The sequence below is a fragment of the Stylophora pistillata genome, chromosome 10 (genome assembly GCF_964205215.1).
Source record: "Stylophora pistillata chromosome 10, jaStyPist1.2, whole genome shotgun sequence".
In the NCBI taxonomy this organism is placed as follows: domain Eukaryota; kingdom Metazoa; phylum Cnidaria; class Anthozoa; order Scleractinia; family Pocilloporidae; genus Stylophora; species Stylophora pistillata.
Window position 1 is genome coordinate 20,873,211 of NC_142528.1, and position 71,599 is coordinate 20,944,809.

General features: G+C 39.0%; 6 protein-coding genes and 1 long non-coding RNA gene across 8 annotated transcripts; 2 read left to right on the forward strand and 5 right to left on the reverse strand.

Moving 5' to 3' along the window:
• Positions 1-9,347: 9,347 nt before the first annotated feature.
• LOC148722197 (uncharacterized) lies at positions 9,348-11,874 on the forward strand. Its single transcript, XR_015992161.1, has 3 exons — positions 9,348-9,549; positions 10,787-10,855; positions 11,616-11,874. It is a non-coding gene; the product is annotated as an uncharacterized LOC148722197 (long non-coding RNA).
• Positions 11,875-20,343: 8,469 nt separating this feature from the next.
• Positions 20,344-23,371, reverse strand: LOC111325990 (QRFP-like peptide receptor). The gene is made up of 3 exons (XM_022929906.2): positions 23,047-23,371; positions 22,183-22,558; positions 20,344-21,078 (listed from the first exon to the last, which is right to left on the reverse strand). Exons 2-3 carry the CDS (start codon positions 22,506-22,508, stop codon positions 20,424-20,426), a joined length of 981 nt encoding a protein of 326 aa, XP_022785641.2. The 5' UTR covers positions 22,509-22,558; positions 23,047-23,371; the 3' UTR covers positions 20,344-20,423.
• A 1,147-nt stretch (positions 23,372-24,518) lies between these two features.
• On the forward strand, positions 24,519-26,785 carry LOC148722198 (QRFP-like peptide receptor). Its single transcript, XM_088736471.1, has one exon. The coding sequence runs from the start codon at positions 24,705-24,707 to the stop codon at positions 25,653-25,655; it is 951 nt and encodes a 316-aa protein (XP_088592597.1). The 5' UTR covers positions 24,519-24,704; the 3' UTR covers positions 25,656-26,785.
• A 533-nt stretch (positions 26,786-27,318) lies between these two features.
• Positions 27,319-36,193, reverse strand: LOC111326036 (uncharacterized). The gene is made up of 3 exons (XM_022929963.2): positions 35,686-36,193; positions 32,925-33,064; positions 27,319-31,764 (listed from the first exon to the last, which is right to left on the reverse strand). The coding sequence occupies exons 1-3, from the start codon at positions 36,155-36,157 to the stop codon at positions 27,664-27,666; spliced, it is 4,713 nt and encodes a 1,570-aa protein (XP_022785698.2). The 5' UTR covers positions 36,158-36,193; the 3' UTR covers positions 27,319-27,663.
• An 835-nt stretch (positions 36,194-37,028) lies between these two features.
• On the reverse strand, positions 37,029-39,817 carry LOC111326041 (pyroglutamylated RF-amide peptide receptor-like). The gene has a single exon (XM_022929970.2). It carries the CDS (start codon positions 39,659-39,661, stop codon positions 38,729-38,731), a length of 933 nt encoding a protein of 310 aa, XP_022785705.1. The 5' UTR covers positions 39,662-39,817; the 3' UTR covers positions 37,029-38,728.
• Positions 39,818-40,218: 401 nt separating this feature from the next.
• Positions 40,219-51,274, reverse strand: LOC111326037 (uncharacterized). Of its 2 annotated transcripts, none has more exons than XM_022929965.2 (8): positions 50,965-51,274; positions 48,820-48,979; positions 48,164-48,370; positions 47,063-47,303; positions 45,445-45,616; positions 44,141-44,198; positions 42,730-42,900; positions 40,219-42,331 (listed from the first exon to the last, which is right to left on the reverse strand). In XM_022929965.2, the coding sequence occupies exons 1-8, from the start codon at positions 51,231-51,233 to the stop codon at positions 42,020-42,022; spliced, it is 1,590 nt and encodes a 529-aa protein (XP_022785700.2). In that variant the 5' UTR covers positions 51,234-51,274; the 3' UTR covers positions 40,219-42,019. The 2 variants fall into 2 exon arrangements, with proteins under 2 accessions (XP_022785700.2, XP_022785699.2); XM_022929964.2 differs by having other exon boundaries at positions 44,141-44,300.
• On the reverse strand, positions 48,989-50,957 carry LOC111326042 (uncharacterized). The gene is made up of 2 exons (XM_022929971.2): positions 49,412-50,957; positions 48,989-49,323 (listed from the first exon to the last, which is right to left on the reverse strand). The coding sequence occupies exons 1-2, from the start codon at positions 49,748-49,750 to the stop codon at positions 49,063-49,065; spliced, it is 600 nt and encodes a 199-aa protein (XP_022785706.1). The 5' UTR covers positions 49,751-50,957; the 3' UTR covers positions 48,989-49,062.
• Positions 51,275-71,599: the final 20,325 nt, after the last annotated feature.

A 71,599-nucleotide genomic window follows, 5' to 3' on the forward strand; every position in this document is an offset into this window, starting at 1 on the left:
AGAATAACGCTTGTTTAGTGATGTTTACAAAGGAAGTGGAAATCGAACAAATTGTGAATTGTTTGCTGCGCTAAGGCTCGACAAAGATTATTATATAGGCGATTGACTGAGGGCGCTGAAAATATGCAATATTTGAGACCGTCCAACATGATCGGTTCATTTATAATTTATCTTGAATTAAGCCTTTACTGACAGCAGTTGATAGTAGATCTCTATTACATGTCTTTAGTACGTTTGGTTGTGCCTGTTCACGAGATAACTTGTTGATAAAACTGCAAGGATATGAAATGAACAAATGTTTTCATATTTTGATTACGGACACCCGTTCTTAAAGGTACAGAAAATCAGAAGGGTGGAATGGCGAAAAATCAGTCTATAAAGGTAAAATTCTCATCCAAGCGAATAATTACCAAAATGAAAAGGCACCGCACGTCGGCGCAAAGTGAGTGTATGAATATTTTCACAACACAATAATTACCTGTATCACTTTATGCTAATAACACTTAAAAATCCAACCAGTCTTCAGACTCGCTGGAAAAGTATCTTACAGAACTAATCTCCTGCTTTGTCTGGATAACTATCGCTGTTTTTGAAAATTCTGAAGACGAGGGCGACAGAAGAACCAAGATCGCGCTTCGTAACTGGACGGCCAGCCTAAGTCAGCAAACAGCACACAACTCCAAACAAAATGACTCCCCCTATACCGCTATTTGTTAAGACGTGGTTTTGGTATTCTTGGGTTTCAGGTGACGTCACAAGCTTTGCTGAAGTTAGTATCCGCCATGTTGGTGTCCCTCGGGTGTCAAATTTATGAGTAATTAGTCGATTTCTATAGTGAAGCCCTCTCTCTTATCGCCGTATTATTTCGCCAACTACATGAATATCCAGAAAGAAAAAAGCGACAAAAGTATCTGGCATTCATCTTAAAATATCCCAGTGCTCTCTGAGAATGCCGAAAGCTTAGAGAGTTGGAAGGAAAGATGTTTACAAAAGATCTCGGTCATCGTGGTTGACCCTGCAAGCGTAACAACCGAGAAGTTCAGTCCAAAATGCTTGCCTCTTGTGGAAGTGTCGGATTTGCTGAGTTACCTCGTTCTTGAGACCAGCTTCTACACCAAGAAGCAGTTGAAGGCGTTCAAGAGTCTAGAGGCGTTTAATCAAATGGTGTCGGGATTTGTAACCTCAGTTGCAGGCGAAGTAATCGCCGGCAAGTATGTCGTGAGAGCACGAGTTTGGCATTCCCAGCATAGGAATGATCCTTTTGTGAACATTTGGGTCATTTCCGAAAACAATGGGACTATTTTGTCAGCCCATTGCTTGGGATGCAAAGCTGGACTGGCTGAGTCATGCTCACGTATCGCGAGTGTTTTATTTTAAATAAGAGCAACTACTCGAATTAATGGCAAGCTCGCTGGGTGTCACAAAAACTCAGACACCGAAAACTCAGATCCCTCGAAGTGTTCTCCAAGCTTCCGAAGTGCTCCATAATTCGATAGTGCATAGCATAAAGCATGAACCAATTGTTTTATAACATAACCGGTGGAATAATGCAACAAATTCCACGCGAAAGACGGACAACAATATCAAGAGTGATTCTTCAGTGAAGCGAATCGTGACGGCGCTGATGCCGAGTCTTCTTTCCCGTTGTTTTTCTCTTTCTGCCTCATTTAAGAACTCTAGTCCAAGGGTTGCAAAATTGTCTTCGTTTTGGGACTGGTGGGCCGAGTCTCTGTTTGTATCCATTATTATCGCGAAATATTTAAGAATTTTAACAGAGCGACAACAAGGATCTGTGCGGCGAAGTACAAAAAAGTAAACAAATGTCCCTTTCGGCTCGTCAAAATCACGCCACATTTTAATACTTTGGTGTTGGAGCGAGCGCATTTGATCCAGTTAACTGTGAATGAAAAGCTCAAAATTAACGGGAAAAAAATGGAGGAAATCTAAGCAAAAGGAAGTCTTGTGTCACTCTAAAATGTTTTAATGCTCAACCATCGGACAATAATGCATAAAACCATCCCTTCTTTCTCACATGAACTCTTCGTTAGATACGGGTTGTTTACGCTCGAGGGACACCAATATGGCGGATAGTAACCGTTGCTAAGGTATTGGTCACGTGGGTGAAACCCAAGGATTAAAAACCCATTCAAAGGATCAAATATAACAAACAAGGAGAAGTTTCATGCATATTTTCCAACTTGAAACCACGCAAAAGGACGATGTCTTCAGCGAACTCAGTCTACAAACATATGGAGCGCTTGGCAGCCTAAAGTTGATGAGCACTGACCAGTTACTGTGACGTCACGAAAACGTATTTCCGCGGTGTCTCCCCACAAAATTGTTAAAGTAATTACGGTATCTCGCACGATGTGCACCAAGCGACTTGAGTATTTTATCAAGTTATATTTTTGTGGCTTTTATTTGTCAAAGCTTAAGAAAATTTAGAATACTTAAACCTTCATTGTCACTGGTGTGATCTTTATATTAAATGCATGATCAGTTGGTTGATAATTCTTATATATTATTTAGTGTGCTTCAGCTAGCACCCTTACTCTGGAGATACCTTACGAATATTAGACCCAGCATATGCAGTGACGCCTACTTCAATGAATAAGTTTGCCAAATACCATTTCAAAATAGTGTTACAGCTGTACTGTAGATAAATGCAAAACTCGGGAGATAATTCTACTTCCTCTAAGAACAAAATACATCGCGAAAACTAGACTATATTTACCCACTGAATGTGATAGGGTTCTGCCTGGATAGCAAAATAGTTGTCTTCAAGCTGAGAACAATTATCAGAATACTGATTTATTTAAAATGGAATAAAAGTCTTAGAGAGTATTCATTACCTTAATTTACCATTCTTCGAGGAAGAGATATGATAAAGTTACAAGACGTATATAAGAATATGTTTCATATGTTTGTTGTTGTTTAAAGTTACAAGAATAACTCAAAGTGCAACTGTTTCCACAAGGGTTAATCTGTAATGAAAAAAACACATTGAAAGGCTCTTTTTCACTTTAGTTGCAACTCATCAGAATATCTAGATAATATCACGGATTTGTTTATAGTTTATCGTGTCAAACCTTTTACGGCTATTGACGTACGTACATTCTTCATGGTAAGACCGGATATTTCTTTGCTCCACGCCTTTAAAACGTGCATGTAGTTTTCAGGACTGTCTACGAGGATATTGATTACCTTGGAATTCAAGCTGAACTTCAGAAAGCCTTATGGCTCTTCCTTCTCATTCGGAAACTTGAACTTCAGCTCTGTTAAAATAACGACTTGGCTGTTGATGATTTCATAGTTTTATTTGGTCAGATATCTAAAGACCTACCGAATTGTTTACATTCTTGACAGTAAGACCGGATATTTCTTTGCAGTCGTTGCGTAACTCGTCAAAGATTATCTAATTTAATTCTGATAGTTCAAAGGATTTACATTTCATTGTGGGGAGGATATTTTATCATCCGTCTGAAATGAGGAGAAGGGTTTGAGATTGAGGGAAGGGAGAAGGGGGGGTTGGAGTTCATGCGGCTGAAGGTGAAACACGATGTCAGCCTATCAGATAAATTCCTGTTGTATATAGTTTTTTTCTTCTTCGTCGCAAATTTTGTTCAAAATTACTATGTTAGATGAGGAGTATTGACGATGTATTCTATTATTCCTGTCCAGTATGGCAGAAGAACTCGTTCACGAGGATCTTTCTTTTAAAAAAGAAAATGACCAAGCAGTCATTATAAATGAAACCCTAACTTGGAGTGATCATGTTGATTACATCTCAACCAAAGTAAGTCAACGACTTGACATTCTCAGCAGGATCAAACATTTATTGCCAAAACACACCAGAGAACTTCACTACAAATAAATGATCTTGCCTCTCTTGGATTATAGTGACGTTGTGTTAGGAGACAAACACAACAAAACTCTAATGGCTAAAGTCCAGTCATTGCAAAACAAAGCTGCAAAATCAATCCTTGATAAAGCAAAACATTCCTCCGCAACAGAGGTAATTAACGAACTCGATTTGTTAGTTTTATCAGAAAGGCGACGGCAACACCGTCTTTCTTTTGTATAGAAACACATGCAGGGGCTGATTGACTGGGAATTTTAATTAATGTTCTCAAGGGATACCCACCCTTGTAACACTAGGCACAAAGACAACTTCTCGGCGCTAGTGGGGGCAACAAAGACTAACTTATCAAGCGATTTTCGAATAGAATGCTCTCCCATTATCTACAAGGAACTCAAATAGCCTTGATTTACTTAAGAAGCTTATATAAACTATTATTTTTTATTTAATATTTTGTCAACTCTATCTTAGGACTTCACTGTTACTGTATGCTCTTTTAACTTTTAACAAATTTTAAGCTACTATATATTTATAATTTCTACTCAGGACCAGCTTGAAAACCACCAAAGGGTATGGTTTCCTCCTGGCTAAAGATATTTATTTCTTTATTTCTTTATTGTTGTTTGTGTGGGGAATCACTGGTAATATGCAAAAATCTCGTTAGAGGTCAAGCGGATGCAATTCAAGATTTGCCATGGAAATGAAAGGCGTTGCCTATTCCCTTTACTCGTACACAAGCTTCTCAAGTCACAACCGCACCGTGTTCTGCAAACGCGGCATTTTTGTCTCACTTTACATCGCACTCACAAAAAAGGTTAGAGGAAGGGAAACAAAACCCCCACACAGTGAGTGGTTATGGCTATTGGTCATTTCCTGAGGAGAGGTTTAAGTGTATTGTTAAGGCCTCTCTGGTGGGTGTTCTTGAAGTGTTTTGACTGGTGGCGATTTCAACTGGATCCACAAGGTAACGTAGACAAACCATTCGCAATTACCCTTTAAAAAAGCCTTACAAAAGATAGAAAATCCTAAGAAATTGTGTTATATGCTTCTAAGATTGGCCTTTATGGTGCAAGTGATTGTTTAAAAATTACGCCATTTGAATTCGGTTTAGATTCATTGGGTTAAAACATGCTGAGATATCTTTCAACGTTCGTTGTGTTGTATATTGGCCTTCACGATGCGAGTGATTGTTTAAAAATTACACCGTTTGAATTCGGTTTCGATTCATTGGGCTAAAACATGGATGCTGAGATATCTTTCAACATTCGTCAGTGAAGCTATTGAGAGAGAAGGATTCAAAACTAAGAATAAAAACGATTGCTGCGAAGAATGTCCCTTTCTTCAGATTATCACTGGAAACAGTAAACAGTCTTGATTAGTGATATATATGCACAAAATATCCCATTCCAAGCTGAGCCAAACGAGTCAAGCAGAAAATTGAATCTAAGAGAGAAAGAAAAAGATATAATGAAACCCTTCTATACTCATCCAGATCAAAATACTTCCTTTTATATAGCTTGATCTTGATTGTTTGAGACTGAAAGTTCCTTGACGAACAACAGCTCTTCAATTTACATTTTACTAAAACATGTCACACTACAAACCAAAGATGGCGGCTGCTGAAAACCAAGTATGAAACTTTGCATATGTATGAACGGCAAGATATTTCTTAGTGTATCGAGGCTTTCGATGTTTGCTTTGGGGCACATCTCGCGTAGACCGCTTGACTTTCTTGCTAATTGGAGCCTTTTGGAAAGGGTGAGCGGGGTCCATGTAAAATCGATCTAGATAATTTCACGATGTGTTTCACTTTTGGCCGACATTTAAACACAATTTTCCACTGAAGTATTGAGCAAATCAAACTGCTTTTCTGGATGCCACAAGCAATACAACGTTCTAGATATATCTTTGTGTATCGAGGCTTTCGATGTTTGCTTTGGGGCACATCTCGCGTAGGCCGCTTGACTTTCTCACTAATGGGAGCCTTTTGGAAAGGGTGAGCGGGGTCCATGTAAAATCGATCTAGATAATTTCACGATGTGTTTCACTTTTGGCCGACATTTAAACACAATTTTCCACTTAAGTATTGAGAAAATCAAACTGCTTTTCTGGATGCCACAAGCAATACAACGTTCTAAATGTGAACGAGCGTTGCAACATTCCTCGAAATCTCTTTCCGACTGCTGATTTTCAGAACGACACTTCGGCTGTAACGTAAAACATGGACTGCTATCATTTAGTTTTTAATATTAAAAAAATACTTTCTGTCATAGCTTAAGTTACATGTGGTGTTGTCGTTATTGAACAAGAATAGAGTGGAAATCTTGTTTTCGGCTAGCTTATTGACTCTCAATAGAATATTGAGCTTGGGGCTGTTGTTGCTAATCATGACGAACATACGTTTTGGCGATCTCTTCATCTTTTATTGTTAGGTCGTACACAGACGGTCTAGAATTTTATTGGTGATTTAAATTTTTTTCCCTCTGTATATGAAATAAGTTTCACGGAGCAGGAATTTTTTTGAAAGGAATAGATTAAAGTTCGCAGTCGCTCTTGCTGAGGCTCAAAACAATCAAAAGTGAGGACATGACTATGGAAAATTCAAAGCCAGTTGAACTCAAATGGAAACGGTTTCTCAGACTGCATTCCGAACTATTCTAACTCGCAATGTTTGCAACACTCGTATTTATTCTGTACTAGCCTTTGGACCAAAACTTTCCCTATGTATTCCTGAACAGAAACAGAATCGCTGCCGAAACTCGAACGTCGAAGTCATTTATGATGTATCTGGGTGACATTGCGGAATCATTTGCAACAGGGTGAGTTAGTGTGACGGTCGTGATAATAATATCAATGAAAAATAAGATATGAGTGGATAACGATCGAGTGAACATTCTCAGAAAGCGTAAGAGCTACTGACCGTAAACAAAGAGAATCCGCCGACAGTTGCAAATTTCGTAGTTCATTTTAATTTCTCTAAAGGACCCTTTTAATGAAACCTTTTTCGAAAATTATATCAACAAGTTCTATCGCGCTTTTTTTCTCCGAAAAATCGAAAGGTTCAAAATACGCTTAAGTGGCTTTTGCCCCTCCCTTAAAGCAATGAAAAGTTATGCAACTTTGGCAACTTCGTACGCTACAACGCAACGTAATCCCGCTTCTAAATTTTGTGTGCTAGCAGATGGTCCTTTTCTCTCTTAGAAAATATTAATTTCTTGTTATGTTGTTATGTTTAAGTCTGAATAATGACCTGTTGAAATTAAGTACTTCGCGTCTCTTTCGCAGAGGTAGAGGTTAACTTCAATGGCCTATGGACAGGTCTGCCATATATACTAACAAATCATAATGTACGTCATCTTAAAGCTTTATCCTTGTATTTTAATTATTTCAATTCTCTATCTTGGCCCGCTATAAGCGGCACGTTCAGGTTTAAAAGAGTTTGGGCTATTTTGTCAGAAATGCAATGCGAACCGCTGAACAGCTGTCGCGACCCATTAAAGGCCTTTAAAAAGGTGTTGTATTATATATTTACAATACCAAAATGGATTTCATATTAAATTTTTATCCTTGTAGTTTAATTCCTCAAAGTTTCTTTCTTGGCCCGCGATAGGTGGCGCGTCCAGCTTTCAAAGAGTTCGGGCTAAAAAGTGAGAAAAAATGTATTGCGATCCGTTGAACAGCTGTCACGCAAGAGGTCAAGGCCAATCTTTCAGCTTGGCCAGGAATGTACCAAATACAAGACATCTTGCGTGACAGCCGTTCAACGAATCGCATTACATTTTTTGTCATTTTCGCCCGAACTCTTTGAAAGAGTGCCGCTTATAGCGGGCCAAGATAGAGAATTGGATGAATAAAAATACAAGAATAAAGCTCTAAGATGATGTATATTATGATTTTTAGGTATAAAGGGCAGACCTGTTCATAGGCCACTGAAGTTGACGGTTATTTTATCTCCACGAAAGGACGCGAAGTACTTTATTTCTCTCTTCAGGTTCGCAGACTCGGGTAAGCTAACAGGTTATAAAAAACCGACTTCTCTCTCTTACTGATTCTTCTGTACGGAGTTAATGTAAATCCCGAGTCGTGTTATTAAAATATATTTTATATACTTTGAAATGACTTTTTCAACGTAGCTATTTCAACAGAACTGATAAGTTATAGAATTCTTTGCCTTTGTCATTAAGAACTTTACCTGTGTTATTTCTTTCAAAGGATCATTAATTAAACGTTACAAAAAAGCTCTTATCGAAACGTTCGATCAGGACAATGTTTTTACTTGGAAGTCCTTGTGTCCTAAATGCTTTGCCACCAGGAATCTAATCGGTTTCCGCCAGTGTTGTTTCTAATTACTTATAAACTATTATACTTACGCATATTTTATATATTTTAGGAATTTGCATATTTTATATAAATATTTTTAAGACATATTAAATTAGTCTTGTATTACCAATATTTTTTTTTCCTTTGGACTTTCACCTAGTTGGAGCTTGCTCTGTTGTGATTGTTCCTCACTGAGCTTCTTGCTTTTCGCTTTTCGTTTTACTATTGAGCTTATTTATCCCTCATATTATTTTTTTTAACTCAGTGGAAGTTTGATAAATAAATCAATAAATATCTGTCATCAAAGGCAACGCCTATTTACTGAACGAAACACACTATTCAGACTTAAACGTAACAACATACCAAGAAATTAATTTTTTCCAAGAGATGTAAAGACCATCTGTTAGCACACAAAATTTAAAAGCGGGATTGCGTCGCGTTGTAGCGGACGAAGTTGCCGAAGCTGCATAATTTTTTATTGCTTTAAGGGGGGGACAACGGCCATTTAGGCGTATTTTGAACTTTTCGATATTTCAGAGAAAAAAAGTGCTATAGAACTTTTTGGTATAATTTTCGTAAAAGGTTCTTTAAAAGGGTCCTTCAGAAAAAATAAGACGAATTACGAAATTTTACAACTGTCGGCGGATTCTCGATATTTACGGTCAATGGCTCTTAAGTAGTCAAATTTTCCTCGCCATCAGCGAAATTAAACTTCCAAATTATCCGAGCGAAGGAAGTTCTATGAAATCTACTTACCTGACCGTCCATTTCATTTGAGTCCTTGCTGAAGATGACTCCATTTTTAAGACTATATTCATTCCGTTTCATGGCCGGTTTGAAAAAAAACATATCTACAGACAGCTTGATTGATTCCCGAATGGAACAATCATCCTTCTTACTCTTTCTATCAGTCGAACAGAGTAATTCGTAACAAGGGTGATGTATTCATCCGATAGGCTATCCTCGAAACTTTTACTTTTAATTTGTGACAGTCTCTTAGCCAGCCGAAAGATTTTAACTTCTCTAGGAATTTCTGAATAGTTAGAACAGAATGTTAATTTTCATTTTCATCGCGAAAATAAAGCTCCAACAGCGAAACACATGGCATGATTGTTAAGGACATTAGCCAGAAGGCTCATTTTTTGATTGATTATTGATTAGTTCACTAATTTCAGATAGCCACATAGTTACAATGCTTATCTGTTTTTCTGTATTTCTATTGGTTTTGTAATCGGACCTTTCAGCGTCACCGCGCGCATATAAAAGGCAATTTTAGCGTCCCTTTAATCAGTTCTTCGTAAGTTTTGAATAGCCTTGGTAAACTTTCGCCCTTTCGTTTTCTCAACCTCTGGCACAAGCGGGACCGATATGTGAGTACCTTTGTAACTTTGTTTTTCCCTCTCCAGTCTTTTCAGTGTTGGGCGACAATATACAAACAAATATTGCAATGATCTGTATAGATTTAAGATTCAAAGGCCAAATTCGTGCCAATTTGCGAGTCAGTGAACGCTCCTCATTTAGATAGAACAATGGGCTGTTTATCAGTCATTAAACTCTTTTAATTTGTTTCCAAACTTTTGTTCTGTTTCACTTGTATTTTTAATCTCGTTATAGACTTTAGAGCCCAGTATTTAACATGCGATTCTTTGATCATGTATTCCGCGGCTTTTCGTTAGATTGATAGAACTTCGTTGTATTGTTGTTTCAGTTTACGATCGATCGTTCGATAGATTGATTGACTGTCAGAATAATCGTTATTTTCGTCATTGTGGTTCGTGGTCGATTGCTTTTCAAGAATAAAGATTCGTGCAAACAGTCAACTTTGGGTTGTCATTTCGATCAGTAAAATAGTCCCAAACACCTCGTTAACCGCGTTTTGGAGCGACACGCCCTTGAACTTTAGAATTTAGATTTTGGTCGCCGTAAACGCTACAATGATATCGAAGCAGAAAATACAACGAAAGTTTATAAGAGGTCCAGTCGTTGGTCAAGCGGTCATAGTAATACGAACGTTCTGATTGAGTGAGACAGGGTGCTCTATTTATCAGACTACTGACATGATTATGTCTTATAGAATTAAAAAAAAAAAAGCAGTCATTCCAGACATTATCGGAGATATCCCACCAACTGATAAGGTTGTTACGGAGGTTTCTTTTTGCTAAATTGAACTACCAACTTTTCATTTATCAATGAAGATTTAGAAATGCAAAGACTAGCAAAAACTAACGATAAAAACCGACGTTTCGGTGTCATCATGACGCCATTGTCAAGGAGAAATAAAAAATAAAGTTTGTGGCAGGGTGTAACACTAAATTAGCATAAATATGTTACGAGCTAACATATTTATGCTAATTTAGTGTTACACCTTGCCACAAACTTTATTTTTTATTTCTCCTTGACAATGGCGTCATGATGACACCGAAACGTCGGTTTTTATGGTTAGTTTTTGCTAGTCTTTAACTTTTCATTTCTCAGTTAATGATTTGTAATGTGCTTGTTTTCGTAAATCTTGGAAAGCAGTTCAAAATTTACCAAATTTCTTAGATGTCTTAACTAATCGAGTCTCGCAGGAAAAAATCATTAAAATTGAATATATTTTCCTTCCAGATGGGGATTTGCACTTCCCTGTGCAGTGCACAGATGGAGATAGGTGGTTTGAGGCTCAAGAAATGCAAGGTCAGTACCCTAAGTTTACAAAAGCAACCAAGCCTGGGTAAATGACCGCCTCCCGGTTAGCTCAATTGGTTAGAGCGCCGGATTGTGTTGTGCGGGAGGTCGAGAGTTTAAGCCCCGGCCGGACCAGTACTCATGGTCTTAAAATAACTGAGGAGAATTTGCTACCTTTCTATATAATATCAAGAAATGAATAGATATTCTAGTCTTCGCGAATAAGGACGAACAAAGCTTAGACCCTGTCTCCTGCAGGGTTAGGGGTAGGAGACGTGAATTTCCCACGCACGAGATTACTGTGTGATGGATGTCCTCCCCTGGGGTGGGATGGGTGGGTGTTATTGTTTCACAGGGCCCCATTTAAACTAGCAATCTGCTAAACTGGGCTACCCTATATAAATATTCCTAAATATTCGTAATATTCGTGAATATTCGTAAATATCACTAGTATAAGGAACGAATGCTATTTTAAAGGCGTTTTAAACAAAATTTTGCGCTTATCACCTCTCAACTCAGTATAACAATGCGTTGTAAAAAAATCGAAGTCGAAAAATATCTGTTGAAGCATAAGGTGGAACAGAATGTAAGGTAACGGTTAGCTACAGATTAGTTATTGCGAGGAAAAAACAAGAACTGTACTTCGTTCGATACGGTTGTATTTTAATTCATACCAGTTGACATTTTATCACTTAATTAAGCTTTTAATTTTTGTTTTGATATCCTTCGCCAATTTCAGTCACAATTTACCATTTATTACCTTTTGCAGAGCTATATAGAGAGAGAGGGAGAGAGAGACACGACCGCGTCGAGCCTTGTATATAATTCCTGCTATTGGAAGTGAGATTCTATCAATCTTTGAATCTCGTAGACTAGTTTATATTCATCTTGAACGCGACCATTTTGAATTCATTTTCAATTATCCAACCATAAAAGAAAAGGCACTCGTGTTAGTAAGTAAATAAGTTCTGTTATATGTCATGTTAACCTTTAATAAATACAGAAACTCCGCAAGGAGGTTGGATGCAGTGGATTTTTACGGTACAGTGGAAATGATCGTTGATGCGATAAACATATCGAGGACAATCGTTGAAAGTTTTGCGGCGAAGTTGATTGAATACTTCTCCTATTCATAATATTTTTAATTGAGGACGTAGATCTAATACGAAAATTCATCGATCAACTTTAAGCCAAACCTTAAGCAACTCTTCGGTTATCAGAGCTAGTCAGAAATTTTGTCAACCCAAGGCTATCGCACGCTTCCTAAACTACTTCTTGCCAAACACAGCTGTTGCTTAAGGATAAATGTCTTTGAATCGTCTGCCCGTAACATAACTTGAGCTTATTTGCAAATTTTGATTCCTTGAAGATCCTCAAGATACCTATCTTTAGGCAGCACCGAAAGAAACAGACTAAATATGCTGTAAACGCAGACGTTTCCTACAATTATTTTATGCCTCTTGCTTGCTTGGCAATAACCAAGTGTTGTACACTGTGCATAGCTAGGGGTGAGCTCGGTTTGCTGGGAGAATTAATCGGACAACCTTTATTTGCCGTAATTTGGCCACTCAGTTAAGCGGCCATTTATTTTTAATACCAAATCAAGTTACAGTAAAACCGGAAATAAAAACCTAATCCCAGCAAAGGTAAAGGCAAACACCCATCGAATGAGAATTCAACGCACCTATGAGAATGCTCGAAAACAATGGCTGGGTTAATAGGGTGGGAAAATGTTTGCCCTGCACCGAAACTTAACTAAAAGAGGCCCGAAATCACATGTTCGAATATTTAAGTATCTGCCATTGGAAGTCCCGGATGTAACCCATCCGGGATAATGATAAACGTGGTGCAGGCTGCATAAAATGATTTATTCCCTTTGGTAATAAATGTCATCAGTTGACTGATTTCGTGAAACTTTTTAGAACAAAAAAACTCTTAAACTTGGTCGACAAAAGAACGCAGATTTGCTGCTATTTATTTATTTTATTTATTTAATGATTCGCCCGAGGGCAGGTGATAATATAATAGGACTCCAGGTCCCCTATAAATATATAAATATTTATTTCCGGTTTTACTGCTATTTATATATAGAGAAATTGCAGAAATATAAAACAGAGATACCATCATTTTGAATTAAGAACAGTCGCATCAAATGTTATCATATTCGAGAGCCTGTTTCCAGTTCCTTTCCTAATACTTCGTCCTTGGGGTGATACTCGGAGCGGAAACAACCGGTTCTAAATACTTAAATCACTTCGCATGAAGTAAATAATGTATTATTATTCTTTATTAAAAACTGGATCATTGGATAATGGAATTTGAGACTTTTTATTGGCTTAGCCATTATGGTATATGAACCAATATACCATAATCCAATATCTGTACTTTGTAACATCCGGTTTCTCCTCACAAAATGAAGTCGAGAAGATTTGTCTAATATCTTGGGGGCGTTTTTTAAATAAAACAATTATTCCACTCGCGCTTGTTGGATGTGTGATGATTATAGCCAACTCTGCGCTACGCGCCTCGTTGGCTATCTATCATCTCATATCCAACGCGCACCCGTGGAATAATTGTTAAATAGCACACCGACCAAGGAGTAATTACCCGTTGGCAACTTTTATTTAGACCGAATTTATGGCAGACGATAGCTTCGGATTTCGATTGCAGAGAATTGGACACTGGCTAAGTTGTCTCATACAGGATTTCCCACACAGGTTGCATCACTTCGCGCCACTTTTTTGAGACATTTATCCATAATGATAAACTTGATACCAAATACTTACATGATTATTTCAAACTGAGGTCCGGCCAAGTTGCTTGTTAAAATCATCTTAAGTTTTCTTTCAATCGCATCGACGTTGTGTCACTTGTTGCTAATGAACATACCCCATAAACCACTGCAAATGATAATCTATGAAAAAAGTGCTTTATTTCGAGCCTAAACTTAACTTGCCCCATAACGAAGACAGTATGGAACCACAAGGTTGTATTTAAGAAGCATGACGAATGCAGTACTAGTCACCCAAGAACGAAGAGAAAACTCAAGTGAAACTCAAGTGAACTCAGTTGAATTTGTGAGCTATTCAAATGGAATGCCAACTATTAATTCTAATGCAAATTAAACAGGTGCTATGTTGAGAACTCGTGTGTGAAGAAGGCACTATATTACAATAATTCGAAGACAACAGAAGCTTACGCGCAAAATTTGCGGAGCGTAGAAATAGGCTAGCAAGATTTACCACAATAGCAAAGATAAGTCTGTTGTGTCCTAAAGTATTTTGCTTTGGACAGTTTGGCACTTTCTTTATTGGTCACTCTTCTTATTGGTAAACTTCTATGGTTGGATCAAATGGCTTCATTGATCATATTTGTGCTCAAGCTTGTAGCAAATATATCAATTTTGTGCCTGTCTTGTGTTCGATTTTCGCTCTAAAACATTGAATAACATCAGGAGAGGCTCCAATATAGATTTCTCAGCAATCACTGTTTTTTCCTAGGAAGGCTGTACAATTATGTGTAATAGGCAACGGCGACAATAGAGATCCGATTTCAATGAAGGAACGCAGGTTTCGATATGCAAAGTTTGTCTACTTTTATCGCATTACTGGGACACATGAACCTATGTATTGACTCCGACTGAGATGACAGAGAACCGAGCAGAATTACGAAGAAACAACTGACGCATATATTTTTGAAAAGAAGGAGAACTTGGAAACTTGCTCAAAGATATTTAATAGTAAATGTACCGTGGTCATCAAACTACACCGTACAAAGTGTACTCTTGTTCAGAAAGAAAATCACACCAGCTACCTCAAATATGCCTTTGTATTTAAGAAAGAAAAAAGAAGTTGCCGTCGAACAATCCCCAAAATGCAGAGAGGAATGTGTAAAGTTAAAGTGAAACTGGAAGCAAAATGTACAATGTCAACACGAAACCATGATCAGCGCAATTTAACAATAATTTTTTTAAGTCTCCTGCACCGAATAGCATATTGTTAATTTAATCTCAATAGGGACGTAGAGAAAATCCTAGTTCTTATCCTATTAATCCGAGAATAGAAATTCACGCTATTTTACTGTCAGGATAATAGTGCATTGTTTGGGTCCAATTCAGGTAGTCAATGTGTAGCTTTGTGACTTAGTGCTCTGAAATATAGATTTTGCAAGAAATCAGTAAGTTCCCAGGCAGGCTTCGTTGTCATTATGAATATTGGAATTGAAATGTATGCGGCATTATCAAGACTATTGGGCAATCGCATTTATTTCTAACAAACTTACCTGAAAGAGTCATAGTGTTCAGTACTACTTACAAGATTTAGTACAGTCCAAGTTATATAGTGGTACTGTACTGAAAAAATTTGCATATTGCACCTCCCTAGTAGGTGCGTTTGAAAATTTGATCGGGCAAAAGAACTTTTCATTTATTTTGACAATTGGGTGTAGCACTGTAAGTATCTTACAACAAATGGAATCTTTAAAATAGTTGATAGTCATGCCAAAGATCCAATTGTTATGCCCCATTCTCAAGGAAGTTGTGCTCTTCTGGAAGTACAGATTTTGAGTAAATTGAACAGGGTATTTTCAAATTCTCTACGCAGCTTCCTCTAGTATTTCGTTTGAAGTTAACGGTGTATACATTATTGAATCACGAATTGAAGCTCCCGCAATAGCCCAAATTCAAAAACATTTCCCACATTCTTTTAGCAATCATTCCAATAAACAGAACAAGAATAATTTTGATTTTAATGATGATGTGGAAAGCGCTTTTCAGCTTTTAAAATGCTATTGTGCAATATCATTTTATAGTGTTTGCTTTTCAGTAATCAATTCCTGTGGCTATTGGACAGAAGCGACACTGGATGCAATCTGTTACCATGTAATGCACATTTAAAAAATCATTGGAAAATTGTGAACATCTTGCCATGACAGATTTTCCAAATAGATTTCAAATCTATGATGCAGATATACATTTCAAAGCAAACTTTAAAAAAAGTAAAACCATGCATGTCTTTTAACTCATTTGATACCAAATTGTTTCTGCAGGAGTTAATCTCTGCTAATACATCTAGTAATGCTAAGTTTTTGCTGTGGATTTCAAATGCACTTTCCAGTATAATATTAGAAATAAAAGTAGAGAGTATTATTTGACAACATTCAATGAAAGTGAAAGACTGAAAAACATTTAAATTACTTGTGATGCAGTATTTACTGTACAATTTATAATTGATACAGTGACAATTTAATTTCAATGCAGCATAATCAGTTATTGCATCAAGTTTATTTTGTACCCATGCAACTTAACAAATAGCGTAAGGTAGAAAATAATGCGAAAACATACATCAAACTTACCTTAACAGTTAATTGCAATTAGAGAAAATGAAATAGTCAAAGGGAACCCAGTTTGAAATGATAACGTTTGTCTTCCAAAGCAGAATGGTATAAATCACCGGACCCAATGGCGGACAAAGAGGCTATATTGAATGAAACAAGAAAAAAAGGCAGAAAATGGTCCAAAGAAAAGAATCATGAGTTGGATCATTACATTTCTATTTCAAAGGAAAACTAAAGATGTGTCAGTGGTGAGTTGAGTCAGTTTCTCGTGAGCTTAAGAAAGTTTATTACGGATAATTACTGTATTGCCTTTAGGTGTCGATCCTTAGTAAGAATATCTTCATGTTGTTTTAAAAAGAAAGTAGTTGGGTTTGTAAGACTATTGTGTTCTTTCTGTCGGTATAATCCACATGGTGAAAACAACGTTACGGTTAGCGTTTTCTTTAAACAAAGACAGTAGACAGCTGTATTGACCAGCTTCAACGGGTTTGATGCAACCTCATCAGGACTACAAAGCGGTATTGGACTTTAATTTTGTTAAGGCACAAGTAAATTCATTTTCCGTTTGGCATATACACAAAAGTTTGGGCATAATAGTGTGGGTGTGATTAGAGCGCCTATCATGATCAAGTGGGGGAGATTTTTGAGCAAGTTTTTCGCTTACTGTGCTGAATTGTTAATTTAGAATGTACAACTTTTTCAAAATCAGAGATTGTAAGAGCCTTGTCCCCTTTCCTAGTGCCATTGATCTGTGAGCTGATGTATTCTACGGTGGCATACATCTTCTTAATCAGTTCCCAATAGGATTTGGTACCCTTTACCTCATCAAAAAGATTCTCGTAGCAATTGCATTTAGTGACTCTTATTTCATCGTCACTTATCCTTTTAAACGCGTGAATTGCGCGCATGCGCAAGAGCGAATTGTAGGTATGATGTGATGAATGGCGCTCGCTCGCTCGCTCGCTCGGTTGGTCGATTCCAGTAAACTTTTTTCTATTTTAGGCTTTTGAATGCATTTGATAGTTTTTGGCGAATGATAAACAAACGAAATGGCGACCTTTATTGCTAAGAATAGTGTTGGGGTGAAAAAGAAGCCAATGGTAATCTTGAAAGAGTAAAAATGTATACTTTTTTCATTAGTGAAATAAACTTTTCCCAATCTCCGAATACACTTTATCTCTTGTAGCGTATATTTCATTTATGGCTTCAATACTTCTATTTCTGAATGTATATATCCAGGAAAATGATTATTGTGGCCGAAAAAGAAAAAAAAAGAAAACAAAAAAAGGAAGTTAAGCAAAACGCAAAATTCACCCGAGTGCGGCAGATATGAACTAACTTCGTCGCTTCCCTGAGTACGATGTCTACAGCGTTGCTTTTTACCAGAAGGCCACTCAGGCACCACATGAAACTTTAGCTTCAAGCGCGGTACTCTGTTGCAACATAAGCATAAGCATAAACATAACAAGCTAACGCGCAGGTGGGCACAGCTGCAACATAAACATGAGCACAAGCGCTCAGTCGATGTTATGTTAAATAGGGACATGGTGAGTATAAGCAGTATAGTGCTTGCTGATTGCCTGAAAGTCTTTCGCTTATGTTTATCCTTACGCTTATACCAACCAAGTCTTAACAAGCATAGAAAGAAGGCAACGTTTTGATAATCTTATACATCTATGCTTATCCTTATGTCCATGCGTTCCATCCAGCGCATAAGCTTTTACATGCCTATCCCTATACTTGCATCGCAAGTAAATACTGAGCTTAATATTGGAACAATAGTTTTATGATAAACAAAATAGCACCCTTTTGAACTTTCTTTCCACAAACCTTTACAGTAAAATCTGGAACAGTGATTGTCGTACACTAAATCCTAATTAGGCCGTATTTTTTGTCTTTGAGGCCTAATTTAGTTTCACATCATATTCCTCATAATGCTCATTTACCAGTCTGACGATTCATACCCTGGTATGGAAATCAAATACCCATTTCTATTTACGACACAAATTACATTGGCTTATCCAATTCACGAGTTGGCTCACAGAGCCTTTGATTAGGGTATACTTTTCGTAAATCCTGACTAACCTGTTGTCTGCTGCTGTCTTAATAAAAACCCTACATCACTTTTCAGCAATCTTTCCAAGTTTGCTTTTATGGATTGCCTCCTTAAGGAGATTCCTTCCGAGAGATGTCAAGGTCTCTTTCATGTAGGTTCCTTTGATCATGTTGTTCAACTCGTTAGGCTTTCTTCAGGGAAAAAATCAGAAATCATAGATGTTTACTTTCTATCTAGCTTTATATAGTTCTGTTTTCTTCTTGCCGGGCTCACACATTTTGGCAATGATAGGCTTTTTGCTCGCTTCGCCTTTCAAATGGCGGGTGATGTCGACATCTCAAGTCGATATTGACCTCGAGTACTTCTACAAACTTCAGCACAGCCTCTTCAGTCATCGTATGTTGGCACTTTCGGGCAATAAGTGGAGTCCTGAAGAATTTTTTCTTGAACATTGTTCTAAGTTTTCTTATAGGTAATAAAATTATGAAATGTCTTCTTCTAGCTCATCTATCTTGGTTTTTGCTTCCTTCAGTCGTTGTGGTAAGGACGTGACTACTGGTATAGGTTCGTCTTACTCTTGTAGATTTTCCTCGAACAGCGTCTTCAACTCCGTCAGTTCTTTTCAGAGTTTTAAATTGTCACGAAGTATGTTTTGTATCATAAATTGAATGTCTCTACGGATTTCTTTGAGTTTTAAACGACTCTTCGTTGTCGGCCATATTAGGGCACTTTGAAGCCTCGCTCTTTCCACTTGTGTTCTCGGCCTTTTGTGGCCTGAAGGAGGGCTTACAAGGTATTGTGCGTTGACAGGAGTTGCTCAGCGTTCATTGCAAGTATTTCTCAGCACTGAATCCAATTTAGTTCAAGCGGTAAGCTTGGGTAGTTTAGTTAGCCATCTCGATCTTGATTAGTTACCCGCCTTAGTCTAGTTAGGGCTATTTGCAGGTCAGCCGATATGATATTGATAATCTGAAAATTTAATGAAAAAAGGTGGAAATGCGTCAAAAATTGAAAGAAAATTTTGACCTTAATGTGAAAATAGAAAGACAGACATATTCATAAAAAGAGGGGGGTAAGTTTCTAAAGAAACTGTGGTGCTGCGTCGGTGGGGGTAACAAGGTAATTTGGTAATATGAACTAAGTTGAAATTGTAAATTGGCCACCGTAAAGAGTTAAAAAGCTGACGTTTCGAGCGTTAGCCCTTCGTCACTCGCTCTGACGAAGGACTAACGCTCGAAACGTCAGCCTTCTAACTCTTTATGGTGGCCAAAAACAATTTCAACTTAGCTGATATTGAGGTACAATGAATATATGAAGTTCATATAGTATATGAAGTTCATATAATATATGAAGTTCATAAAGTTCATTAGTTGATATTACCAAATTATATTATATTCATCGAAACACTGGTTTTCCAGAAATAGCATAGAAGAGTTAGAATCTCCATACATGTATATCAACAAAAACTGATATCAGTCCCTTCAATTTACCTGCTGTTGCTTGCTTTTGTCCACGAAGGAAATATTTTCCAAAATAAGTTGTAGGACCATTCCTAAGTACATGTATTTATATTTCACCAAATATAACTTGGCATTTGAATTTTTCTTTCTCTTGTAAAAGGCTGATGTGATTTTGAATGCTTTAACTTCGAATAAAGACTTGTCCTATCAAATTTTCAAGGAGAGTGAAAGTTTTGCAGATCTCATTTTCCAGTGGTACTGATTGCTTTGATATAATTGAATTCGTTAGGCTGCTGAAATCCAGTCTTAAATATCTGCTTTACTGGTAATAAATCCATGATTACCGTCACGAATGTAGAACAAAGTTTTCCACTATCTCAGTAAAAAAACTTACACTCATTCTTAAATACAATAGACAAGAATTTGTGGAAGGGTCAGTGGTAAGTGTAGTTTGGTGTAGTGGGGGTAGCTTGGTATGGTGAGTGTAGTTTGATGTATACGTAGTAGGTGTAGTAGATGTAGTTTGTTGTAGTTTGTTGTAGTGGGTTTAGTTTGCTGTGGTGCGGTGAAGCTTGGTGTGGTTTGGTAGAGTAGGTGTAGTTTGCTGTAGTTTGCTGTAGTTTGATTCCACAAGAAATACAAATTGCTGAACTTTTACTAATTTTTTAATGAAAACATTGATTAGAAATATTCCACAATGCAAAGGCATGGGAATTTTATATTCGTATTACTGTGGCATTTTAACAGTCCTTGTTAAGCTATCAACAGCCCGGGTATCGACCTTACCTAGCGGTCTTACTTCCGCGCTCCTTCTGCAACGAACTATGTGCTTGACGGCTATTCGGAACTGCTTACTTTGTAAAGCATACACGAACGGATTTATGCTGGAGTTCAACAACACCAGCAACTCCGTCACAAGATAACCAATCGAATGAAGAGCGGGGTTAGCGATGTAATAATTGAGGATATTTAACAACAAATTGGGAAACCAGCAAAATGCATAAACAACGTTCAGAGTGACTAGTATTTTTGTTACTCGCTTTCTGGAATTCAGACGAGCCAGTTGTGCTCCCTGTACGACTTGTCTCTCGCTGTACCATAGGTTGTGCACGATTCTACCATAAAATAACACCATAATACCAACAGGGACTACACCCACAAACATCAACCATAGGTAGTTATAACCAAGTCCTAGGCGATTGTCAGGCCAGTAACTTGCGCAAAAGAACCCAGTCTCAACTTGTTCGTCATTAAATTTGCGAACAACAAATAAAGGCGCGTTGAAAAGAAAGGCAAATAGCCAGCACGATGCAACAAGGACGCCAACCCTTCTCTTTGTAACTCTATCTCTGCTGTGATGAGGCAAGACAATTGCGTAGAACCTACGGACAGTATTGTTTAAACAAGAAAGCACATCTTAATATGAAAAAATTAAAATATTAAACTAAGATTCAAGTATCACTGCATTGGTGTCAATGACCAGGGGTGGGAGAAGGGAAAGGGTTTTCGCAGTAAAATCTTGCTGATGTTTCACCCCGTATTCTACACTTTTATAGTTTACCTTTTGCTTCCAGAGAAATTCTGTTAAACGGAAGAAAAAAAATGGATTTGCCGCGTTACCCTTTCAAAGCCTAATTTTCCGTCTGCTTCCCGCATGTCGTCGGGTGGAATCCCTTAGTATTCATACCCTTAACCTAAATTATTTTGGTTGCAGTATACCTTTTAGTACAAGATCAATAACTAATTGTCAAGAGCGTTTGAACTTTCTCCAGATCTGTAGGAATTTCCAACTCGTTCCCACGCAAGGAGAAATTCCTTAGAGTTTGATATTCATAATTTTCAGTGTTGAAAACATTTCAATCAAAAGAAGTAACACTATCACCTCCAAAAAAGCTCAATGTGACTTTCATAAATCCGTTTCTTACAATCACAAGCTAAACTGAAAGGTGGAAAGGGCAGATAATGTTTGTAAGGTGTTTGATGGTAAGGATAGAATAAAAGAGTATGGATACACTTATTTCGGTGAATTCGCTACAAACAGTTACTCTCATTTTCAGTCGGAAACGTAAATCAATTTCCAATGCTTTTTGGACCAATTTCAATCGTACTCCAGGGGAAAAATCCCTCCCGACAAAATACCACTTTTCCTCCTTTTCTTAGTCGTTCACATGATCTTCACACCCTCTGCTATGAAACTGCTTTCACACAGAAAATCTGAACGATGTTAATGCTAAGGCAGACACCCCAAGAAACAGAACACCGTTCGAAAAGAAAGCCCTCAAAAACATACAAGTGAAATTGACAGGGCCTGAACCTGGACCCTCCCTCACTGCCCGTCTATATAGGGAGGGAGGGGGGGGGGGGGAGATGTAAAGGAAGCAGAGGTCAAGGTATTTTGACGCTGAAAATTATAAGTTAGAAAGGCTTAATTAAATGTTTTAACTTCATCAGAATTAAATACAAAGCATGGTAAACGATTAAATCACCTCTCGAAAGCTAATGCTAGAAGCGTGCATACGGATGCCACGGACCCTACCCAGGAGAGGGTCTTTCCAGTCAAGAGCTTACACAGGTAATCACCTGCCAAGCCTCTGGGATGATGGGCCACGTGAAAGAAAACTTGGTCCACAACCATAAAAATAGCCACTGTTATGTCTGCCACGGCCAGGTTTCCTAATAAATAATTCACTGGAGTTCGCAAGTTTTTTTTAGTACGTTTGATCACCACGATAACCAAGAGATTGCCAATCAAGTTTGCAGGAAAAAAGATTCCTGTTTCTAAAGAACGTACTATTTCGAGGGATAAAGTCATTTTGGAGTATGGCAGGTACTTTGACCTCCAAACCCTTCAGTCTTTGAACCCTAGAAGAGTTACAAGATAAAACAGATCACAACAAATTATTCATCAAGAGTGGTAATCGGGATTTCATGTTACATTAATGTTCTGCAGGTGATATTCTCTATCACGAAAACTACTATGGTACTGCTAAATCAAAACGAAATTGTATTGTGGCCTCCTTTAAATTACGAAAGACTCGACACTAGTTCAACGAACAAAACAAAAATATTAAACAAAATAAGCTGAGGGTAACATGCACTCATAAAACGACTCGCAAAATATAGAGAATAATCAATGTCGGTGTTATTTGGTTTTTTTTCATTTTTTAAATTATGAATTCATTTCTCCGTTACTACACCAAAATACTGCAAAAAATTGGGTTTTTAACGTCTTTTAATCGGCCTTTCATAGGTAAATAAGTAAATTTCGAAGATACAAAAAACAAAAAAAACAAAAAATTCACAAACCAGATGATAGATTGGTTGTTCATTAGTGGCTAATTGCCATTTACCTGTACACTACTGATGCAATCAAAGGCCTTTCTGGAGTAGAAATCCAGTTCAGTGGAAACGTGTACGTACTAGTTGCAGAGTAGTGATGAAGCGACACCTCTGGGGTGTCGCTTCGTCTTCGTATTTATTCTTCTCTAAAGATCTCAGTTCACCGCTGGAGTTGTTTATCTAATAGAAGTTTATTCTGATACGTCGCTGGTGATGACTTGACAGTTTATATCAGCTGAATATATACATGTGACAAGGAACTCAAATATTTTATATTAAAAAATGAACAAAAAAGACATGTAGCAAATTTGTGATAAATGTAGTGACAACACGCAGGGCAGGCTATGACACGCATCAATGATTTCTCATCAAACAAATGATTTCACTCCATCAAAAATGTTTGAGCAGGAGGCAGATGATTTTGGAATAGTGCACAATAATTTGTCATGGCTTTATTGGTTTTACCTTCCATTCGATATTACCATAAGGGTTATTTATCCTTTTTTTTTTTATTTTTAATTCGTAGTTCCCCCATCAACGAGGACAAGCGATATCATAGCGTAAATGTTTAATCAGTTTAGGAGTCACAAAACATCGGTCGACGATCAGCGCACTCAACGTTGTAACTTGACCTAATCGCTCTGTACTCTTTCATAGCCAGCAGGCCCCGGATTTTAAGAAATCCTGGCGCATGAGTACTCGTGCTGCTGGTTTAACATTAAAACTTAAGGATCTTACTTTGATCTCCCGTAATCAAAATGGAAAGCAACATCTGAGCCGTGATCATGGTTAATGACCTCAGCACGTACAATCGACATGATTTCAGTCTTACTTTTATCTCACAAACAGCATCAACGAAGGTGAAACTAATACATGTTAAGAAAACATGTTTACTTCTCCTGAAATCCTGTCTCATAAAGTCATATATAATTGTCACATAAAATTGCACAAAAAAATGGAAATTAACGAGGTAGCTTTATTTTGCATTCGTCGTCTGGTCATTACCCATGGCATTTGTTTTTGTAATCAAACACTTTTTAACCTACGTTTATGGAGGTGTAATTTACGTTTTACAGAAAGCTTAAAATTCCTACTATTGTGAAATCTTAAAAATATCCTTGAAAAGCAATGTTCACCTGTACAAATAAGAGGCAAATTCAAGCAAAACGTCTCAGCTATTAGATCAAAATATGACTATATAGCCTTTCAGATCGTGCTGTTTCGCATTGGTAAAATTGTTTGATATTTCTTATTTGTTGTGATTTCTTAGCTTTGATTGAACTAGGTCACTTTTTATTTTCTGTGCCAAAAAGAACAGGAAACTGTCATTATTGTTGTACTGACTTAACCACAATATGTGCTTGTCTATTACATCTACAATCGACAATAGAAATAGCAATCATTACATGCGTGTATTCAATTAATCATGGGACGTGATTGTTCAATTTCACCTGTTCCCTGCGAGAGGGGCCGCTTATGGGCCGGTAAAATATCACTCTCGATAAACTAAGAGAAAATTTCACACCATACGCTTGGGATGGACGAGGCCAGTGAGTCTGCGGTACCTCACGTTTCTACAGTTTATGAAAAGAAATGAAATGGAACATAAGTGATCGCATTCGCAAACGTATATGGAGCGAAGTTAAGAATACACAACAACTTTCTTTCGATGGAAACGACCTTCAAAGTGCTATTCTCTATTGCTATTGCTTTAAACCTTGTTGGAAATGTATCGGTCATCTTAGTGATTTTATTACACAAGAGAATGCAGACTCCAATGAACTGTTTGTTAGCAAACTTAGCCATGGCTGACTCGATGGTCGGTCTTTTTTTGATACCGAGAACACTTCTTAATGATTTATATACGCACCCCGGCGGCTGGGTGGGAGATTTGTTATGTAAGCTTTTGACACATGCCTGCTTCACATATCTGGCTGCTGTGGCTTCAATGCTGACACTGATGTTCATTGCATGGGAAAGATACTACGCCGTGTTATATCCCCACAGCTCAAAGGGAAGAATTAATTCGAAGAAACTCCGTCTTTTAATCGCTTTGACTTGGATTATTGCGTGTGGTTATGCTTCCCTTGAGTTTTGGATCATAAAGTTTGACGAAAAGAAGAACTCGTGCATTTACGACTGGTCGGAAACGTTGTGGAAGATTGATGTGTTCGTCTGGTGTATCGACCTGAGCTTGGCACCACTTGTAATCCAGGTTGGATTATATGTGCGAGTGGTGTATCGCTTATGGGGAAAAAAGGCACAAGTCAATGAAATCTCTCAGCGCTCACTGATGATGCAGAGGAAAAAGCTGACTAAAACTGTCATTGTCATATCTTTTATTAACATCATTTGTAGGCTTCCAATTGATTTCCACTACTTTCTATCTACGTTTGCTGGCGAGATCTTTACAACAGCAGATTGGTGGGTACCTATATCTTTCTCGGTCAGCCATTTAATGCTCGTTCTTAACTCTGCTGTTAATCCAGTCATATATGCTGCTCAGGATCGTAAATTCAGACAACACACAGTGCACTTACTGACGAACAGACGTGGCCGAGGTAGAAGGGCGATGGACACAACAAGTGCTCTGGAATTAAGGAAACCATCATCCCGTTAGCCGACGTGTGTAGACAGGAAGATTAAATTGTCAAATGTACTCTTCACATTGAAGCACCAAGCATTTTAATTGAAGGGTGAAGGACACAGGAAGTGCTTTGAAATCTACGCAATCATTTTCCCGTTAACAGACGTGTTTAAACAGGAAGATGAAATTGTCAAATATGATCCCCCAGATTTCTCCACAGCAATTAAATATGTCATTAGCATATCTCAACTCACGCGCTAGTTTCATCAGCTGGATGTAACTGCTGATCACTGGATGCACTTTCTGATAACATCATCTTACAATTTGTGGAACGCTAATCTCCGGCCTTCCATGGGATTAAATGGATTAAACTTACACTTTCCCTCTTGTATGTAGCTATGCATAACTATTCAGATGCACCTAATAATCTAAGTGTCCTAAAAATACATTTCATTTATTATTTTTTTGCCACGAATTCATAGTTCCAAGAACTTCGTACCCATCAACGCACCGTATTCACTAGACCCTGAAAGAGGTTAATCACCAAACATGCTTACTGCATGGACCAATTACGTCTGGAAACAAGAGATTCTTTGGACTGCCATCACAAAGTTCGGTTTGGAAGCATTGTTCATAGTGTATATTACCGTCAGCAGTACTCCGTGTCAGCCGTGTCTGATTTCAAACAAAAATTACTTCTTTTGGAAACATAACCTTATTCTTATCAAATAGAGCGTGTTAAGTTGTGATCGGACGTCTAAATCTTTTAGAAAGGTTGATTCATTGTTGTTTCCACCTCAGAAAATCACTTAAATTTAAATATGATTCGATCAGGATAGCATGACTCAGTGTAAAGATAGCAAAAGGCACGATCTGCAACTGCGCGAACCATAGAGTGCATCAGAAAAGATTGTAGTTGACTTACTGAGCGTAACAAAGCAAAAACACGTATCTTCTTCGGAATGCTGTAGTCTACGGAATGGGCTCAGTCCATCCCAGAGAAAGTCCCAGGTAAAAAAAGAAACTTATCTCACTTGAGACAAAGGAGCTGGACACCTGCCTTGGTATAGTGCCACTCATATCGTTTCTTTACTCGTCAATCCCCCCCCCCCCCCGATCTTCCGAAACAACGAAAAGGTATTGCCGACTTCGATTTCGATTCCTCGCGGGTGACTCGGATTTTTTTCCTGTTCTTCGCTCGACGCTTGTGACAATGAATAAAATCTTTATCTATTCAATGGATTCGTTGATATTGTGCAAGATTACCGTGTGTAGTTGAATCAAACCAAGTGGCTTAGCAGCACAGTTACTTCTCTAGCGTTTAATATTTTCGATGTAAAAGTGTAATACTTTCTACTTGTTACTGTTGATACTGAGATAAACGTTTGATCTGTTTCCTTTCAGACTCTGCAAATAAATACGAAATCAATAAATAGCTGGCAAAGACCTTTGTTTCACGTTACAATAGCAGATGCTCACTATATCCGGCCAATATGGCAAATTTTTTTATGAGTTGGGGTAACCCTTTTGCTGAAACACTTCAAATTAGTATTCTCTTGTAAATTCATCCCGTTCTCAAGCTGTCGACCCTTTTAATAGTTTTACACTGGCTGTGTGTCAAATAATCCTGACTTGGTTAGAAACGTATGTTCATTCAGTTTATGCGCACAATTAAGAGTGTGGGTTTTCTTGGTGAGGTGAAGGATTGGGAAAGCCAGCAAAAATCTACAACGAAAACTACAGTGCTGCTTTTTATGTTGGAAACTCCCTGTTTCTGTGTTAACAAGTTGCGACGGGTTTAATGCCACTGAACATTGTGCAAACTTAGGTCCTTAACATAAACGTGCAATCTGCTGCGTTGCCCAATCATTCACCTCTCCTCACAGTGAAAAAAATTATATGCGTACGTTATCGTTGCCTTCTATGTTAAAGATGTATCAGGTAACACAATTTATTACCTGGGCGAAATTTAGATTCACAATTGATTTAAGCCTATTTCATAAATTTTCTTCCATTTTAAGGTAAAAGCCAATCGTCTGCATCACTTTGCGTAAGCTACCATGACAACGTTATCTCCTCTGAGAAACAACTGGTTAACATGACGATGTTTGTACACTAAACATTTGTTACCACCTACTATAACTGTTTTAAGCTGAGGGCTGTGCAGTCTATTAGTGTTTTTCTGAGAGCCATCTTTATATGTCAGGGTTTTCGTTCTTTCAAGGTCGTCATGTCCATCCATTCTTATTTCAGAATGACTGTTCTTGCAAGTAGGTCTTTGATTTTCGATCTTAGTACCATTTTCGCCACGTTTCAAATTAGATCGGGGAATCTCAAATGTTGAAGCATCTTCAGGTAATTTTGGAGGATCTTTGTCTTCCGGTTCAAGACGCAATTTCTTTACCTGCTGCAATACTGTTTCACTGCCAGCTCTCCTTCGCTTCCTAGTGCCTCCTATCTCGCTTTGTTCAGGTTGCCTTTTGGTTTTAGAAGTAACGTTCGCATTCGCATTTTTAACAACCTTTCTAGACGCATTTCGTGGAGAAACCTTGACTGTGGTCTTAGCCTGTTTTAATACCCCTTTTTTTCTGTGCGCCTGCTGTTTCTCAGCATTAGCTACCACTTCTTTTGACTCATCTGTCACTTTAAGGTTACCCCTTGACTTACTTTGCTCTTTGAGTTGTGACTTTAATGCTAGTGATCTTGTCTTCCTACGGCCGTCGATGTCACTTTCACTACTGCCCTTGGCATGAGTCGATGTTGTTTCACTCTCCGAATGACGTCCCAAGCTTCTCTCATCACGTGAATCAGATAAGTGATCACTTAAATCGCTGTTTCGAAGAGTGCACTTCCCAGCTGAGCCCTCATTCTTCGAATTCTCAATCGTAACGCGTTTAGGTAAACTTCCAGACACCGATACTTGCGAGCTCGCGCTTGCTTTCATTTTCTGCCCTACTACCATTTCAGAATCTTTCGCTAATTTCTTGTCTTCACTACTGTAGCTATTCTTCACTATTAACGTGCCATGAATGATTGACGGTTTTCTCGCCTTCACTATTGTTCGATGACTTTCAACACTACCTGAACTACCTTTGTTTTCCTTGCATTTTGACTCAATGTGAGGAGTAGAGTTTGGATCAGTTTTATTCGACTTGAAGTGGGAGCTCTGAGAACGACCCTCAGTTTTGCGTCTTGAGTTTGTGCTTCTCATTTTCCTTTTTATATCATCAACTTCCTGATGAGATCTACTACTTCGTGCTATCGCTGTTTCAGTGCTTCCTTTTACTTTGCTCCTTCTGTCATTACTCAGAGGGTTACAATCAGGAGAAGACCCGCTTCCTCGTAAAGGGTTGTCTGTATGTTCCCTCTTTGTCTGAGAAGACCCCATTAGTTTAATATCCTTCTTGTTCGCTTTATTTAGAGCGTTCAAACCATCTTGTTTAACTTTTTCTTGTTTTGCAGCCGATTGTGTTCCACGAAGACTGTAATCATGAGCTTTAGTGTTACTACCTGAAGACCCGCTGCTCAAAAGTGATCGCTTTTTCCTCATTTGACTTAACTTTGCTCGCAAATCGGACGTTTTAGCAGAAGACAAAGAAGCTCTTCCCTCATGTCCTGAATTTCCAGGTTGTCTGGACTTTTCCTTAAACGATTTCTCACGTAATTCAGCCGTCAACTGGCCCCTTATCAAACACAACTCTTTTTCTTTCCTTCTGAATTTATTTTTGCCTTCCCCTACTTCATTTTTGTGACGGGCTGTCTCTTGTTGGGTTCCCCGTGAAGAGGCTTTGATAGCAATCTCTACATCGGAGTCAGACGAAGAAAGTTCACCTTCTTCTTTATCTTCTTCATTCTGCTTTTGAGCCTCTAAAGCGCCTTCTTCCTCGGAAGTAATTTCACCTTCCTCGGAAGTAATTTCACCTTCCTCCTTATCTTCAATCTCCTTAAATTCATTCGTTTTCTTTGCGAACGAAACTCCTTCCTCCTTTTTTCTTTGATCAAGCTTTGCTCCACATTGTAGAGACGGACCTTTGCCACTGGATTTCAGATGGTCAGTCTTCCAAAACTCTGAAGTGGCGTTAGAGACAGTTTCTGGCTCTAGTTCCTTGTCAATCTTTTCCTCTTCGGTACTAACCACAACACAAGTAGCGGGAGAAATAGGGTCCCCTCTACTATCCACGGTAGAAGACCTAAGATTGCATCGATTTTCTTGTGAATCTGAGAATTCCCCTATAGTGGAATCAGATGGATTTAAAAACATGAGGGATGGGCGTTCATCCTTTTTGGCTTCAAGATCATATTCACCGTCCGCTTTCAAAGGTCCTGGCTGAGTGGCTTTTACTACCGCATTCTGGAGGATACTTCCAGTCTCGCTTACACTATCCAATCTAGTCCTACATATGCTTTCTTTTGGCTGGAAGTCTCGATCGGAGTAGATAAGAGAGGAAGAAAAAGACGAGAATGCTGGTATCTCCTTACATGTAGTTGCCTCGGTAGTGGTGATGCACACGGATTGACTTGTGAAACATGTCTCGCTAACATGACAATCCCCACGAATAAAGTGCGAAGTCGTCTCTTGTGTATCTTCATTTGCCACGAGAAGACGGGCTGACCTTAATGCAAAGTTACTTTCTGTTCTTCTAAACCCTTCTGGTGCTTTATTCACTGTAGACCGCTCATTACCTTTGAAGTTGACCGGATTTCCTTTTTCAATATTTTGACAATTCACCGTATCTTTGTAATCCATATACAAACTTTCATCAGTTTCTGTTCCACTTGAAATCTGCCCAAGAGGACCTGTCCAATCATCACGACTAACCTCTTCCAAGTCTTTACTTTCACTCTCCAATTGAATGATACTATCTAAAGCAAGTATGATATTTCTATTTTGGAATTTCTCGTCGGCGAAGACACTTTCCTCCTGTTCGTGCACTGCCTCTGCATTGTTCCCTTTTTCTGCTGTCGCTTTCGTTGCTCCACAAGTTTCGTTTACAGACGGCAAACCTGGTTCACGTGTGCTCAGACAAGATGAAATATCTACAGTCGAGTCCCTGCTAACTGAACCAATAAAATCATCAACTTTCTTTGAGGAGAGTGGTACACATTCGATGGACCCCTGTAGTTTCTCTACATTCTCTTCAGTTTCCCCTGATTCAAAGCACTCCAAGAGTGTCATAGGAGAATTTCTTTCAGCCACAGCTCGTTCAATTTGCTCTTTGTCGTGTTTCACATTATTTTCCCGACGAAGTAAAATGGTGTCATTATCCACAAGGCGAGAGTCACGTACAATAATAGCACCACAGTCCTTATCTTCCACAAATGGTACTGATGCTTCACCACAGTGGGCTGTTTCGAGACTTCCGCAAAGCTCCAATTTTGTTAAGTTTCTAGCATGAACCTCGAGATAATGGGTCTCTCCTTGCAGAATATTAGATCCATTAGCGTTTTCAGTCCTTTCGATTCGTTTCTCTCCATGGGTACAATGTAAAGGCCGTTCTTCCTTTACTGTCTCCCCACTCATTTCTGTCATGAATTCAAAATTGTGTGTCTGCGTGGGTTCTTTCTCGTTACCAATCTGAACGTTCTTTCCGTTACCATTGACACAGACACTTACACCTCTCGTTGGGGTTTTTATCGTTTGAAAATCAGACTTATTTTTTGATACTGAATTATCGCTTCCTTTAGAATCTTTTAGATCCTCAGACTCTTTACTTGCAGAATTTTCATCATCAGTTGTGAGAGGAGATTGGTGAGCATGATCCACAGGATGAAAGAAAGGAGTTTGTAAAGCTGTACTCAGGGCTTTTGCTGATGGTGACGAAGAATCTTCAAAAGCATCTTTAGAAACATCGCAAACCGATTCAACTGTATTGCTGCAGGTGGATTTACTACAATTGGAAGAAGGTTTGGCATTTGTACAAGGCAGGAACGTCTTCGTACCAGCCTGAAAATCAATAACAAACATTGTAGAGGAGTTTCTGTCAGCAGATTCGCTTTTCATGATCTCTTCTGTTATTTCATTTTCTAGCAGAGAATTTGCCGTCTTCTTCATTCTCTTTTTCTTTTTCTTTGTTTTTTCGGGAGACTCTTGCCTTTCAACTCTTTCTTCTAAGGTGTAAACCTCATCCACATCAAACAGAGCCTGAAATTAAAGAGTGAAATTGAAGAGTGAAAATCAAAGGGAGAAAGCTTTAGAAATATTTCAGCACCAAACCTATAAAAGCATCAAGTGAAATCTTTTAGCAACTGTAGATACCTGGCAAAAGGGAAAATTTATCTGAAACCCAATGAGTGATTTGCACTGCAAACAAATAGAATGTAACGTTGAGAAGGTCGTGGTTATTCACCATGGACGTGAATATTGTTTGTCTATATATTTCTAATGTGGATCAAAATTACGAATGTAACTTGAGATAGGTCTTTATTTTGGTAGAAATAAAGATGATTATTATCATTATCATTATCATTTTCAGTTTTAGTTTTAGTTTTAACGACTTTACCGGGTGTGACTAGACCCGGAAGGGTTAATGCGAACGGAACACAAGGTCCATGCGAGGCACCGCGCCTCCCCCCAATTCACCCTGGATAGACACTGCACAAAGATAGACCACAACACCGGGCACTACGTGCCCTACTCTTTTCGAGGAGTGTGTGGGTTCTTTAACGTCCCACAAATTTAAATCACATTTAAGGGGTTGTGAGACGGGACCTCCATTTATCGTCCCTATCCGAGAAGACTAGAAAGTCTAACCGTTTGCAGAAATTATTACAAAGGCAGCAATTTCTAATAAGTTATTTAAAGACCCTGAGTGTTGGTCCGGCCGGAATTGAACTCTCGACCTCCCGCACAACAGTCCGGCGCTATACCAATTGAGCTAACCGGGAGGCGGTTATTTCTGCATGGTGCTAACCATGAGGCATTTTTCCGGCAGAATCTCGAAACTATTGCTCTCGCCCTTAAGATCAATTTCTGTATAGTTTCACTCTTGACAACTCGAACAATGTATGTCAAAATGTAACGAGCAAAAAAGAATTTGTTCTTTTTGTCTACACAAAACGCGTCAGTTCAGTCAGTCAGTTCTCGCTAGGTTAGGTTACACTGAATACAAGGTATCTTGTCTTTGTAACGCTTTAGGGAAATAATAGTTTATACAATACCAAATTCTCCAAACTAACATAATATGAATTGCATGACAGACAGTTAGGAGAATTAGTAATGAGATCTCTGGGGTGAAAGGGTTAAGGTCAAGTTATCAAAAGTCTACTGTATTGCAAAACATTCTATGCTGCTTGTGTACTCACAAGATTCATGTGTTTATCAAAAGCAACAAGGTATCCAGCCAGAACACTGCGCAGTCCTTTGTATCTCCTTGTCCACACTTGTATTCTGCGCCTCTCAGTAAGACAAGTGTGAAGTATTCTGAAAGGTCCTTGCCTAAGATCTGTGTAAACAGAAAACTCATATAATGGCCTTGAAATATACCTTTCAGTTAGGAAAATTTAAGAAATTGAATGCAGGAACAAGTGTTGATAATTTTAAAGTGAAAATAAGTACAAACATAATTAAAGAAAAAAAAACAGCAGAACAAATAGGACCTAAAATATTTAACTTGGGTAAATTGAAACATATAGTACACAACTTTAATATTAAGGCCATGCAAGTAAAGAACTCAGTACAAAGGACACTGTAGATGTACAAAGGAGGTTGAAAGTCTTAATGCAATATCACTAGATTTGAATCCTTCCCCCCTTCCCCCAAGCACTGTTGTAATCCACTTTGTAAACTATAGCAAGACATGGTAATTGTCTGGTTTTTACATGTACCAATATTGCTAGAGGGGTGAAGGGAGTTTCTGTGTATATGCATGCCTCGGGAGGCAAACATTGGTCTTTTGTAATATAGTTGGATATTTATGTCATTTATTTATTTGAAATGTTTGGACAAGCTAGCCCAGTTAAGCTTTAGTGGAGGCATTGTGGTCGAGTGGTCAGCGTGTCGGACTCGCAATCCGTCGTTCCCGGGTTCAAGTCCCGCTCTGACCACTCCCTAGATTTGTTTCACAGTAGCTCCGAGTTCAAATCCTCAGCCATGCTTGTAAATAGCCAACTAGTTTGCCTCCGGCTAGTTGGGATTCTTAACAATATTATGTTCAATTTCAATTATTTGTTTACAGCCCACAGTGTAAACTACTGGGTTACCAGTAATTGTGTTAGCTACTAAAGTTAATTTTTTTTTTGTTTTTTTAGAGCTCGTTTACATGGGCAGTGCTTTCAAAAAGACCTGGCACCTGCCGGAGCTCTGGTGGGTATTCTGTAGCGAGTCCCTGGGTATATTTCACTCGCTCAAGTCGCAGTCACCATGCTCAAGTCACTCTCCAGCCAGTGCTGTACCGAGGTAGCCACCTCTTTCATATCTCATTGAAAGCACTACATGGGGCCTGTAAAAACAGTAACAAGGCTGGACAACAACACCAGGAGCTATGTTCCCTACTCTTTGTGTGTAGTATGTGGGTTCTTAGGTGTCCCCTGCAAACCAGTATAGAGAAGATACAAGAGACAAGATCTATGGATTGTCATCCTTATCCAAGGAAACCGATAATGAAAACTGACCAAGCATGGTTGATACAGGACTACCACGACTCCTGTGTTCAAAATTACTATTCCATTGTAGGTCTCATTACTTTTAACAATTTTCAGGAAAGGTTCTTTACACTCTAATACCATACAACAGTCATACCTTTTACACACACTATGCACGAGTGCTTAGAGGCATGAGAAAAATGTAGAACAGATTGCAACAGGTTTACAACTGTCACACAAGTATTAAAGGGTTCACAATTAGGACTAAGTTGAGGGTGTATAGGTTGGTAAGTAGACACTTAATTCTTGAAGAGCTTCTCTCCACCCAGTATTACTGGCTGCAGCAAACAGTCAGGGAAACCAGATGAAAAGCTGGTTGGGGGGGGGGGGGGGAGTAACTAACAATGAAACAGCATCGCATCCTGGGAGAGTAGAAACACTACTTTTCAGTTTGTATTGAAGACACTGGGACATGCTCTAGTGGAGTGAGCTGCTTGGGTTATTAGCAGACTCCAAGAAATGTGGGTATAAAGGACTTTAGTTGAGTGCATCAGTGTCAGATCACTTCGCTCAAAAGGTTGGACAATGTTAATATGAGGCTTCTCTACCTCAAGTTCCCTTAGTACCATATACAAAGCAGACAAGCATGCAAGGTTGTTGCCACCTAGTGAGCTGCAAAACTTTACATGCACCATATCAATCTGTTTGATCACACTTAAGCTGACTTGAAAGACATGTTATTTCATCAATCTAATATTTGAACATTTTGGGAATTATTGTTGCACTGATAAAAGTTTGAGATATTTTGCAAGAAGAACATACCTTTCTACATTGTTCAATCTCAAGCTCATGACAATCTTGCTTCAAAGCAAGAAACTTGGCATTTTCTAATTTTTCCTAACTCTATACAATGAAATCTATTCAAATTGCTCTGTATTAGAGGAAATAATGCATTAACAACAAAAGACCTTTTTTTCTTTTCATCTTGTTCAACACAAGTAGTAAAAAATTGTAAGAACATAAGGAATGCGCTTTGATGCCAGAAGCCCCTAAGGAACTTATTTTTCCCTATAACCTGGTACCTTTTGAAGTGATCAGTGACTTTAAATGATCATGAACTACTTCTCGGTATATATATGGAATCTACTTGACGAATTGATGAATCGGACAGATTTTAACCTTTATTCAGTGTCATCACGGTGAATGTGTAGACAATAACTTGAATTTGTTATTGCCTAGCCACCTACAACACACTTTCACTACAGTTCTTTAAAATCACTCTGCCCAATGCTATCCTGAATTATATCATTATCAGCCCACAATAAACCCCTTATAAATTTGCTTAAGTCTTGCCCTGGACATGACCTCATTAACCTTCATATCAAAGAATTTCCCCTAACACTTAAGCAAAATTTATCCACAAATCTACTAAGTTCCAAACAAAGAAAAGTCAGAGTCATAAAACAGCCGTAGCGACCCTTACCTTCCATTTTTTGTATCACATCCATCCGTTTCTTCTTTCGTTGTTGTGCTTTAAAGGTTTCCTCGGCCAGCATAAATTCGCGCAGTTTTGTGTCTTCTAATCGCCCACCCATCTTCATCCCAGTTTTTCTGTCCTCGGCGGTACATGCTTTTGACTCAGCAATAGCCTTAAGTCTTTCTTGCAGAACTTCCTTCTCAGCTGGTTTGTACTCTGGTTTAAGATTTTTCGTTCTAGAGGCAGCATGTGGTGCTAAAGATTTCACACTTTGCGCTTTATTCCTCGTGGATACTGTAGTTGACTTCGTCTTTCCCTCTTTGATTGCAACTGCATATTCTACCAGATTATTGAATACTTTTATATTAAGGATTGGTGGTTGAAGGTTTCTGTTGTATAGGGCTTTCAATGGATCGAACTTTGAGGATAAAAAATCCAATTTATCGTCCATCTCTATTCTAGAAGTTTTGGCCGCCATCTTGAACTGTAGTGGTTACTAAGCCTTCCTCCTGTATTCGTCTCCAGTAACGCGCGTCTAAAAGATAACACTAAAGAAGTCTTAATATTAAAAGGCACCAAAAAGGCGCCTATCTCGATAGTTTCTTCCATGCCATCTGTTCAAGTAGCTAATTTGGCTTATAGAAGATCCTAGATCATATAAGATGGCCCGTAGGCAGTTTCGGCACCACATCTCTGACTTTGAAATTGATAATCCCGAATTTTGACTTTAAAATTTATCTTTCGACCTAGAAGTTTCTCATTTCGAGTCCGAATCTACTCATAATACGAAGTGAACACACCAACTCAAAGTTTTTCGACGAATTAACATGATATCATGTTTTAAGAATCAAAGTACTCAACTCATAATATTTATTTGAAGTACGCCGGCATATGAAACAAAAATTATCCAGAAAATCGGCCAAACCCTTAATGGATGAATTTCATGTTTCACTCCGGCGTAAATACGAGGACCTTTCGAAAAAAAAATTCGCCGATGTGGACATTAAACACATTTTTTCTCAAGACTCTTTTAAATTTTTTTCCTTCTATCTATATTTCCTTAAGAAAACTGTCGAAGGAAGCCTTTCTTCTGGGGACAAGTACTGATGATTAATATTATCTGTTTATTCACCTAACCGACAATAACAACAAAGCTTATCTACCTTTGTCGTTTAAAAAGGCAGATCAGTATTTGTCGTTTTACAAGATGAATTCCTTCTCAATTTCAAATAAAGCTTTCTATAAAATTTACATACGTCAGACAAAATAACACAATAAAAGCCACCACTCTATTGAATAATTCATATTTACACTGGTATTTTAACAATAAAGACGGCCACGGCAAACACATGATGAGTCTTAGAAATTGTTGCTTTTTCATGTCTTCACGCTGGTTAAAACGAGTTGCTTCAAGTCTTTTTCTCCTTGGTTTGGTGGTTGCCATCGTTATATTATTGCTACCAGGAGAACACGAAAGAACTCGCTTTCCGAGAATATCAAACAAGACTTTCGATAATTCACATGATAAAAATGGAGGACCTCAACGACTAAACATGTCTGCGGCCGGAAAGGGAATGCTCGGCAATACAGCACCTTTATAAAAAGCACTTTATAAAATTATTTCGGGGTATACCAAATGGCGCCTCTTATTTATAACTGCTAAGTAAGAGCATTAATCTAAAGAAAAAAAAAATATATAAAAGCGGAAAGCAACAATACGTCGACGTTCACGGTAGTTGAAACGTCTCTTGTCTTAATGAAAAATTTTAGGATGGCTGAAGGAGCATGACTTTTTCTCTTGCAAGGGACAAGGGATATCAACCAACGATGGAAACTGTAAAAGATATTCAGCTCAAGGAAATCAGATTTAGGACAAAGTGAGGAACACTCTTGGACTTCTTACCTATAGGCACTACTACATTTGACTATGCAAATTTTATTGTTATGATGGGCAAAGGAAACAGGAAGGATCATAACAACGTGCAGTTGTACACAACACAGCAGTTGTTCTTTGACGAGACAAGCTTTTGAATATATATGCTAATATTATATTTATGTTCTTTTAAACGCAATTTACTATTTCTAAAATGACCATTAAAGACGGTAAGGAACGGAAATAATCCGGTATATGACCGGTGAACATATCGGTAACGGCCCAACATTACAGCTAGAGGCTTTTTCAACACAGACTACACATCAACACATTTTATATAACCACTTGAAAAGTCACTCTGGTTTAAAAATTCTATATTCATTGCAATACGGCCCTGTGTTTCTCGTCAAAGCAGTCAGTGAAATTCACGAATACAATTCTTTTTTTACATTTATCCGATAAACTACGAATAAAAGGTTTTGCTGTCTTCCAGAGCGTCTACACTTAAATCAAGAATTGTAAATAGAGACTGAGTGTCCGCCCCTCTTTTAAAATAATCCTCGTTTTCCTTGCTTTATTTAGCATCTCTCTGGGCTGCTGTTAAATAAACTCGGGCGTTTTTAAAAGAGTGAACGCCTAAAGTAAGCAATATGATGCAATTAAATAAGCAATGCAATGTAACAAGTCGTAATGTTAACTGACAGTGTATAAATTTTTTTCTGGCTGACCACATGGAAATTGACGAGTAGTCGAAGACAAACCACGATACAAGAGAGGGGAAAACCCGAAACTCATTCGTAGAGGGCACGAGAAAAACTCCACTATGGTAGTTGTAACCCTCAGACTGACATGATCTGTTGTCCATCATATACTATAGCCCTACCGCGAGGCTACTAAGTGTATAGTTCAGGGAGAGTAAAGTTTTCACGAAGAGCGGCTTTCACTGGGGAGCCCTGAGTTGGTTCTAATCTCCAGTATTGGTTTCAAGTTCAATTTGTTCCATTCAGTTAGAAATACTCTTTTGTCTCTTTCATCTCGGTGGTAATTAAGTTTTTGTTTCTCTACAAAGTCACTATAGAAACCTCCTTCCCAAAATGAAACGCTTTTCCCTCTTAACCATAATCGACTATCCCTTCCATTCTTAAAACGAAGTCAGTTCTCTCGTTGATTTTCTGCTCAAAATAAGTTGCGAGCAGGTATTTTGCAACCGCATATCTTCTTCAAAAAGCGCCAAATATATCGCCTAAAGTTACGATCTTGTGCTGCGTATATCACTGGATTACACGCAGCATTTAAAACTAACATTAAGTGAGCGACTGATTTGAAGAGTGGTGACCAAGAGCCTGTGTCCACAGCCACAGACTTACTTGCAAAACTTTCCACGAAGAAGTAGACATCGAGTGGAACACATAAGGCAAAGTTTACAATGGTTATGGATAGAACAACTTTTGTCAATTTCTTCCTCTGAAGCATTAAAGAACGCTTGGAAATATCCACGGTTTGTACGTTTCTACCCCATAGGCGATAAACCACACTGGAATAGAGGCCGGCCTCGACTCCAAGTGGCACTAAACCGAGGACAATACACCAAATGAACACATCGATTTTCCGAAGAGTATCAGACCAGTTATAGAAGCAAAATTTCTTCTCCTCGTCAAAATTAACAACCCAGAACGGAATCAACTCCAGGCTGAATGCAGCTACCCAAGAGACGGCTACCAACAGACGGAGTCTCCTGGCGTTGATTCGTCCGCGAGAGCTAAACGGATGAATCACAGCAAAATATCTTTCCCAAGCAATAAACACCAAAATTAAAATCGATGCTACCGCTGCTAAGTAAATGAAATTTCCGTTTGTTAATGTCTTGCATAAGATATCACCGGCTAATCCACTGGGATGTGTATAAAGACCAGCGTGAAATGTTCTTGGAAAAGAGAAAAATCCAACGAGAAAATCAGCCAAGGCGAGATTGGCTAACAAGCAGTTCATAGGAGTCTGCAATCTGCGGTGAGATGAGACAACTGAGATAACCAGCGTGTTACCAAACAGACTTAATGCTATCGACACTCCGAATAATACTTGGAAGACAAGTGTGGTCGTCAATGGCATCTTTATCTTTGGTGTTTTACTCACGATTTAACATCGAACTTCCAATAAACAAGATCTTCCGTCGTGTGGCTGTTATCTGAACTAGAGTCGGACTCTGTCTTTCGCGTGCCTATTACTGTTTGGTCCACATCCTTAAAAAAGAAAAACCTGCGCAATTGATTGGTGCCGTGTTATCATGATAAAAATACCTCGGTAAAACAAAAGTAAGGCAAATGGAAAAATCCCATTAAGTCAAAACATACACTTACTAATGCAAAGGTAGTTAAAAGCAGACAAAAATTGCTATAGATCGGCGGGGTGTTCAACTTAATATTTCATTGTATTCAGTACAAGTCCAATTTTTTTTTTGCTTTCAAAAATAGTTGCAACCTCATTTCTCCATTTTGTTTGTCGAGTGGGCCGACGGATCCCGGATCCGTGGGCCCACTCGAAAAAACCTTTCAACCCGTGGAAGAGATAAAGAAGGTTCTTTAAAATAAACAGATTCGTTTGGGCGTTGGATAATTTGTAAAAACGCGATTAATAACTACTAATGGAAAAATTACTATTCACATTAATTAAGAAAATTGACAAGTTTAATCAAACACTGATTCCAGTATTGCGAATTGAGCGCTAGAAATGAAGGTAAAGATTAAAAGTGAAGGTGCCGCGTACAAGAAAATGTATTGTGTTCAATATTTCGTGAATTCTGCCGTACATCTTCCTTAATTTGCAAAAACAAGTTCAAGCAAATAAAAACTGAGGAAAATTCCGCTAAACAAACGTTGCAGAATTGTCCTACCTTCATCCAATAAAACACTGTCCTTTTTAAATCCGCAAACTTGAAAATTTGTTTCGCCGAAACACAAAAAAATCACTAATTCGCAAAATAAAATTCCAAAACAGAAACAAACCCTCTCTAAAACCATAACGAGAGGGTTTTTTTTTTTTTTTTTTTTATGCCACAAACCATTCGCGGGATCATTCTAATGTTTCTTCATACAATTCTTATAAATTGTCATTTTTAATAATTTATAGTGAGATGTTAACTGCACGCATTACTCGCAGACGGCGTTTAACGAGAATCAATCTGCGGTTAAGACTACATTTGAAAATCACCGATCTGCCATATGATACAAAAATACATAAAAAATGCATGTTCACTTTCCCAAATAAGTAATTATTCTCCTTTCTGCCCATTTTAAATACTTGAATCATATAAACAATTAATTGCCGTTATTCCCCATACATCATTTGTTTCCGGGCATGATGGAATCCATGTTTAACTCTATTCCTTTAGAGCGCCCACTTACCAGAGTTACGTAATTACGATCGGTATACAATCAGCTTGCGAATAAAAACCTATGAAGCGACCGTGCCAATAAAAGTTTTTATATTGTTTCTACTCCCGTTAAGCGGCCATGAAGCATATCACACACGTTTTAAATTTGTATGCTGTTTTGAAAAAAATCAGTGATTTTGCAAATCGACACATGTTAATCATCCTAATGATGTTGCGAGGTTTTTGAAGTTACGTGATTGCATTCAAATTGAATCTTTTGTTTTGTTCACACTGTATTTCAATTTTTTTGATCAAACCACTAGTGAGAAGCCAACATATCTTTAAACTATTATGTGAACACACGTATTTGTGTCAGGGCAGCACATAATAAAACTTATGTAACGCTATTCCCACCAAGGCTGTGGTAAGCTCACATAGGCCGACTCATGGGAGCATACTGGCGGTCGTTTAGTGTAATGCAGCGAAATGCTTTCCCTGACGAATACAAAAATAACACATTTTAATTGTACATTCTGGGAGGAATAAGACCTTCGCAATTTTGCTTCAGAACCCTTCTTGTCAAAACGGATCAGTTCTTTATTTCATTACGCGTGATTAGCTATGGAAATTAAGTAAGCCGATGGGTTTCCTAGCATCATTTTACACTTTATGTATGGTCCCGAGGGAAACAGTTGGTTTTGTTTTCCTGAGAGTTCTGACATCAGGACTCGAGAGAAAACAAAACAGACTAGTTTCCCGTGGGACCATACATTAAGTGCTTTGCTGTATATTTAGACTTTCCCGGTAACAATCATATGGCAAAAATATGGTGTTGCATTCAGCGCGCGGGCAACAACTACACAATTGTATCCCGGTCGGGAGACATTTGAATTTGACCAGGGGCACGTGACCAATATTTAACCAATCACAGTACTCGTTTTGTTGAGTGAAAGTCTGGGTATATAACAATATAATTTATAATCATCAAGACTTTGATTTCCCCTCCACAGTCGTAGATTGGATCCAATAGCTTGCGCACACTTTTAAAACCCTAGCTCTACGTCACCACGAAGAGCCCAAGCCGTTGCTATGCCGGTTTACAATCCACATGCTAATCCATCGGCTCTAGGATCAGAACCAGACCAGTAAACATCCCGTTCAAGTCCATTGTTGCAAGGTGCTTTCTTACGAGTAATTATTTGACCCCGTCCAAAAACACTCCTGTTGTGGCCACACACTGGGTATGCAACTTTGTGTCCGAGTTCACTGAGCTCTTTGGCGACTTTTCCGGAAATACCGTCCTCAAGGAAAACGGACCCAAGGCCCTGACCTTCACTCTGGATACAAAATCTTGGCATGTCCAAGGCTTGTTGAGGGTCCATCCCAAAGTCGATCATATTAAGCAGGACCTGAAACAAGGACACAGCTAAAGTTTACACCTTGCCTTTACGGAAAAGAAAAAGGAAAGTAAAGAAAAAAGGAAAATTTATGAACCAGTATTATCATGACCGTGCAGCCCCGCGCACTTTTGTCGAGAAAACATTTATGAAAATATCCGTACGAACGCAGGCGCTGGTTCCAGAGGTGACAGAGGAAGTAGACAAAGTAAAAGTCAGCAGCGGTCATACGATGAACAGCTTGATGACCGAGTCCGGTGGGCAGACGGGAACATTTTACCCTCGATTATGACATAACGACCCCGCTGCATTCGGTCATTATTTCTTAACCTTGAGCCAAATATTTCTCCCTACAGCCCTCCCACTCAGTCAATAAGTACAAACCATTCATGTGTCCGGCCCCATCTCACCTGCACATGTCCTTGTGGCTGCATAAAGCCTCCCATGACACCAAAACATGCAAAAAGCTCCCCAGTATCCTCATGCGTACTCATACCAGGGATGATGGTGTGGTATGGCCTCTTCATTGGCTCAAGGACATTTGGATGGTCTGGACGAAGTGAAAAATTAGCGCCTCGATTCTGGAACAAGAGATTTTAAAATTAATTCCAGGATGTAAACTAATTTTACGTTCCATTTTAACAAATAATGACTGACTGGGACCAATGAATTTTCAAAATCCTGTGACTTCAATTACTTCAGTTTCTGTAGCATGAGGCGACTAAAGGTGAAGGTTCTTGCCAATTTTTATATGAACTGGGCCATCCTGACCGAAAAATAGCAGTTTCCATAGGTTTTAATAACTGTTTGCTGGAGCGTATTGCTCACCAAGAATATGATTTAGTATATACTACAGGGATAGCGTTGAAAGCGCGCTCTGATTGGCTACTCAAACTCCTACTATCCTTGCTATTCACCTCCTAGGAACGTGCGCGGGATTTGCGCCCGAAAGTATTGTAACCGTTTCAGGAATAAATAAGTCAAATAAGCTTGTTGTGCTACATCTGAAACATGTGGTAAATTAAACGGACAAACACAATATTACAAGCAGAAACCACCAGCAACTTTAACTGCAATAGTTGATCGACCTTTATACACACGGTCATGATTATTTTACCATAGAAGTGAGACATACCACGAATAGTCAAAGTCTAATGATGGTAATACAAATAACGAGTAAAAATATTCAGCGATACGACACACCAAAACGTCTAGTGGGTTATTGATTATCCGACACGCCAAATTGTTATTTCAGTTCGGGCGAATTTCGCGGATTTTCATTTACGGGGAGAACGTGACAGAAGAATGTGAAGCGAAACGAAATTGGCGCGTTGCTGCTCTTATTTTCTTCAATAAATGATAAATTTTCATTGTCGTCCGACTGCATTTCTTCGTTCGATTTATCTAATAAACTTAGATCAATATTATAACAGCCATTCGACTCTTCGTCGTCAGAACATAGTTAGGTCAGAAAAATAATTTAAATTGCGCGCCATTTTTTTTTTGTAACTTCGATCCAATTCGTCGCTTGCGCGATGCGAGAAAACCTGTCTTGCCGGTTCTCAGTTGTACAAATACCGCGTGATAATTGTACTCGTCTCGGGCATTATTTGTACCTTACGGATTGTAGTTGAATAATAAAAGGTGATACTTAACAGGTAGTATACTTGTTTCAAACTAATGAAGGGAACTTACATCAACAGGTTCCAACCACTCATCAATGTCTATCTGGAGAACATTAGTTACTACCGGACAACCATACGCACATATGTCGATAGAAGCCGAGCAATCCGCGAATGAATATAAGTGTAATGAACTTACATGAAGAGTAAATCCACAGCCTTCAGGAACCAGGCCTGTACCAAAGCTTTGGTAATTACTGTTGATGAAGGAACAAGCATTACCTTGAGCATCCACAACACTGAAATACACAGTGTCACTGCAACTGAATGGCGAACCTCGCTCATAGCTTCCTAACGCTCTGTAAAATAAATATATATACATGAAACAAACAAACAAACAAAAAAACAACACAATTAACAAAACAGGCTTGGAGTTGCGTCAAGAGTTACCTGACTCCCTCCCCTTACCCAGCAGAGCCGGCAGAGCCAGCAGAGCCAGCTGAGCCAGCAGAGCCAGCAGAGCCAGCAGAGCCAGCAGAGCCAGCAGAGCCAGCAGAGCCAGCTGAGCCAGCTGAGCCAGCTGAGCCAGCAGAGCCAGCAGAGCCAGCTGAGCCAGCAGAGCCAGCTGAGCCAGCTGAGCCAGCTGAGCCAGCTGAGCCAGCAGAGCCAGCAGAGCCAGCTGAGCCAGCAGAGCCAGCAGAGCCAGCTGAGCCAGCTGAGCCAGCTGAGCCAGCAGAGCCAGCAGAGCCAGCAGAGCCAGCAGAGCCAGCAGAGCCAGCAGAGCCAGCAGAGCCAGCAGAGCCAGCAGAGCCAGCAGAGCCAGCAGAGCCAGCAGAGCCAGCAGAGCCAGCAGAGCCAGCAGAGCCAGCAGAGCCAGCAGAGCCAGCAGAGCCAGCAGAGCCAGCAGAGCCAGCTGAGCCAGCAGAGCCAGCTGAGCCAGCAGAGCCAGCAGAGCCAGCTGAGCCAGCAGAGCCAGCAGAGCCAGCAGAGCCAGCTGAGCCAGCAGAGCCAGCAGAGCCAGCAGAGCCAGCAGAGCCAGCAGAGCCAGCAGAGCCAGCAGAGCCAGCAGAGCCAGCAGAGCCAGCAGAGCCAGCAGAGCCAGCAGAGCCAGCAGAGCCAGCAGAGCCAGCAGAGCCAGCAGAGCCAGCAGAGCCAGCAGAGCCAGCAGAGCCAGCAGAGCCAGCAGAGCCAGCAGAGCCAGCAGAGCCAGCAGAGCCAGCAGAGCCAGCAGAGCCAGCAGAGCCAGCAGAGCCAGCAGAGCCAGCAGAGCCAGCAGAGCCAGCAGAGCCAGCAGAGCCAGCAGAGCCAGCAGAGCCAGCAGAGCCAGCAGAGCCAGCAGAGCCAGCAGAGCCAGCAGAGCCAGCAGAGCCAGCAGAGCCAGCAGAGCCAGCAGACCCACAACGACAGACGACAGAGTTTGACTAATTGTGTTCGGGTGTTACGTATTCCTTGATTGGTGAAAAGAAAAAAAACTTGAACGAGGCAAACAACTAACACACTAACCTGTGCGGCGCGATAAGGGTTCGACGTTTTGCTGCATATTCTTTACTTAATAATCCACTAACGGGTACTTTAACTTTACTTGGGTCGGCGTTATACCACAAAGTATCCGCAAAACTTAATGACAGAGCTTCAATCAAGGTGTGGAGATACTCGCTGGAGTTATGTGTCATACCTGGAATGGAAGAACGAATTTCAACAGTTCAACGACTTTTAAACTCATCGGTGCATTGGACAGTTATTGAAACGATGCACGGTTGTTTTCATTAGAGTATTGCTCCTGCTGCCACTTAGTCTACTGCAGTTGCTGCAAGGCAATTGTACTATCTCTAACTCCACCAACCACGCTGCCACTGCTATTTAACTCTTACTATCATGTTTGTTGTGACCATTTCTACTATCGTCACTGCTTAATCCTTTCCACTCGACCATCAGTATGCATATTCTCCCTACTGTTTTCCATACATTTTCTAAGGTGCTGACAAGAAGAATTTGTTTGATAATTAGGCCGCTCGCCTAATCTGCAATGTAGGTCGTTTCGAACACATCACCCCATCACTGTACAGGCTCCATTGGCTACACATTGACTATAGAATCCAGTTTAAAATTCTTCTTTTTGTATATAAAGCCCTCAACGGTAGCGCTCCCCCTTATATATCTGAACTTGTAAAACTGAAACCAGCCTCAAGATACAATCTCAGAAGCTCTGATGATACACTTTTAGTGAGTAATCCTTCTTTTAAGAGTCGTATCACATTAGGTGACCGCTCATTTAAATATGCAGGGCCTAAAATGTGGAACGAGCTACCGAGAGACATACGTTATGCCAATACTGTACATATTTTAAAGCGTCTTCTCAAAACTCACCTGTTTGGGAAAGCCTATCTGCTTTAAATATCATCGGTCAAATCATGAATATTATGACAGTTAAGATTTTAATATTTATAAAGATTGTAATAATTATAAATACCATAGTTTTAATAATATCACGTTTGTAGAGATTTTAATGACTATTAAGATTGTCAAGATTGTAAATACTATACAAAGTCATTCAATAATCAGGATTGTAATGACTGTGATGATTGCAATGATTGTAAACACTGTACTGTAAGATTATTATACTGTAATGCGCGTGTGAGTATCTGCATAATTATGTAACACGCGCAATATAAATAAATGATTATCAAATTATTATTATCATAATTTAAAACAATTAGGAGTTTCTTTAGTTGGTGATCATTTCCTTTATTCTCATGAGCTTAATGCATGATCCTGGGTTGATATTGTAAGGAGAAATGAGATGCTGGTCACTCTTACGGGTTAAAAGGTTAAGTTTGTACCAATCTGCAACTGTTATTACTAACTGATACTAAAATTTGCTGTTATTACTCCAAAATATAAACAGCTACGGCTAATATTACTCCTACTGCTAATATTACTCCTACTGCCACAAATTATGCTAGTACTCTCACTTCTTCCCATATTACTAAAAAAAATGCCACAAGTTAACGGTACTGTTACAATCAAGTATTATGAACACATATCCTATGGTGGAATACCTGTGCTTCCACAGGTGTGAGATTTTCTTTTTCAGTTCCAGTAAATTTTCAAGATATCTAACCTTGGATGTCAAATCCCTCCAGTATGTTCAGGGCCAGTAGTGCAGTGATTCCCTGTCCATTTGGAGGCATTTCCCAAACATTTATCCCATGGTAGGAAGTCTTTATTGGTTCATCAAAGGTGCTGTGATGTTGCTCTAAGTCTTCAAGGGATAACAATCCACCATGCTCTTGTATAACATCAACTATTGCTTTGGCTATACGTCCTTTATAAAAACTATCCTTCCCTTTTGAACCTAATTCCTACAAAATATCAATTTACAGTGGTCATCCAGTCTACAGTGGTAGTACAAACTGAATCTACTGTTTATGAGCAAATGCACTCAGTCATTCCTCTCATAAAGGAATACCAAAAGGACAGCACGGGGTCACTGGAAATTGATATGTACCTGAGAATAATGCACATAACTGACTCCCTTAGCGCCTCCTCCTACTTCCCCCTTCCACAAGTCTAATTCCTAGTTCTGTTGCCAGTTGGAATGATTTTACAGCACTAGCTCCCTAGCAGCTCTCCCACCATCCCCACAGTGCACTATGTACTAAAAAAATGAAAAAAAAAAAATTATATCATGAAAATAATGTGCACATTTTGAGGGCACTCAGTGTGCTTTTAAGTTTTTAAAAAACTAGGCAAGTAAAGTTTGCCAAGAGCTTTCATTTTTTTTGGGGGGGGTAATTCATTTGCAAGACCTGAGGTAAAAAAGACTGCATTAGTCAAGGTTAACTATTTGATCAATGTAAATACTTGAAGCAGTTCATTAGTTAGTATCTGTTAAGAGTGTGATGAAGGGTTTAAACCTGAACCATGGTTAAGCCCAAAATGTGCAGCATGAATTTTACAGAAAGGCAATGTATGGACAGATATGAGATTTTTGCTTTCAAATATGTGACACATGAAATGCTGTTTAAAGTACGTATGACAAGCCAATTTCTCTAAAATTTGGATGCAAAAAGTGGTCAGGACCCCCCTCCCTTGGCTACCCTTTGTAAGTTATGTTATTACAATGGAAAGAACTAACGTTAAATAACTGTGGAAAAGAATTAGCCTTTCACAAGTAGAGAGGTGGTCCTCTTAGTTGACTGGGTTTGTGCGGAAAGGTTACCTCAAATGTTGCAGCTAAGTGTGGCATCACCATGACATCACCTGCTTTAGGAGGATGTCCATTTAGCAACATATCACATCCATGTTTATTTGTTGGAACTTGGAGGCACGACCCACATTTATTCCAGAAATATGCAGCAACTTGGTGGACAGGGAATCCTTCTTTTGCTAAGTCAATTGCTGGTTGTAAAATATTTTTCATAGATAACTAAAAATGACAATGAACAAAAGAAATGTGTGAGTGCAGTTGTAAATAAATAGCTTAACTGCATTGGGTTCACTGTTCTTCCACAACCTGGGTTTCTCTTGAAGGAAATTTAACACAAGTTCAACTATAAATTAATTCTTCATGATACTGAAATTTAATTTGATACCTTCCCAGTCATTGACTGACATGATGAAAATTGCTTGGTGAATAACATTTCAATAGGAAGAACAAAAAAAAAAAAAACAAAAAAACAAATTGCAGTCTTAGTGAAGGTGTTTCCCAACAGCTTATTCCCCAGTTTTGAATTTTTCGACTATATATGAGCCAACTGATCTGAAATGCTAAGAGGAATCAATCTAATAGTTTGATGTCTTGCTCTTGAGTGAAAAGGAACACCTACTAGGTCAATACAATTTGAACATGACATTACATGTACCCATTACAAGTACCTCTCCACTTCCAAACTGTTCCACTGTGTCGCACCAAGCAGCGGCAGCCCCAGGGACAGTGACACAGTGGGCAGAAGTGTAAGGCAAATGATCATCCTCTGGCTTCACAACACCTGCTCTTTTCAGGGAATCTAACGTCAAGTTGGACGATGCCCGTCCACTTAAAAACCATGAAATGAACAGCAAACAAAAAAAGAAAAAGATTTATGAGTAAAGGTCCGGTAATACGGGCAACATTTTTCTTCAACTTGTCTTGCAACATTGTTGCAATGCAAGTTGAAACCCTTTGTTGCACATATTACCACATTCGTGACCAACTTGTCTCGCAACAAAATATAGTGCTGCAAGTTGAGGCAACGTGTTGCGCAAAGTAGACTCAATAGCACGTTTTCCGTCTATAGCGACGATACCATTTGGAAAAATCCATCTTGCCTCGAATTTGTCTGCCACTGCGTCCCACTCACTTTCTGAGTTTGGTACTTTTAGATATTCTGGAGCAAGTACCTATAGTATAGGAAATTAAAATGTATGTCAAGTATGTTAATTTGGACGCTGTTATATAAATAAATCAACAATTTTAAGACCTGCTTACCTTGTACAGGGCACGGCTTGTTTCTGACATGATTGAAGAAATTGTTTGGCGTGAAATTCTGAACGAGTACTCGAGGGAATGATAAGTTTCTCCCATTGCCAAATACCATAACGTTACAGCTAGGCATTCAACTGGCTGTTTTGTCGCCTGGACAGAATTGATGGGTGATGGCTGCTCTTTCTTTTGGATCAGTGGGGATACTTTTCCCAACAGAAAGGAAAATTGCTCCTTTGTCATACCGAAAAGCTCTTTGTATGCCACAACATCCCCCACTTCAAGCTCTCTAATTAGCTGGTGAAAAACGCCTGAATTCTCTCTCTGGGAAATCCATTGTCGCATGTAAATTTTCCAATTTCATTTTCGAGGCCTTTCCTCGTCTTTATCAAGCAAAAGGCCCAAACAGAGAGTTGCAAGCCCTCTCTTCTGACAAAGGAAGAGTTCAGCAGCCGCCATCTTTGTTTATATACGACTGACCAATCATACGCACAGGATTCCACGAATTTGCAACACTATATTTAGTCCAATTTTGTTGCGAGACAAGTTGGTCACAAACGTGGTAATAAGCGCAACAAAGGGTTTCGACTTGCAATGCAACAATGTTGCAAGACAAGTTGAAGAAAAATGTCGCCCGTATTACCGGACCTTAATCATTATTATATTATTATCATTAACATTACTATTTAAGAGTGGGAAAATTTATCAACTATGGTAAAAATATCATTGTCTTTGTTTTCATATAATTATGGAATAGAGCCTAAACACCTGTACATGATCATGTATATGTTGTAGTTCAATTCTATACTTGGTTCAAATTTTATTTTCCTTTGTTCTCGGTCATGTTAATGTATGATAATGACTTTGAAACAAAGGAAAATAAAATTTGAACCAAAGATAAAATTGAACCACAACATATATACTGGTTGCACAGTTGAGGACAGGAGGGTGGAAAGTCAGAGGGGAACTCCCACTTTTTTTTTCTCTACAATAGCACCTTATTTTCAGGGAACAAAGTGGTAACATACTACATAAAAAATTTGAGGGGATTTTTACACAGATACAGAAATTGATGTACAGGCTACAATCTGCCTTCTACATTATTACCTTTTGCAATGTAAAAGTCAGACTAAATGATCAAACAATTGCTTTAAGTTACTACCAGAAAGTGCCCTGTTTATCCTGTGTCTTTCGCATGTATACAACAAGAGTATTTTCAGGGGGTAGGTTAAATGGGGCAGATTAGGTAGTGAGCCTGGCGGAAAAGGAACAAATATAAAATTGGTCATCTCTAGAGTTCGACATCTGACTCTCTCCAATATTTTTAAGGAGTATCTACATAACCATAGCGCTTAATTTAATTATCCTGTTTCGGTGACGATCAGAAAAGAATATAGACAGCACCTAGGCGGTACAGCTCATATGATTTGCGCGTGCATGCCATTTTCACTGTACTTGCCCACTTTTCACATCTGAAACAAAATATTGGATCTTGGCTTTTTCCTGGTCTAATAGTCTTTAGGAACCTTTAGAATATGAGTTATTGTATACATCAATACCTCCCATTGATTCCTTTGACAATTTTCTTTTTCGCGTCATAAAATAAACCGAACGCATCTCCTCCTATACCAGTGCTGCAAGGTTCCGTCACATTCAAACAGGCGGCAACAGCGACTGCTGCGTCGGCTGCATTTCCACCAGCTCGCAAAATCTGTAATCCTGCGTCTGTTGCTAGTGGTTGACTTGAAGCAACCGCTCCATAAAGGGAAATAACAGGAGATCGACGAGAAATGAAAGGCAACGTAGATTCCACAGAACCTGCCGCCATGTTTTTGTTTCACTCCTACCCAGGGCTACCCAAAAGAGTCGCCGAAAGCCCTGGGTAAGAGAATTGACCAAGGGCGTAAGGAGGGTAACAAACAAAGAATTTACCTCATCTGGTTTCATTTGTCTTTACCACGCGCTGGTCTTTGCTGGCCGATATTGCGTGCGGTAGTGGTCCAAAGATCAAGCAAAACAATGACGAACACGGCCTGGGGTTAATGAGCTAATGTTTATGAAAGATTAACTCGGATGTAGTCCTTATTTTGCTCGACAATTGACCATGGGTTATCAAATTATAGTTTTAAAAAGGGTTAAAGGATAAACTGCAAAACCAAAATGATATATTTCACCGAACACCGTCGGTCTGAAATTACAAACATCGCACACCGTAAGGTTTGAGATCACCGCAACACCGCAATGCGAGTTGTTCTTCACCGCAATACCGCTCTAAAGAAGAGGTCAGCCCTGAAACCGCACCACCTTAATCCCCAATGCCCCCCTCCGTTAGTAAAATTGCAGAAGATAAAGTAACTAGTCAAACCTGGAAGCCTTCTGAAGTAATTTTAGAATAGCTCTTATCGCATTTACGCCCACTGTACGAGAGCTAAGCGGACTTAGAAGTTTCGAAACGAGGCTATCAGGTCGCACAGGTAAAACTTTCAAGTAAAATCGAAGCAAACGGCTACGTTTGGAGGCATTTTTATTCATTTTCTTAAGGATACAGCGTGTTTTCGTCATGGTTAGACATTGTATTGCGTACGGGTGCAACAGTCTATTCAGTGAATCGGCAACTGACGAGATCCACAAGATTAGGATCGAAACCGTGGTCTTGCCAATAGGCATTTATAGATTATGCTAGCATAATTTTTGGCATAAATCGAGCAAACTGGCATAATTTCTGCCAAGTAGCAATGTTAGCATAATTTGCGCATTTTGATAATTATCAGATCATTTTTGATGCCATTATTTGATAATTTTTTGTCTCTAGTCCCAAGCACTTGGTGACCTTAATCGATATTTAAAGTTTTAGTTAAACTAGTAGCATTTGTAGTTCACTGTGAAGCACTGAGCCCGGGTCTAACCTGAACCACGTGTTTATTTAAAATTCATTGTGGATTTGTTGCGTTTCTTTCCTGTAGACGAACGGCTTCTAGTTAAGAAATATATATTTTGGACTTATTTGCATTTTTCAAAGAGCATAATTTAAAAAAACGGTGGCATAATTTGGAAAAAAGATCATAACGTTAGCATAATTTGGCCAAAAAAAAAGCAATGCTACTAGCATAATATGCCACTTTTACTAGCATAATCTATAAATGCCTACTTGCCAAACACGTTCAACTTTCAAACTAGAGGCGAACAAAACGCACATAAAAACCTCTCAAATAAAGAACTTACAAACGACCAGATTCATTTACTGGGAAAAGGGCTTAAATTCATTCCAACACCCGCTACAAAACAAAAATAGATCAGACAGCAACTTATGTGTGACTTTGATCAGTTCGCAAGGAGAATGCGTCTGATTTACATATTTCGAGGGGAGGCCAAAAATCCCATCCCTGCCACGTCAAATCTACATGGATGCCACCACCAATTGGCTATCTTTAAAACAAGGAACGGGGAATGGGAGAATGAGGAATGCGAGGATGGGGAATGGGGAATGGGAATGGTGAATGGTGAATGGGGATGGTGAATGGGGATGGTGAATGGGAATGGTGAATGGGAATGGTGAATGGGAATGGTGAATGGGAATGGTGAATGGGAATGGTGAATGGGAATGGTGAATGGGAATGGTGAATGGGAATGGTGAATGGGAATGGTGAATGGGAATGGTGAATGGGAATGGTGAATGGGAATGGTGAATGGGAATGGTGAATGGGAATGGTGAATGGGAATGGTGAATGGGAATGGTGAATGGGAATGGTGAATGGGAATGGTGAATGGGAATGGTGAATGGGAATGGTGAATGGGGAAGGTGAATGGGAATGGTGAATGGGAATGGTGAATGGGAAGGTGAATGGGAATGGGGAGTGGGGAATGGAGAATGAGAATGGAGAATAGAGAATGGAGAATAGAGAATGGAGAATGGGGAGTGGGGAATGGGGAATGGGGAATAGGAGAATGGGAGAATGAGGAATGGAGAATGGAGAACGAAGAATGGGGAATGGGGAATGGGGAATGGGGAATGGAGAATGGAGAACGAAGAATGGGGAATGGGGAATGGAGAATGAGGAATGGAAAATGAAGAATGCGGAATCAAGAATAAGAAATGGGGAATGGGAGAATGAGGAATGGGGGAATGGAGAATGAGGAATGGGGAATGGGGAATGGGGAAAGGAAAATGAGGAATGGGGAATGGGTTGAATGGGGAATAGAGAATGAGGAATGGAGAGTGAGGAAATGAGAATGGGGAATGAAGAATAAGGAATGGGGAATGGGGAATGGGGAATGGGGGAATGGGGAATGGAAAATCTTTAAAATGGTGAGGAATCTTTAAAAGCGGGAGTCTTTAAAATGGGGATTCTTTCAAAGCGGGAATCTTTAAAACGAGGAATCTTTTTAAGCGGGAATCTTTAAAAAAGCGAGAATCCTTAAAATGAGAAGTCTTAAAAAGCGTGAAATGAAATCGACCAAATGAATGAGTGGTCTGTGGAGAAGTTGCTCTTTTTTTCAATTTTACGCAGGGAAAATCATCAAAATTCATGACTTTTGACACAAGCACATGTTTTCAACACTCAACATGATTAAATTGTTAAAATTATTCCAGCATCACAATCCTTATTTTGATCAACATTTTTCGTTGCGCCAATTCCCTTTCTAACAAAGCGTATTGAACGGCTCAATTTTTCGGTATTTGTTCAAGCGTGAAATATTCAACTTTGTCTAGACAAACTGTCGCGCTTCTTCATTTACAGTAATGGGAAATCCGTACGGCCAAGCATCGACTTTAATTTGAACGCGTGAGAACGACATTAAATGGGATTTGGCGGAAATCAATCTTGATTAACGGTAGCATGTACGTGCAGAGATATAAACACCGTAATGTGACGGAGTGTACACGTACAAACTTGCATGTTTCACGCTTGAACAAATAATTAGAAAGAGTAATACTGTAGACAAAAATACTCCCTGTAGCACGCTTCAATTTTCGAAACTTTATACTCGTTTACGTTTACAAAAAGCTTTTAAATATAAAATATTTCTTGGCTGCTTTATTGTCCGAGATGAAATGTTCACCATAGCATGACAGCGACTTTTACTTCAGTTGAACGATCAATAAGCATAATATTTTCTATAAAAATTTAGTTCTTTCGTGAAAAATCGCGAGCAAGTGGGCTAAAAGTTGCGGCTGCTGCCGGCAGCCGGCTGTTATTTTGAACCCTGAGGATAAAACCGGAAAACAATGTAGATCAGAGTATTCAATTATGGTTGCTTATAGGGCTGATGACTGACTTCCAATTCAGGCTAATAAAAAAAATAATAATCGAGTGCCACTGCCATCCGCCGAAAAAAAGTTGTTACGTTTTTAAAGATTCCCGCTTTTAAAGATTCCTCGTTTTAAAGATTCCCACTTTTAAAGATTTCTCGTTTTAAAGATTCCCGCTTTTAAAGATTTCTCCTTTTAAAGATTCCCGCTTTTAGAGATTCCCCGTTTGAAAGATTCCCGCTTTTAAAGATTTCTCGTTTTAAAGATTCCCGCTTTTAAAGAATCCTCCTTTTAAAGATTCCCGCTTTTAGAGATTCCCCGTTTGAAAGATTCGCGCTTTTAAAGATTCCTCGTTTTAAAGATTCCCGCTTTTAAAGATTCCACGTTTTAAAGATTCCTCGTTTTAAAGATTCCTGCTTTTAAAGATATCAAAAAAGGAATTGCCGCAACGAGACATGTTGATCAAAACAAAGATTCTGATGCTGGAATTATTTTAGCAATTTAATCATCTTAAGTGTTGAAAACAGGTGCTGAGTGCCATTTCATTGCAGCGTAGTTTTACCTGTGTCACCAGTCATGAATTTTGGTGGGTTCACTTGCGTAAATTTGAAATCAAAGGAAACTGTGAATAAGTCGTTGATGCATTGCGTTTGAATGAGTTTTGAAGGTAATTAAATTCCAATGGGTAACTCCCAGACACAGTTGAAACTACTTGGTATTACTTTCAACTGCTGGGGTGATGTTAGGTGAATGTATATTTTAGCTATCGGTCAGTACAAAATACAGACTGCAAACCGGGTAACGAAATGCAGACTGGAAATTTTGAAAACTGCTATTTCGTCTGATACATGATAACATATGTCAACTTACTTATGATGCACGATCCTAGCCGTAGAGAGCGCTATTTATGCAATAGCGAAAATCAGACCTGAAAAAAATCAGGCCTGTACGGGATTCGAACCACTGACCTCAGCGATACTAGTGCAGCGCTCTGCCAATTGAGCTTGTTAGCTCAATTGAGCTTGTTAGCTCAATTGTTAGAGCGCTGCACTAGTATCGCAGAGGTCATTGGTTCGAATCCCGTACAGGCCTGATTTTTTTCAGGTCTGGTTTTCGCTATTGCATAAATAGCGCTCTCTACTGCAAGGATCGTGCATCATAAGTATCTAAAACCGCCGTTCAAAATATATGAACTTCATATATTCATTGTCTATGTCATCTTATAACTTACCGAGTGTGACGCAATCGCCTTTTAACAATCACTTTCATGATCATTTGCACTATTTCGGAATATTCCTTGCCCGTTTTCTCGCATATTTTGTTTTTAACAAAGTGGCCACTGAATTCGGTTTTTAAAAAAGCGGCCACAATCGCGCGTTCTCAAATAGAATGTCAAGCTCTCGTATAGTCTTCTCATTTCACGCGCGCGAGATGTCAGTATTGAAAAAAAAGTCAGCTCTTGAATGTGGTACGAACTCTTCACCTTTTAAACAGATATGTGTATATTTTCATTTTGTTGACAAAAATGTGGACTTAGACAAAAGCTGTTCCTTCGACGTGATATATTCTTAACGTTCAGGGGTGTACACACAATGATTTTCACAAATTAATGTTTGCATAATTACCAAACAGATGAGAGGTAACACCATCAGAAAAGTAAAGAATGGGCCAGTCACGAAAACAAAGCTTCGCTTTCCCTCATAAAAATTCGCAGGTTACTCATTATATTTTAGCGATATCTAACAATTATTCGCCGGAGGCGAGGTGAATAATTTTTTTAGCGTAATTTCAGAGCTGAACAACAGAGAAATTTCTAAAATCAGAGCAGGGATGGCGCAGTGGTGAGAGCACTCGCCTCCCACCACTGTGGCCTGGGTTCGATTCCCGGACCTGGCGTCACATGTCGGTTGAGTTTGTTGTTGTTTCTCGTCCTTGTTCCGAGGGTTTTTCTCCGTGACCTCCGGTTTTCCTCCCTCCGCAAAAACCAACATTCCAAATTCCAATTCGATCTGGAAACAGTGGACAAGAAGAGCCACCCAGTGGAATGTCCATTGCTAAATTATTATTATTTATTATTGTCGCAGAGAAATCAAATGAATGCTACATTCTAATTAGGCAGCACAGGGCAAAAACCGTAACCTGTGAGCCATGGAGTAAAAAAATAAATGTACATTAACTAGTCCTAAAAAGCTTTTCCGTTGTGTCTACGGTCCTCCTTCTAACAGGAACTCAAACTGCCACCTTGAAAGTCCGGGCAATATTCAGCGCGCCCGAGAGCACTGCCCTCTGCATCTTTCGCAGTACGTCTGTGCTTCTGCCTCCCACCTGCTCGCGCATCATGACATCCAGCTCCCGTGACCACCCCCCGAGGGCATCCATAATGATGTTATATTGCTTCACCTCGTAGCCTGGGAACTGCTGCCTTAGTTCCCAGCGAAGGGGTCCGTACTTCATTGTCTTCTCTTCATCCTTTCTTGTCCGATTGTTAACCCACGGGCAGCTCATTTCCAGCGTCACAACTCTCTTGCACATATGATTTACAATGCATGCATCCATCCTATTGCATCTGACCTCTTGTTGATCAGCATATATAGGGACATCCCAATAAGTTTTAACATTCTCTGACTCATACACGGGCTTCGGCTTGTCGGGCGAGTACCAGGGTGGTATCTCGTCTATATATCCCTCATCATACAACAGTTCGTAAAACAGTACCTTCAGTGCTGCGTCGTGTCTAGAGAGATACTTGCTCTGGGCCAGCGCACTGCATCCTGACAAGATATGTGTCACACTCTCTGGAGCCTTGCCGCATAATCTGCACCTCACCTCGCCTTCCCCGCTTGTGTGGGTCTCCTGACTCGTGTATACTCGCGTTGGCAGTAGCTGCTCGTATAGCTCGACGAGTCCAGCAATTGTGGGTGATGGGCAGTTCTTCCACTCTTTGAGCCACCAGAAACACCCATCGGCACTCAAACTCTCATCCTCCAGCCGAGTAGTCACTAGACGCCCTTGCCATCGTTGGTTTCTGATCTCATCCTCTAACTTCTCAATTTGGCACCTCCGCACCTCTTTCTTGATCCCTTGCGAGTGTTCCAAATCCAACTCCAGCCCCAACTCCTCCGCGCACTTAGCCGCTTCTTTAAAAATTGACCTACGCCCCATCCTTGCTGCTTGCTCTTCAAACTCCCGTACCATTCCCATTGCACGATCTTCATTACCATGGAGTCTGACTGCACCCTTGATTTTTGTGGCTTTGTACTCCATTTCAACAGAGCGCAATCCCCGCCCTCCTCTACTTCTTGGCATATACAACAATGCATTCGAACTACATGGGTGTCTACCCCCACTCTCGACAACAATCTTGCGCGCTTCCCTATCGATCTGCTTAAGTTCCATCACCGGCCACTGTTGTGTCCACATAAGATATCTATTATTATCATTATTTATTTAAAATCATAAACTTTTAGTAACATTTATTAACATTTTATTCTAACACTTTTTAGTATATTTCAGGGCTGAACAAAGAGTTTCCGGCAATCTGATTGGTCGAGCGGTTCCTTATATGACGCTATATAAACCGCTCCGCGCGGTTTATATAAAATGTTAAAATAAAATGTTAATAAATGTTACTAAAATGTTATGACTTTAGAATTTTCTCTGTTGTTCAGCTCTGAAATTATACTAAAACAATTATTCGCTTCAGGTTCGGTGAATATTGTCGAATAATCCCCTCGACTTCGTCTCGGGGATTATTCAACGATATTCATCTCGCCTTCGGCGAATAATTGTTAAATATAAACCGCGTGGAGCGGTCTATATTTAGTTCTTATTAACCAAGCGGGAGGTCTGTATGGGAGAATCTTGGCCGAGGTCGCCAGTACAGACCGAACGCAGTGAGGTCTGTACCAGCGACCGAGGTCAAGATTCTCCCATACAGACCGACCTAGCTCGGTTAATAAGATGTTTATTATATGGCTGTGTCTTATATGCCAATTTTTTATATTCTTTGTACCTTTTTTTCTAGACCGGTCTAGACACCGGTCTAGATGGGAAAATCTAGACCGCTTTCAATATTGATTTCAGCCAATCAAATTCGTGAGTTCGGTAGTTCCCAGTCCTTGTGAGGCACAGCCATATAATAAAGCGTCCTATAAGGAACCGCTCGACCAATCAGATTGCTGGAAACTCTTTGTTCAGCTCTGAAATTATACTAAATAAACGATATAAATACCGACGGCTCGCAGTGAGAAGAATGATGGCTTTAAATTGTATTTGAGAACGATTGTGGCCTGGACGCTTTGTTAAAAACAAACTATACCAGAGAACGCCGAGGAATATTCCCCAATAATGCAAAAGATGACGAAAGATGATCGCGGAAAAGCGATTGCATTAAACGTCTTCACCCATAGTTACACCTGTAATCTTTCAAAGAGCTTTGACTCGGTTACACATGGGCTAACTGCGACGAGTATTTTAATCAAAATCGAAACTCCTTCGAAGACAGGTCGAGTTAAACATTTACGCCGCAGCATTACTTCGGAAATGTGATAGAGGCGTTCCCGTATAATTTCGGAAGGTCGCTATCAATTGGTCTGCCGCCGACATATCAATTCGTTTACATCTGAGTGAGTGATACATTTGCATATTCTGCCCCATTCTAATAGTCGTTTCTACGCTTCGCGTACCCACGACTAAAAACCATCAACTTACTCTCAGACCACTCATTCGTCCATCTTTGTCGCTTCAATTTCACACGCCGGCTTTCCTACAGTTTACTTATCTTTTAAGTAAGAGATAAATACAGAAAACGGAGGTATTAATCCTTATACATCCAGAGGGCCGTGGGGCCGAGGGATGTACATTGGAACCCCTCAAAACCGGACACCCTCGGGACCGGAGAAAATGTCCGGTTTAGAGGGGTGTCCGGCGTACTTAGGTTTTACCCCATAGGGCAATTTTATGCGCATAATGCATTGCCTGACTGTAAGTACCAGTGCACGGCACACGAGTACTAATAAAGCACATCAGTAAAGGAACTAACAACATGAATCACAAGGAAGCTTTTCAACGTCATTTTATCTCATATAAAATCGGTAATGTCAAGTTCTTTTGCAAAGACGATGGCTTTTTCTTGGATAACTGGACCTGAAATTGGTATGTTCTTGGCCCGTGCGCGGCAAAACCACTGCCACACAAGTTCATTCAGTGTATAAAATCTGCGAGAATTGTTGAAACGCTTCTTGTTGGGGTTGCTATTTTTTCCGTACTCGGCCATGTAGACTTCTTTCTTCTTTAAAAAATCACCTACAGTTGGTTTACCGATTCCAAATTTACCACTTAGAACCTTCAGTGTTAGTTTAGGCACTGATTCCCCGCATTTGATCAACTCAATTCTCTTCTGTAACGATAACTCGATTCTTTGGCGTTTCGCTGGTCTCTCAGACATAGTGATGTTTGCTACTTCGTTTCTTTTTGCAAGTGATTTCACCCGCAACATGACAGTCTCTTAACCTGACCCCTATTGTTGTCATTCATTCAACCCAACAACAGCACGATTGTCAACTTTTTTGCTTCAGTACCGATAGAACACTGAGTAATTAGCCAATGCGCGTTTCTCACTACTGAGTGGGATTTCACATCTCCATGATTACAATTTTAATTTTAATCTCGTTTAAAATCGTTAAATTTGATTTTGGCGGCAAGCTTAATACTTTCGCGTCCGGTTTAACGAGGTCAATTTCTTTGTCAGCATCTGATTACGGACTGAAAAAAGTGTCCGGTTTCCGGAGTTGAGGGGTTCCGGTTTACCGAGGTTAAAAATAGAGAAAATGTATGACAGAGATTTTGGGGCCGAAAGAAAGGTCCGGTAAAGAGAGGATTTCGGTTTAATGAGGGTCCGGTTTAGAGGGGTTCCACTGTATATGGATTAATATCGACGTTCGAGGTATTTATCTGACTTATTCGATGATATTATTCATGAGGGATCTTTATGAAACGATCCTTTCTTCAAGGGGCCAAACACCGGCTAAATAGTACGGTCACATCTTCGTCGGATCAAAGCCGATACAATGAAAGCATAACATAATATAACATAAAAAAACTTTCATAAATCTGCTTCTGTGTCTGCGGATAGCTGCTACCTCATGCCCTCTCAGTAAGTAATAGTTGTCTCGTTTACTAAAAATATTTCCACATAAACTGTCAGGTAATATATTTTTGTATGTGTTGTACATAAATTTAAATATTTCCAGTTTGTAACTTAATCTGATTGTTGACCAACTCACGGTTTTCATTACTTCGCTGGATGCCATGTCTTTAGATAAATTTAAAATATTCCTGGCGGCCCTACAGTGCAATCTATCAATTGAATTAATTAACTCTGAATTACAACACGATCCCTATAAAACAAGGCCATAATTTATCGATGGTAAAAAAAACACTAAAATAGAATTTCTTCAAAACATCTTTTGGTAAAAATCTAGGGCGTTTTAATAATTCTTATTTGTTCGCGAAGTTTTTCTTAAGGTCCAATACGTGCGGTACACAAATGGGGTTGTGATCTACAGTCATTCCCAATAATCGAGTTTTTGCAACGTAACGTAGTGCTGAGTCTCCTAGATACAGCGCTGGTAGAGGAACCATAAACCAATGCGCACTGATTAATCTTATCTTCATGAAAAAAAGGTAGCCAATTAGATTCTCTAAACAGATCTACACTATATAGCTATTTGCTCTAGTATCAGCATTGAGAATAATGCGTGCGGCACGCTTCTGTCGCCTGAAGACCCTATTTAAGGTATCAGCAGATGTAGAAACTAACACACTAGAGCCATACATCATGGTTTGTTTTATCATATCATCGTAATAGAGAATTCGTTGATCTAAAGATAAATGACACCTGATTTATTTTCAAAAAAGCAATACGCTCTGTTAGCTTCTTACACAGATTATCAACATGCTCATTAAACAAGACTGGTCCCAGGATACTCCCTTGAGGCACTCCAAAGTTTGCATCTCTGTGAGTTGAATGACACCCATCGATTTTTACACATATTGCGTACGATCACTAAGATAACTTTCAAAGAGTAAAACATATAATCATTATCGATACCAGTATCTTGGGGCTTCTGTAAAAGAAGCTGCAAATGAATCTGTAGAATGTAGAGAAAATAGCTAGGCTAGCAAAGAAGCGAGAGTATCAGAAAGATGAGACTGCAAATGAATCTGCAGAATGTAGAGAAAAAAGACTGGCAAAGAAGCAAGAGTATCAGAAAGATAAGATCGCAAATGAATCTGCAGAATGTAGAGAAAAAAGACTGAGCTCAAACAACCCATTTGATGCGTCCCATCTTTTTATACAAAATGCAAAGGTAGATGAATTTAATGAAAAGTACATTTGAGCTGTAAGAAACAAATACAGAATCACAGCACGAGATAGTGTTGTTGGAGCTAACTCTCCTGAGCTTCGAGGAAAAATATTAAGACAAATTCCAAATTACTCAAGAGAAACTAAGCAGTTGGTATTGAATTAATCTCTGCCTTGTTATAGGTGAAAGAACTGAGCTTGTAATGAATATACGAACTGAAGATGGCATGACAAATGTTTCTGGGAATATCGTAAAATTTGTGCAACTAAACTAACAAAGCAAATTTCGGGCGCAGTTTGGGTACGGTTTGATCACTCCGATTTTGGTAAAAAAACTAGAAATGAGAACAGACATCTCTATATCCAAGGAATAGACCATGTATAGACCCCAGTAAAACCAGTTGCCATACAATTTTTTATCGGTAAAAACAAAGCAGCTCAAGTTGTCAGAAAACAGTTTTCATCACGCCCTGCAGCAGCAAAAACAGTTCATAGATCACAGCGGGATACTAAAACTAAAATTGCTGTCAACGTAAGTACTAAGAGAACCATTCCACATGTTGAACTAAGTAGAGTTACCAGCTTTGAACGCTTATATTTAACTGATCTCTGTGAAGACTGTTATAGTATGGAGATGTTCTGTATTGACTGTCCGTTTGTTGTGAGCCTGCGTAGTATGCAGCGGTAATGTTACCATGTGCTCTTATCAATATAATCTTGCTGTTGACCCGCCATCTTGTGTGTGTGTGTATACTCTTCTGTAACCCAAAAACATAACAAAGACAAAATTGCTATCCATGTCATTGTTGAGAAAAAAAATGGAGCAATTAAGAAAAACTACCAAACTTAAGCTTTGTATATCACCGCTTTATGACAACAAGTTGAATTCTAAAAATCTGTTACCTGAATGAAAGGGCACTGCATAGACACATGCAAGACATACGCGAAGACTTGAACTATTCAAGTTCTTGATATCAATATTTTTCAGAAACAAGATTTAGTTCCCAAGATTCTTGTGACAAATATAACAGCTGGTTACAATCTCTTTCGAAATGATGGTTCACATAGTCTTGGATCAGGACCTTTTGGTGGTACAGCTGTGTACAGCAAAATCCCATATTGCCCTGGATATCCCTACTGTCACAATGTACATGGTATTGAAATAACTGGGATTTAAGTCACAAATTTCTGAGAACTGTACAGTCTTGGGTATTTATTGCTTTCCAAAACTTCCCATAAGACAACTTTGTCAAGCAGTCCTGGAAGTGTTAGATACCATTTGACGGAGAACAACATTATCAATAATGGAGATTTAAATGTACATTAGCTTATTGGGGCAGACAGGCAACCTTTGTGGAATTTACTTGTTAGAGATAAATGTTACAAACAGTTGATATCAACATACACAACGGGCAATAGAACATTAATTGATCACATATTTACAAACATATCTCACTTAAATACACAAACAGATGTTTTAGAGACTTACTTCACAGATCATAGAACAATATGGGCATCACTTCTTAGTGCTATCAACTGATTACTTTTTTATATAAATTCAGAAAGAATTAAAGACAAAACTTCAGTGGAAATTGATACTCTGTATTGATACAAAGAATGCTTATAAATTCAGTCAGCCAGTCCATAGTTAGTAACTATGGCCAGTCACAAGGCAAGTCTGTTCATTATACCACTGTCAATATTATGAAAACTAGCTAACACACATGTATAAATTCATATTTGAAACAAGTGACACAAATGACAAGATTATTTTAATTTAACTAAAAATAAGCAGTAATAGTAATTATAGTGATAATTTTCATAATGATAACAAAATAAACGAACTTTGTCTTTTATTTTAATAGCCAGTCAAGAACTGGCCTATGAAATGAGGGTCATTATCCAGTATCAACTGGTAAGTATTCTATTCACTTCTTCTTAATATAACCCCCTAATCATTGCCCTCTCTAAGAAACTTATAACCAGTTGTTACTAATTCTTTTACTTAATCCGTTTGGTTGATCTGTTTGTTACACGACTATCATTATACTACTGTTACGATTTCAAACTTCATGTTCCTTTTTTCTCCTTCTCTTCAAACAGACTTCATTCAGAGGTATCATTAAGAGAGGACAGTGTACGTGACAACAGCACTGTCTTACAGTTCTCCTGCGATGAAGAATACAGCTTACTGAACAATCTCTCAAGATTACATCAAGTCACTTCTGTCAAGTAACAACAGCAAAACAGCATACGGCACAGTGTATCTGCGCTTTTATGAAAATATGTGTTTGTATATTTATTCTTATTTGTGAGAAGTGTATTTTTTCTACGCCTAGACTGTATTTAATAGATCACCCACACCAAGGTATTGAGATTCACGCTGTATATACACATCTATATACAGTAGAAACATAACTATTATCAACTGGATGAGGTTAATATAATGTTACTTTAGAGTACTACTAAACATATGATTCAATCAAATATTGCTTGTGTTGTGATCTTCTTATACACCTACTCTTCCATTTGCAACCCCATATCCACCTACCTCAAGTAAATTTTTCTGTGTTCTTTATTGAAAATAAAGTCCCACAAAACCCAAATAAAATAAAAATAGTAAGCGTTTTGCTCTCAACCAACTGAAAATAGAACTTTGTGCCCTAATGGAGATAATAAACCTAGTACGCTAAGCATTCTGTTACTTCACATGTATGTATTGTCCAAAATTAGTCAAACACTCAAACCAAATCAAGCTCCCAATGGCTTCTAGTGTAGATTACATCATTTCCCGCATGCCTCAGCCCTTCTGCAAAGTTTTGTCTCCGTGAACTGGTAAAAAAAATGCCAAAAACATTCCTATGAAATGCTTTCCCAGAGTTAATTTCACATAACTTGCATTGGAAAACACAATCGACCTATAAACTTCAGAACTCAGTTGTACTTCGTCCCGTAAACAAAATCATGACTGAATCTATCAGGCCACTATGCATATGGGAGATGATGCTGACGTTTTTCACAGTTCCTAAAATCCTCAGGTTACATGTACAACCTTTGTTGTCAACACAAGACTTTCATATCAAAGTTTGGCCATTAACCCTCATTAACCCTTGAAAATGAACATTTCAGGACTATTGTATGCTAATTATCTAGTTTTATTGATGAGTAGGAATGATATTGAAGACTATCTATCCGTAATCAAATATTAGCTCTTCTAATAGAAACTCATTATTTATAAGACACCAGACACTAAAAAGCAGCTCAATTTCGTAAGAAAGACATGTACGCATTGCGGACCCATTTTTATTATTATTATTTTTTTTTTTATGAGAGAGATTTAGCTCGGCGTTTACGCGAAACGGCAAACGTCAGCTTGCTCTTTAACGTTTCATGTCAAATAGCGTGAACTTTGCTGCTTGAGCTTCGCATGAGCCCACTTCATGGCGGATTTGAAGGCGCCCTTGTATGACTTACAAAGAATAATTTTGGTGCCCTTTTTCCGGCAATTAACTCCTACTCTGTGAGGGAAAAAGTGAAGAAAATCTTACGTACACAGCAAAAGGGAAACAGGTCACTTTCACGTAGAAATGGCAAAGCGCAACCGGCAAACGTGAAAAGAATTTAGGAAAAACAAGGTCACATGGTCACTCTTGCCGCTCACGTTACACGTAAAGTTGGTGCTGAATTCTCTATCTACATCGCACGTACAAAAGAGGCTAGAAGGAAATTAAAACTCCCACACAATAATTATGGCTATTAGTAATGTCCTTTGGAGAGATTTAAGGGGATTTTTCAGGCCTCCCCACGGGAAGCATTTTGATGAACTAAATTTTTTCAGGTGGCGATTTCACGTGGGCCTTCAAGGTAACCTAGACAAACCATTCTCACCTTTATGTTAAATGTACACCAGGATATCTCTCTCTTCAGATTAGAATACATCTGTACAAATCATATTTGCACAAAATATTATAGTTCACGCTGAGCGAAACGAGTCAAGTAGAAAATTGAATCTAACTGGGAGATCCGGCTAAACAAACCCTTCTCTACTCGTTCCAGTCAAAATACTTCCATGGAGCTTGTATAGATTGCTGTTTTCGTCTTTCCTTTTGGCAGACATTTAAACACAATTTACACTGAAATATTTGGCAAAAAAAACTGCTCATCTGGATGCTACGAGCAACTCAGGTTTCTAAATTTGAACGAGCTTCGCTACATTCCTCGAAATCATTCGCAAGCGAATGGTTTCATCTGCGAAACTAAACTTGCAAATTATCTACAAGCAACACAGCGTTCTAAATTTAGACGAGCGTCGCTGCATTCGCTAAAATCATTCGCAAGAGTGTCGGTTAGTGTGGCAGTAGTGAAAATAAAATTAATGAAGAATAAGATATGTGTGGACAACAACTGAGTGAAAATTCTCAGTGAGCCTAGGTAGTTAAATTTACTTTGAAATTGGACTGTTGAAAACCAAGTATGAAACTTTGCATAGGTCGAATGTGGTGTTTGCTTTAGGGCACATCTTCTGTATAGACTGCGTGAGTATCTTGCTAATTCGAACTTTTTGGAAAGGGTAGGCAGGTTCCCTGTAAAATCGACCCAGATTAGATTACGATATTCTTTGCTTTAGCTGACATTTAAACACAATTTATATTGAAATATTTGGCAAAGAAAACTGCTCATCTGGACGCTACAGCAACACAGCGTTCTAAATTTGAACGAGCTTCGCTACATACCCTAAAATCATTTGCAAGAGTATCAGTTAGTGTGGCAGTAGTGACCATAAAGTTTGAGAAGAATAAGATATATGTGGATAACGACTGAGTGAACAACCTCAGAAAACCTAAGTAGTCAAATTTGCCTTGCCATCAGCGAAACTCGCTAAACTTGCAAATTATCTGAGGGAACATGTCTGTACAAAAACTAAAGATGGCGGCTATTGAAAACCAAGTATGAAGCTTTGCATAGGCCGAATTTATACTTTTCCCTTCTCGAATCACTTTATACGTTGGAAATATTCGATGTATATAGGTATATATGCATGAACGGCAATGCATTCTTATTTTATCGTCGCTTACAGGCGACGATAAAATCTAATGAGAATAAGACGAAAATAAATAAAACAAGACGATCCGAGATCGTAAGTCGGGCTTCAGGAAGACGTGCTGTTATGAGTGTTGACCATTCGTGGTGCGAAGTGGTTCTAAAAGAAATACTAAGGAGGTACCAAGGTCCTGGTTTGTGGGAGTGGCATAAAATTTTTTTTTCACCCCTGAAAGACACCAACTCTACAACAACGCACTCTCACATATTTTTGGTGCAATGCCCTAAAAGGTATCACAGAAGCTACTGCTGTGGAACTTTAGAGACTAAACAGCCTAAGAGGTACCAAACCCACCTTTTTTAACTCCTAAAAGCAACCTCGTTCCCAGGGCCTTTTCCCTTAGCTGGCCCCCATCTAAGGGAAAAGGCCCTGGGAACGAGATTGCCCTAAAAAGGTACAATGAGCACCCCAGTCCCTTTCATTTATGGAGTCCCCCCTTCCCAAGGGTGATAACTGACATGCCAATTGATGCACGTGTTAAAAAGATATATTATGAAGTTGTAATCATAACGGTCTGAATGCAAGGAAGTATATTTCATCATGAAAACACTGTCTGCATAGCATACCTCATCATCATCATCATCATCATCTTTATTTTGCAATGTTTATATCATTAACTACAAGAGAGATAAAATAAAGGAGAATATAGAGAGAACAGAGTTTTACATATTGTAGTGACATGTGTAGTGACCATAGTAGCAATTACTTTTGAGATGGTCACTACCACATGATTTCACGAGGAAAATATTTATTAAAAGCTAGCATACTATATTTAAGATTTACAAAAGAGGTAAAAAGGAACATAAAAAGTAATACATTAAGCAATAATCATTATTTATACTCAATTGATTGTACAATTATATACCTAATATGTACCTAATTATATACCTGACAAGGGCCTTCCCTGATTTTTTCCTTGAATTAATTAATGCAGATATCAATAGTTGGGATTGTCTCACTCTCGTGCTGTTGTCTAACTTTGTATTTGCTTTTGTTTCTAAAAAATTTATCTGTAGCAGTCTTTTCATTTTTGGAGCGGGTTTCAAATTATCATAATTATATTTTCGTCTGTGCTTTTGCATGTGTCTGATTTGATGAAGGTCCATGTTAGATGAGCAAGATAAAAATTGTATTTCATAGCGAACAATACGTGCTTTAAGTTTCTTTGTGACAATATTAATGTTAGAAATAGCTTGCTCTAATGATGGTTTACCACTTATTTTTATTTGTTGTATTGCAAGTTCACAATAAGGAGAACATGTACTTTGCTCTGATTGTTTGTTGAAAAACACAAGTAATACCTAACAGTAACTTGCAAGCCACTATAAAAACCCTGTATTTCCACTGTAGTTGTTGAATATTAAGTTTTCCAACTTTTTTTTATAGTTTAAACCACGGGACAACATCCCATAGCTTTGAGCTTTAATTTGGACTGATATCTCAACTCCACAAACTGATTAAGACTCGTGTATAAATCTTCCCCTTTTAGATGTCTGTTGATGCCCATGTTACGATATAATTTATTTCCTCGGTCAGCTATGCAACATAGGGTTCTGGAATTCTAATAACTACAAGACTTTGTTACTTAGTAACACATTGCATAAAGCCTTACAGCAGAGCATTTTTTTTCAAGAGCAGTTGTGTTCTTCTCTCAAACTGTTCACTGCAGTTACTTCATATGTACTTAGCTGCACTCCTCTGAGTTCATAATTGTCACTGAGGGAGTCTATAGGCTGGAAATACTGTACTAAGCCCTGAACAGATGGTACTTCTAATAGTGCACTTGTACCTATGGGATGGCTTCTACCATATTCGTCTCTTGCATGAGAATCAAATACCTCATAACCTCCATTATCAGTATGATAGATACTGAGACGATTTACATTCTATTGTCAGAATAAATGAAGAGTAATTTTGTGACAAGAGTGATTCAAAAGTCCTTTCTGTAGACATACTGTACTGATATTCCTCAATTATTGAATCACACTGCTAATATCACAACGATTAACAAACACCGCATGATAAGATATGAATTCTTTTGCATACTTTATTTCTTTTGCAGCATCATTTTGTTGTGCACACAACGCTGATTCGTCACACTTTTGTTGTATGTATGGCGCTACTTTGTCCAAATTATACATTATTCACATTCATTTGACACCGCGTTGTTTGGTACCAAACAAACATTCCTGCATAACAAATACGTGAGTTTAATATTCGCACAAAAGCGACATAACTATTGGAACGAACAGAAAAATGACAACATATAATATCCTCTGTTTGAGCAAAAGCATAACAAAATTATGTAAGCTTAATAATCATGATAGAGGTCACATAAATATAACAATTACGTTTATCCTCACTGATGAAAGTCCAACATGGCATCTTTGTTGTCGTTTCCCAGAGTTTGATCACGAGACACCTTGTATTTATCAGCAAATGGGAAAGAGTACCATACAACCCTATACATAATTATGCATTCCACTTCTTTGTCTTTCACGACAAAATTTTAAAAACAAAGTCTACTTGTCTGAATGCATAATTAATGTATGGGGTTATATGGTACTCTTGCCAGCAAATGTTCTCCTGTCTCTCTGTCCCCATTTTCTGTTCACTGATGACTCATTCGATTTTTGGTTTGATTCTAGAGAGAACTTCGCTAAATCATTTGATTCGTTTGCTATTTTGAGTTCGCGGAACGACCGGTTCGAAATATAAGCTCATTACACACGCCATCATTTAGAGAGGGTCTACCACGAACGGTGTGTGGGTCTGCATGTTTGAGTGTAGAAAAATGACATAAATTGTTAACACATTCGACACATCCGCCATTTTCGAAATCGTGCAGAAAAGGTTGCGCCTTATTTATTACGTGTCTGCGGTATTCCCCATTGCACGTGACGGACATTTGTGAAGAAACCCGATGGTAAACCTATAGTCGGTTGCCGGACTAAATAAGAATAAGACGACAGGCCACAAGTGCGCTTGACTTAGACACCGCCCGCAAAGAAGCCATCACAACAGGCAACCCTTGAGCAGAGGTCACATGAATCCGTCGGGTTTAAATATCTTTAACAAGTTTGCCCTTAAAGCTATATTTAATTTTATTAATGCGGCACCCCAATTTCAAAATTTTAATTCCAACCCGCGGCAACAATTTGAGAATAAGATAGTTGAATATACTAAGGAAGACGCAACGCGCCCGGCACACTCTATCTTCTAACGGGAACATCCGACTATGGTATAAGACCTGACATAAATAATAAACCCATTCGTGATACCAGCATACCGTTGCCCGTGCCAATAATATGTTTCTCGGTCATACCGTCAGACTTGACACACCACGTGCTATGTGGAAGGCGGGGTACTGCGTGTGGAATAAGTGATACACCTGATATGGCGGAATCATTTGCTCTCATGGGTAACAATGAAACCGATTTGGGTTTGGTTCACCAAATGCAAATGAAAGTCACTGATCTCGAGACGCTTCTTAGAGAAGATGGGTTTTGGAGGCCATGCGTGAATTTATTTCGAGGGGATAAAAAGTGCCGCAGCCACGATGTAGGCAGAGAGTTGTGAGACGGAGCAGATTGCAAGTCTCGATAATCGGGCTATGCAAAGAATAAGTCTAAACGTAGCGCCATCTCTAGCCTCCTACGTAGACGTTTGGGGTGCTTAGCAGGGTAGAACGTGTGACAAGCCCATGAAACGATTGCGTCGGAGGCTACGTCATTTCATTATCTAAATATGAACGATACTATGGTAAGTGCTGCACAAGAACGTTGCCAGGGTTTTAATGACCTTACCAAAAAGCAGGAATATTAATTTCTGGAGGGTTAAATTATGGAATATTGTGTAATCTAAGTAAAAAAGTCAGAATAAATGAATTGAATGCAAAACAATATGTTTTAATAAGCAGCACAATGGGTCTGCACATGCGCCAAGGTGTGCCTCAAGGTAGTCTTCTCGGTCCCTTATTTTTTAATATATATATGAATGACTTAAACTTTGCTGGCCAGATCGCTTCCTTGCGTCTATATGCCGATGATACGACAACTTATCGATCTCATCACGATATCACTTTCTTGGAAATTTCCCTGAACCATGATATTGACATCCTCCTGTCTTGGCTTTCTCGTAATTATCTTATGGTCAACAACATAAAGTCCCAAGCTATGATGATCGGAGATATTGCTTACGACCCTCAATTTATCATTGGTGACTCTAGAGTCGAGTTATCTAACTCACTCAAAATCCTTGGGGTCACAATTGACGACAAGTTAACATTTGCTGATCACATTCAGAGTGTCATTAAAAAGGTCTATGCCAAGATTGGTGCCCTTAGGAGACTCAAAAAACTTATACCTGTAGATGTCTCCCTATCACTCTATAAGGCGTACATACTTCCTCACCCGGAGTACTGTAGTCCGCTATTGCTTGGAATAAATAAAACACTGAGCTCTAAACTTGAGTCAG

Coding starts and splice junctions, on each gene's coding strand:
- LOC111326041 (XM_022929970.2), bottom strand. CDS start 39,661: ATGCCATTGACGACCACACTTGTCTTCCAAGTATTATTCGGAGTGTCG.
- LOC111326036 (XM_022929963.2), bottom strand. CDS start 36,157: ATGGCGGCCAAAACTTCTAGAATAGAGATGGACGATAAATTGGATTTT. Junction 33,065..35,685: donor TGTGATACAAAAAATGGAAG/GTAAGGGTCGCT, acceptor CTGTTTACACAG/ATCTTAGGCAAGGACCTTTC. Junction 31,765..32,924: donor TTGATAAACACATGAATCTT/GTGAGTACACAA, acceptor CTTTAATTTCAG/GCTCTGTTTGATGTGGATGA.
- LOC148722198 (XM_088736471.1), top strand. CDS start 24,705: ATGGAAACGACCTTCAAAGTGCTATTCTCTATTGCTATTGCTTTAAAC.
- LOC111326037 (XM_022929964.2), bottom strand. CDS start 51,233: ATGGCGGCAGGTTCTGTGGAATCTACGTTGCCTTTCATTTCTCGTCGA. Junction 47,304..48,163: donor ACTTAGCTGCAACATTTGAG/GTAACCTTTCCG, acceptor GATATTTTGTAG/GAATTAGGTTCAAAAGGGAA. Junction 42,901..44,140: donor GCTGTGGATTTACTCTTCAT/GTAAGTTCATTA, acceptor CTCTTGTTCCAG/AATCGAGGCGCTAATTTTTC.
- LOC111326042 (XM_022929971.2), bottom strand. CDS start 49,750: ATGCGACAATGGATTTCCCAGAGAGAGAATTCAGGCGTTTTTCACCAG. Junction 49,324..49,411: donor CAAGCCGTGCCCTGTACAAG/GTAAGCAGGTCT, acceptor CCTATACTATAG/GTACTTGCTCCAGAATATCT.
- LOC111325990 (XM_022929906.2), bottom strand. CDS start 22,508: ATGACTTTATCCCTCGAAATAGTACGTTCTTTAGAAACAGGAATCTTT. Junction 21,079..22,182: donor CTAGCATTAGCTTTCGAGAG/GTGATTTAATCG, acceptor TACTGTCCGTAG/GTTCTACGCAATTGTCTTGC.